General features: G+C 36.1%; 1 long non-coding RNA gene across 2 annotated transcripts; it reads left to right on the top strand.

Moving 5' to 3' along the window:
- Window positions 1–35,595: 35,595 nt before the first annotated feature.
- On the top strand, window positions 35,596–55,360 carry LOC103883180. 2 transcript variants are annotated; one of them, XR_002521154.2, is made up of 4 exons: window positions 35,596–36,305; window positions 36,427–36,545; window positions 50,125–52,285; window positions 53,931–55,360. It is a non-coding gene; the product is annotated as an uncharacterized LOC103883180 (long non-coding RNA). The 2 variants fall into 2 exon arrangements; XR_002521153.2 differs by having other exon boundaries at window positions 35,596–36,545.
- The last annotated feature ends 16,729 nt before the right edge of the window (window positions 55,361–72,089 follow it).

Here is a 72,089-nt window from a genome sequence, read left to right on the forward strand (position 1 = left end):
TTAAAGCCAGGTTACCAAGGGTTAGATAAATTATGATCTCTTTTGGGTTAAAAGATATATAAACATACTGATATATGTGTGTATGTGTATGTATAGAAAGACAACACCTGTCAAGATGTGTATAAAAATTGTTAGGGTCTCTACTAAGAAATACAAAAAACTAGCCGGGCGAGGTGGCGGGCGCCTGTAGTCCCAGCTACTCGGGAGGCTGAGGCCGAGAATGGCGTGAACCTGAGGCGGAGCTTGTGAAAAAGAGCTGGAGATCCGGCCACCGTGACCCAGCTCATTACAAAGCGATGATCTGTCTCAAAAAAAAATTGTTAGGGGTTCACTGTGTATCAGTATTATAAAAACATTTCTTCTTTATAAAAAATCTCTATCAGTCGATCTTCATGCCTTTAATAAATATATCTCCAGACCTTTTTTTTTTTGGTCTTGATCCTCTTAACAATTGTTAAAAGACAGCTGCAGCATGCTATCTCTCATTCTCCACTCTTAATTCTGTATAGACACACACCCACTCCACACCCATGTCCCTCCCAACCTGGAACTCAGAGGGATGAAATTATTTTGTGAGAGTGATTCTGAGGTTTATTGGGAATGGTGGAGGAAGAAGTAAACTCAAATCTTCTTACTCTTCTTCTACTCTTCTTCCCACCACATCCTTTTTTCTTTTTCTTTTTCTTTTTTTTTTAGTCTAAATGTCCCCATTCCCTCAGCTCTGTTGCTTTTGACATGACTCATTTGGGTCACTATTCCCTGAATGCATTCCTGCCTGTTAACTTTCTAATTAAAATGAGGTATCTAGACCTGTGCATAATAGTAAGGTGTAATCTGAAAAGCACATAATACAGTTTATTACCTTCTTTGATTAGGACATTACACATTTATTAAATCAAGACATAACACTTTTATTAAATATGCATGCATTTCAGCTAATTTAAAAACAGTATTTTATATTTTCATTATGAAAGTGACAAATGTTCACTGTGGGACATTTGAGAAGTACAGACAAGGAGGCGAAAAATCACTTATGTATCACCCATAGTTCCTTTACCCAAAGATAACTTCTCTAAATAGTGCATTTTGCGTCTTTCCCAACTAGAAAAGAAACTCTATGGGGACAGTAGTTTTATTTATTTTGTTCTATGTTCATTGCATGCCAAGATCATTACTTGGTCTATTAGTAGGCACTAATTAAAATTTGTTGAGTGATTGAATAAAATATTCATATATATATACTTACATGTTTAGTACACAAGGGGACCTGTAAAATTTTGTATTCTGGCGTTTTCCAGCTTATATTAAGTTATTGATAATATTTGAATTTTTATGTTATCAGAAATTCTATCATTATAATGATTGCATAATACTCTATTGAGTGAATATACTGCCCTTTTATTGGACACTAGATTTTTTGTTATATTTTGCTTCAATAACAGATAGTGCTATTGCAAATATCTCTGTGCATATTTTTTTTAATTTTTGAGAAAGATCTTTTTCAGATATTTCCAAAGTGAAATTATTGGTTCAAAGATGTGAGCAGTTCAAAAGAAACATTCCTATTACTTCTCACAGTTATATAGAGTTTGAGTATATATTGAATTTGTGGTCATCCATTGTCGTTAAATATCCAGCTATTTTTTACTTCAAAGTTTACATATATGTGCTTTTAGGTATTTTATGCAGGCAGTATGAATTCATGTTACTGTATCATCCTTGTTTATATTTTCTCTCACTTTGCAATAGCAACCACTTCTTTCTTTCTGGTCAGAATTAAGTAGGAGTTCCACTTTTTGCTTCTACTACCTTCTGAGAGATGAGATTGTCAGCAGGACAAGTTAAGAATTTGTCTGATGCTCAGCTTTTTGGTATAATGAGATTTCTAGCAGATGTCTTTATAGTGGAACTGCCCCATTAATGCTATATTTTTTTCTCTATGACAGATTTTTAATCTGTGTTAAGAAAGCAATGACCATATCTTTTGTCAGGCTGGACAGTCTCTTACAGGCTTTTACACTGTATTCCTATAGTTTCTGTCTTTTCAAATGACTTTCATCTTTACCCATCCATAGATTTCCAGATGGAAACTCTCCTGGTTAAAAACAAAGCATAAATATTTTTCATAAAAAGAAAAGCATAATGCATATTTAGGTCTATTTTTCGAGGTCATATACCTGAGTCGTAGAAATCCTAAGAATGCTAAAAAGTATAAAGAAGAAATCCTCAAGTAATCCCCAAATCCTACAGTTTTAGAGATTGTATCTGTTAACATTTTGCCCTATTTCATCTAGATTTCTCTCTCTCTCTCTCTGTGTGTGTGTGTGTGTATGCTGGGTATAGCTAACTATATGTGCAACTTTTACCTTGAGATTATGTTTAATATTTATTATAAGCATTTCCCTAAAGCTGTAACAACTTTTGAAAAAATACTAGTTTAATTAATGTATAAATTTCACCATAGAGGCAGGCTATAGCTAATTTAATCATATTCCTGCATTTTTATTTATTTTAATTTGTCCCTAATAAAGATAATTTTTCCTCAAACATCTTATTATGTAAATCCATATATACACCTGTAATTAGTTCCCCCAGATAGATTCCTAGATATTAAACTACCTGGAGAATATGCTGCACTGTTTTAAGCTGTGTCTATATATTCCTGTATTCCTGAACTCTGGCCAACACTGAGTTTTTGTAATCTTTGCTAATTTTATAGGTGAAATTGATGTTTTACAGTTTTAATGCTCATTTGATTACTAGTGAGGATAATTTTTAAAAATCTTTTAGGCAACTTTTATATTTTCTTAATTTGAGATCTTTTATCTTTACTTGCTCCTCCCATGTAGGAACCTGCTATATCTTTCTATTTATTTATATCTTTTTCTTTCAATGACATAGTTTTAAACTTAGTTTTTATTTTATAAAATTAATTCATATATATATTTTTGAAATCAAATATTACTATGAGGCTTATAACCAAGAATAGCAGCCCGAGGCTCACTCCTACCCTCTACCAATACCATTTTTTCAGAGGCATCCACTTTCAACCATCTTAACTGTTCATCGTCTTTTTTTTCCATATTTCTGAAGAACATGCTAAGACAGTTAACGAAAATATTTTACATTTAGATATTATTGACTTGTTGTTATGAAATTATCTATCTTATACATTCTCCACACCTACCAATACATATTTCCTCTCCACACTACCTCTCAAATATTGTTACGACACAATTTCTTGGTTAGAATCAGTAGTTGATGTTGCTCATAGTTGATGAAATTCGTGTGTAACTTATAGTTCTCCTATTTTATTGTTCATTTAGTTTTGCATGCATTTGTTACTAATATGTTTTCAAATCAGCTGGAGCTATAAAACTCTTGTTAACACTACTACACCTACCAGATAATTTTTTCTTTCACTTGGTGGCATCCCTTGTGGGACCCTCTGGGCTCCTGGTACCAGTACTACTCACTAGTCCTGCTGCACGTTTGCCCACCAGAGCCCCTTTTACCTCTCTCTTGCATTGAATTCCATGTCTCTTTCTTGAGTTTCTCCCTTTTGCAGTTTCCTATAAAAGAGTGTACAAGACATAAAATTTTTGAGACCTTGCATACTTTTAAGTTAGTTATTACTCTTGAGCAATAGTTTGGCTTTATATGTATTGCTATATTGAAACAATATCCCTTCAGGATTTAACAGAACAACAATGGCTTCTTTGGGTTCTTGTTTCCGGGATTATTATTGAGAAGACTGACATATTTCTTTCTTCCTTTCTTTCTTTTTTTTTCAGATGGAGTCTTGCTCTGTCGCCCAGGCTGGAGTGGCATGATCTCGGCTCATTGCAACTTCCACCTCTTGGGTTCAAGCAATTATCCTGTCTCAGCCTCCTAAGTAGCTGGGATTACAGGCACGCACCATCACAACTGGCTAATATTTGTATTTTTAGGAGAGACGGGGTTTCACCATGTTGGCCAGGTGGGTCTTGAACTCTTGACCTCAAGTGATCGCCCCACCTTGGCCTCCCAAAGTGCCAAGATTACAGACATGAGGCATCGTGCCCGACTGAGACGTATTTATGCTCCTATCCTTCATATTTGACTTCTTATTTTCTCTCTGCAAGTAAAGTCTAAAATTTTCATTTACTTCTAGTGTTCTGGCATTTCATCCCTTTTTTGGTATGGCTAATCAGCCCCACACTCAGCCTCACCCACAAAAGACCCAGTTTAGGGTCTTTAAGATCTCCAAAAAATAAACCTTTTGTATTCTGGATTGGGAAGTAGTCACCATGATAGAGAAACAAGTTGTGGGGATGATTCTTTTGAATTTTATTTATTTGCTTATCCAGGCATTCTTTTTTGCATTCAATGAACACTTACTAAATACTAGTAATGTGACAAGCATGGTCCCTGACAATTAAGATACAGGGAGTCGTATCTTCTCCTCTCAAGTATTTAACAGTCTTGTTTCTTTATATTTTATTAGCATTATGATTATATTTTTCTGTTCTTTAGTATTGTATCCTAATATTCACCTATATGTTTACGTAAGTTTAGACTTTTCTCCAATCACTTGGTTTACTTTGTTTCTTCATACTATAATTGGAGAAGCATTTGTTGGAAGTACACTCTATGCCACATTCAGTGCTTAAGATCAGGGAAACATAGATAAGTGAGCATGGAGTCTCTGCCTATACCTTACTCTTTAGATCTCTTTATTTACCTTCTCCTGGGCCCTGGAGACTAAGAGAACTAACAGAGATTTACTTTACTCCAGGACTTCTGAAAATGAGCGAGGAACAAGTCTTTTTCTCTTAAATACTTAATCTTAGATTTTTTTTTTCTTTTAAATTCATCTCATCTCAAGTCTAGTACTCTACTTGAGAGGGCAGAGGACAGGAATAAATGAACATTTTTTTCTTTCCTTCTCTGATTAGAAGTGTATGAGCATTGTGGTGGTAGTCAGAGGGTGGAGGGTACAATGGATGCTACTGAAAAAATTCTCTTTAGACAGTTTATTTAACTAAAAATGACAAAAATGTGATAACTTAGCTCTTTGTTCTCCCTTGAAGTAATGTAGGTCGAGTTCAACAGCGAGAATAAGCAATGTCCCAGGGCAAAAATGAAGTATGGGAAAGCACACCTTTTAATGACATTCCATTTCTTTCTCTCACAATCCACTCTCTCCATTTCTGTGGCAGTAGGATTGAAAAATGGCTTGTCAATTACTTTATTAGCTCTGACCTTTACAATTAAAACAACACTACAAGATTTCCCCTGACTCTGCCATTTTCATTCTCTGTTACATGCACATAAGTTTTTGGGATTCTTGAATTCTTCCATTTTCCATCTAAAATTTAGAAGCTTTTCTCAAAAATTTGTTTTGTATGCATGTTTAAAAGGGACATTTAAAATAGGAGGAGCTCATACTACAGTTTTTAATCATCTTCAAACCTAAATTCAGGAGAGAATATGTTTATTCTTATCACAATTCTTACAGTCCAAATTCTAAATAATTTATTTATATTTGTCAACCACCTTTATTTCTTGTAGCTTCTTTTTTACAACACTAACAGTCAGGAAATTTATAATTTCATCTTCCTATGTAAATGAACTATATGATTGATTATATCACATTCAACACCAACATATAATTTCAATACATTTACAACTTTATTCTTTTAAAATCTTTTTTCCATGATGGATCCATGATGGTTCATTAGAAAATCACTACAAAAATGCAAAAGAGAGTACAGGTAGATTTCAGTTAATAATTATTAACTTATATATACCTTACAGGTTAAGCAGTTGCCAACTTTTGTTGATAAAAGCTCTATAGATTTTATAGGTTTTTAAATTAAAAAATATTTTTTGAAAATTTAAACTTATTTTAAGACACATATTTTAATTTTATTTTTGAAAGATGAACTTTATATAACAGTTACATTATATAAGGTGAAATGAGATTAGACAGGAGGATTGAAACAATTTTAAAGATTATTTGCAAATGTAAATATGACTGCTGATTTTACTTAACATTTTTGAAGTGCTTAATTATGAAATACAATTGCAGTGAATCTATATGTCATAAAGCATTCAATATCTAAAATGTTAGCAGACATATCATAATAAACACACTTTCAATAGTGCAAATATAAAGACATAAATTCTATTTTGTTTTTGCATTACAATAAACTTCAGCCACTTAGTCTATCAGCTGCATCAGGCAGTCCTGTTTCCCAGAGATTTTCAAGCATCAATGCTGCTCCTATAACTTGACATGGTCATGTGACTAAGGTTAGAATCTATTTTTAAATAGTAACTTCTGCTGTAGTTCTTTATAACTCAATACATTGTCGCTACATTTTTACTTTGTTTAAAAATTCCTGGGTATTTAATCATTTCTTCTTTGTTGCATTTGATATTTACTCATTTCCTCTGCTCATTTCAAAGTGGTCCAATGAATGAGACATAAAGGTATACTGATGCACTCTTTTGTTTCACCAGTGCAATTATTATTTCACATTTTATTATTTCTGTGATTAATTAAAAACCATTTTAGTAGTGGAAAACACTGATGCATATGATCTGAAACATGGCAAATAGTCTTTTGTGTCTATAATATTTTTTTCATATTTTTGTATTTGTTGATGCTAATTATTATAATCTATTACAAAAATCAAGTTCATGGATATCTACTCTGCCATATTTCCAAGCCCCTACTTTCAATATTTTATGAGTTTCCATATGCCTTTCCAATACTCAAAACCTTCCATAGTTTGGTGATAATAAGAAATAATCATATTCTACTGGTCATCCTCTGCCTTCGTCAACTTTTCTCAAACTGTTTCCTCAGAATGGCGATGACTTTTAAAATTCTGTTTAGGCCAGGTGTGGTGGCTCATGCCTGTAATACCAACACTTTGGGTGGCTGAGGCGAGCAGATTGCTTGAGCCCAGATGTTTGAGACCAGACTGGGCAACATAGCAATACCCTGTCTCTACAAAAAATACAGAAAATTAGCCAGGTGTGGTGGTGCACACCTGAGTCCCAGATACTTGGGAGGTTAAGGTGGGAGGATCACCTGAGCCTGGGAGGTCAAGGCTGCAGTGAGCCGAGATCACACGACTGCACTCCAGCCTGGGTGACAGAGAGAGAACCTGTCTCAAAAAAAAAAAAAAGAGAGAGAGAGAGAAAAAGAGAAAGAGAGAAAGAGAGAAAAAAAGAAAGAAAGAAAGAAAGAAGAAAATTATATTTGGTACGTGTATGTGCTCCAACTGATGTTTAATCAACACATTATAATTTTGAGAATGTTCTCTGGTTGAATATATTTGGAAAAAGCTACTCTCCCTTCCCCTTCTTCCTTTTCCTTTTCCCTCCACCTCTTTCTCTTTCTCTTTCTCTGTTGGCTTTCTCCACTTTTTTCTATTAACAGGGCAGATTATTACTAACCCACAGCCTCCTGAATTTGTATGTTTCAGTTCCAGTTATACACAGGACTGCTCCCTGGTTTTCAATTCTAGCCCAAAATTATCTAACTTGTCCAACATGCATTTAGTGACATCTCTGATCCAATCACCTGTAGCTAGAAGATTGGGGTCACTGTACAAGTATGAATCACTCTTGTGAAATGGCAGCCAATTCCAAGAAAAAGAACACAACATTGGGGGTCAGGTAGACCCCTGAGAAGATTATAGCAATATATAGAAATACAGCAATTTATAAGCCCTCAATTTTAATTTTTTTCAGGATATTACAAATGTTGCCATTATTTCTTTGAGTCTCCAGAAAATATCTAGGCTATGGTGAAAGGCCAAAATAAAATTAACCCCTAATTTTCATTATTAATTTGTAGAAAAGTTACTTTTTAATTTTAAGGTAATTAATTAACATGAGTTAATTTATGTTACATACTTAGAAGAACACCTGTCACACAGTAACCACCATGTGAATATTTGTTGCTCTTATTCTTAAATTTGTTTTTTCATTCCGTGTCTCTTATATCCCAGAATTATACTGAATGTTGGGGAAACATAGTTGTTGGAGACTTTACCTCTTCTTCTTTTTACCTTCAAGGAGCTCAGTTTAAAATATATCTAGAAATATGGAAACTAAGATTGTGCAAGGAGATATTTAAGTCAAATGCATTATGCTTTTTTATTTATATTCTTTTAAAATTTATTTTTATTTATTTATTTGAGACAGGGTCTTGCTCTGTTACCTAGGCTGGTGTCATCTGGGCTCACTGAAGTCTTGATCTCCCGGGCTCAAGCAGTCCTTCCAAGTCAGCCTTCCAAGTAGCTGGGACCACAGACATGTGCCAATGCCTGGCTAATTAATTTTATTTTATTTTTTATTCTTATTTTTATTTTTTTTTTTGAGACGGAGTCTCGCTCTGTCGCCCAGGCTGGAGTGCAGTGGCCGCATCTCAGCTCACTGCAAGCTCCGCCTCCCGGGTCTACGCCATTCTCCTGCCTCAGCCTCCCCAGTAACTGGGACTACAGGCGCTCACCACCTCACCCGGCTAGTTTTTTGTATTTTTTAGTAGAGACGGGGTTTCACCGTATTAGCCAGGCTGGTCTCGATCTCCTGACCTTGTGATCCGCCCGTCTCGGCCTCCCAAAGTGCTGGGATTACAGGCTTGAGCCACCGCACCCGGCCCTTAATTAATTTTATTTTTGTGTTATTTTGCAGAGACAAGGTCTTTCTATGTTGCCCAGGGTAATCTCAAACTCCTTGGCTCAAGTTATCTTGCCTCGGCTTCCCAAAGTGCTGGAATTACAGACAGGAGTGAGCCACTACACTTTGCTTTATAACTGATGATAGATGCGTTATTTACAATATAAATGTGACCAAGCATGGTAAATTAAGCAAAATTTATCTTTGATGCTTCTCTCATCATCTTTTTGCATGCAGCTTTCTTTTCATATCCTTCTTCCCTATCCTTAGTGTTGTTTGTGAACCCAAATTTGCCTGGGACCTGTCTTCTTTCTAGCACTTAAAGATTTGAATATTTTCAGATCTGGTTTTCATGTGGATCTTGTGTCTCATTGTGACTTCTAAAATATCAAGGCACTTTCCTATTTCTCATACTGGATCTGATGGGATATGGGGAGGGGAGAGAAGCTGGAAGAGTGACCATGTTAGAATAGACAATCTCATGGAGTTGAAACCAGAAACCTAAGTGGTAACCTTGAGAGGAGAAAAACACATGTATTACATTCATGTGCTGGAACAATGCAACAAAGAGAAAATCGGCTAACATCATTGATCAGATCACTGTTAGAGGGCTCACCAGCAGGAGTTAGATATCCTAAACAATTCAAGCTAAGGTGAATACAGGATGGAGTAGGAGAGATGAAAAGCAGAACAAAGACTGAATCTATATATCTGCACAGCCTGAATTAAAATCCTCTTAATGATCTTCTTGTTTCCTTTTAGAATCTGGAAAGTATTATTAGTTGGTGCAGAAGTCTTTTTTTTTTTTTTTTTTTTTTTTTTTTTTCTGCTTTCAATGGCAAAAACCACAATTGATTTTGCACCAACCTAATACTTTGCTGATAAAGCGGCTTACTTGAGTATGAATACTTTCAAAATGGCAAAAAGGCTATTTTCAATCCTTTGGTTAAGAGCGGGTATAATAGTTTACAAGTAAACTTCTGTTCTGGGACTTGCTTCCTAATGCATTTGGGGTTATCCACTTGAACTTTCCATTCTATGATTATTCCTCTGTGATCTCGCCTCATGATCTGACCAATTCTTCTCAGTACTTGCCCATGTGTTTTCTGTAAATTATCATGATTTAAATACCTCCATATACAGATGGTGCTTGTATACATATGCTTCTCACTGGACCATTGGGTGAGTTTCAGGGTCCTGTTTCAGCTTGACTGCCAGGCATATCTACCTAAATATTCCACAGGCACCTCAAATGTAATAGGTATAAAAGGAAATACGTATATTCCCTTCTAACACCTCTCACCTTCAGCCAAATCGTGGTCAGTTAACCAACCTAATATCAAAAATTCTTCGTGTTCTATCTTAATTAATAGTAACACTAGCTATCCAGACCCAACATTCATAATACCATATTTAACCTTCTCCTTCACTAATCATAGATGATAAATAGCTAAGTCTAAAAATTTCACCCTTAGATATTTTCTTAAGTCTTTATTTTACTTCCATCCCTGACTCCCTGCTTTAATTTCCTTAGAAAAGACTCTAATAATTTATCTTAAAACTATGTAATATTTAATATATAACAATATGTAGCACATACGCCAGTTATGAAGCATAATAATCAACACATACAATCGTATGCCCAACAAAAATTAGACCACTGTCAAAACCTTTGATCTCGTCTGTGCTTTATTCCCTGATCTCATCTACATGCCTTTCTATCTCTATGGAGAGTAACAACTTCTCTGAGTTGTGTGTTCTTAATTTCCAGTTTTTAAGTTTAAAATCACATCTATCTATCCATAAACAATATGTTGTTTAGTTTTGCTTATTTTGACCTTAATCACACACGCGCACACCCACACACACACACATATATATATGTTCTTCTAATACTTGGTTTTTCATTCAAAATTATCATTTATGATTCATTCATGTTGTATGTAGAAGCAATTCCTCCTGTTTCACTGCTATATAACATTTTATTGCGGAATATATGACAATGCATGCATCACACTCTTGTCTAAGAACATTGCAATTGTTTCCAGGATTCTGCTATTATAAACAATGTTGCTATGAACATTTTTATAAATTTCACCAGGGGTTCATAAGCAAAAGATTCTCCAGATCATATAGCTCCGAGCCAAGTGCCTTGGGCATAAGGTATGTGAATGTTCAAATGATGAGGTCCATCAATTTACAAAATGTTCGTACCAGTTTATCACCATATCCTTGACAAACCTAATATAATTCAACACTAACTTTTGTCAATCTAGTAATCTAAATATTACATCATTGAGGTTAACTTGTGCCCTATAATTTTTAATTATGTTGAGTACCTTTTCAAATGGTGGATATCCACTTCTCTTTATGGTGAAATATTTTTCTCTGCCAGTTTTTTCCCATTGGATTATTTGTCTTTTTCTTATTGATTGTGAGTTATTTTCCTATTTTGTTGTTTAATTATTAAGACTTTTTAAGTACCATATTCTATTTAACACACCTCTTTTCTTCATTTAAAAATATAAAATAGTTTAGGTATACAGAAAAGTAAAAAATATAACATAAAAATTCATGTGTACCCCTAATTAAGCTAAGAAAGAAGAGATTGCAAATATAGTTTTAGGTTCCTTTTACAGCCTTCTCTGACCATATCCCCTCCTTCCCTGTGCTCTCCAATTCCCTGTCTCTCCTGTCACCAAGGTACTGAATATGATGTTTATTTCTATGCCTTCTTTTATATCATAATTAGATTAATATATGATTCCCTGAAACAGAATATATTCTTTTGCTTGTTGGTAACTCGTATGATATGATGTATATTTTTCTGAAATGTAACCTTTTCTCCCCCTGCATTTTATTTGTTAGATGCATTCTTGCTGATAGTTACAACTTTAGCTTATTTCATCTTTGTATAATATTTAAATACACTATAATTTATTAATCTGTTGTCTTCTTTATAGACTTTGAAGGTGCCTCTAATTTTTAACTTTTACAAATGACGCTATTAAAGACATTTTTGTACATTTTTTTTTTGTGTGTGTTCATCTGTAAGAATTTCTCTAGGGTACATGACTAGGAATGAGATTTCTGGATTGTGGAGTATGTGTGTCTTCAATTCCACCAGCTACCACCATATTTCTTTCCAAAGTTTTTGTACTTGTTCACGTTCTCACTGCCAACATAGAAGAATTCTTACTGATTCACACGGTTTCTAGTTTTTGTTATTGTCAGATTGCCAATCTTCTGGGTATGAAATTATGTCTCGTTTGGATCCAACTTTAAGAACAGTAATAAACATGAAATATCCTAATCTCCAATATCTAGGTCATGCTGTAATTTCCTCATTGATGTCATCTGCCCCCTAACCTAACACGTGGAGTAAAAAAGGTATGTTAGATGATGAGTAAAGTGACAGTTACATTATTTTCTGGTTATATATTGCTGTTCAATAAATCACTTCAAAATTGAATGACTTAAAACAGCAGTTATGAAGTCAGAAGCAGTAACTCTGAGTTTCAGAGTTATATCTTGGGATTTGTTTTTACCTGCAGACTCTAAACAGATGTTTTACTTATTGATTGATTGCAATGATTAGCTCTCACAATTCTCTGGGTGAGTGAGCTTAGCTGGATGGTTTTCATTTACTATCTCCTGGGTTTCAGTTAGCTGAAACTGGAGCTGAAGTCTCTGAAGGCTTGACTGGGCTGGGTGTTCAGGTGGCTCACTCTCATTCCGGCATATGCTGACACCTGTCAGCTAGAGCTCAACTGGTGATTTTGAGACATGCCAACACCTGCCCTCTTCACATGACTTGGTCATCTCATAGCACGGTGGCTGAATCCCGAGACAGAGTGTCCTAGGACTAGTCTTGCAAGCGACAGGAAATGGAAACTGGCAGGTATGTTTTAGACCTGGGCTTGGAGTTCCCAGAATGTCACTTTTGCCTCGTTTCATTGGTCAAAGAAGATACAGTGCTCATCCACTTTCAAAGGTAGAGAAAATAGTTTTTCTTTGTTAATGGAGGAGGATGGCAAGATCATACTGCAAGCGAGCAGGACAGGAGGTATTGTGATCATTTTGGGAAATATTACCACATGACAGCTCTGTTTTTATATTTTTATTTCAGTCCATAATTTAACCAGAAAAATGTCACACAGTTACTGAAGAAGTCAATATAAAGGGTGAAATTCAATAAGATATTAAAACAGCATGTAAACTGTGACACTGTGAGTTGCCTTCATTTTTAAATTTTTTTTGGGGACAGAGTCTCACTCTGTCATCCAGGCTGGTGTGCAGTGGCATGATCTTGGCTTACTGCAACCTCCACCTCCTGAGTTCCAGCGATTTGCCTGCCTCTGCCTCCTGTTTAGCTGATATTACAGGCATGTGCCACCACCCCTGGCTAATTTTTGTATTTTTAGTAGAGACAACATTTCGCCATGTTGGCCAGGCTGGTCTTGAACCCTTGACCTCAGGTGATACACCCACCCCGGCCTCCCAACGTACTGGGATTGCAGGTATGAGTCACCTTGCCCAGCTGAGTTGCCTTTATTTTGTTATGAAATCAGAAACAGTAACTCTGAATTTCAGGGCTGTATCCTGGGATTAGTTTTTTACCTGCGGACTCAAACAGATGTTTTATTTATTGATTTATATGAATGACTTAGAAATTAATTTACCTTTTTAATAACATAATTAGAAATCTTTATTATTAACCTTTAAATATTCAGTGTAATATTTAGTACATTATGATGACATTTATACCGGAAGTGGGACATTTGAAATGTTTAGTTGAAAATTCAATTTACTATATTTTATTTTTAAAGAAGAACTGTTAAGTGTAAATTTATTCTCATATCCTTAGAATCTTACAAAGTGAGGCAGTGAAATGGCCTCAGATATCTCTGTTTGGGTGAGATATATATACTCACCTATATTGTTGGAGATATGTCTTCTTGGTATGTAAGAGCAAATTTTGTTGGATTTATTAGGCCAATAATTGCTCCATGTAGTCAACTGACTAGTACTCTGGTATTTTATAATTGATGGGAAGCCAGGAAGTTCCCACATAACTTTATGTTGTGATAAGGCTGTAGAATAAATTATATCCTTGTTCAATGGGCATTCATACTTGCCACATTTTTCTGCCAAGAGAAAAACAACAGCATAACTAAAGTCTATGCTCTCTTTTTCCCACAAAAATTCACAAAATACTATCTCCATTTTGTTAATTTCTCTGACCAGCAGAAGTCATTTTTTAAATCATTTGATGGCATAGTGATACAATGTTGGCTATGATTGTGTCAAAATGATTGCCATTTTAAAATGGCAATTTATGGGACAAAGGGTTATTATTGGAAGTAGTATTTGGAATAATTTGGGATTTGGGAGTATATGGGTCAAGAAGACTTTGATGTATGGCAAAGAGAGTCATTCTGGAAAATAAATTGATTTGTAAGTTGAGATGGGCACTGAAAAAAGCTGAGAAGCCCAATCATTGTTTTGAAACATTGAGATGAGAAATACCTTGGCTTTTACGCTGTCTTTTACTCAGCAGATTCATTGTCTCTTCTGTCTCTAGCTTAAGCAGCCTTCAAATTTTAGTAAAGCACGCTAGTTGCCATACCATGCATTAGATTTCTTGACATGAGGCCCTCTTGGAGACACTTAAAAGCAGTATCTCATATAGAGGCACAAATTCTAAGGTATCATTACTGCATCCTGTTTTCAGAGAGACAAGAGAGAAAAAACAAATTAGCAAAATGCAACATTCAACTGGCTAATAAAAACAACCAAATGAAAATGTTTGAAAATAACCATTCTGAATTGAGATGATTTGGTTAAAAAGTATTTATTTTTATTTCTAGCCTTTTAAGGAGAATTTTGTACCTTGGTATATTCAAGAGTATGTGAATTCTTTACAATTTTTAGATTATTAAAAGTTATTAAAACTTTTACTTATAAAAAACTAAAAATAGAGCTATCATATGATGCAGCAATCCTACTACTGGGTATATACCCAGAAGAAAGGAAACCAGTATATCAAAGAGATAGCTGCATTCCCATGTTTGTTGTAGCACTGCTTACAACAGCTAAGATTTGGAAGTAACTGGTGGCCATCAACAGATGAACACAGGTTGGTTGGTATATTCACAAAGTCATGCAACCATTACTACCATCAATGTTGGAACAAGTTTGTCAGCTTCTCCCAACCCCCATAAAGCTCATGCCAATTAGTCACTTCTCTTACCTCAATTCTTACTGCCTGCCAGAGGCAACTACTGATCTAATTTATGTCTTTATAGATTTACTTACGGAAATTCCATATAAATGGAATCATACAATATGGTCTTTTGTGACTGGCACCTTTCATGTAGAATAAATGTTATCAAGGTTCGTCCACATTGAAGGATGTTTCAGAACTTCATTCTTCCTATTGCCAAATATCCCATTGTTTATAACACATTTTATTCATCTATTCATGCTTGAGGGATGTTTTGGTCCTTTCCATTTGTCAGCTATTATGAATAATGTAACTACAAACATTCATGTACAAACTTTTGTGTGGACGTATATTTTATTTTTTTCCTAAACTTTTATTTTAGGTTCAGGAGTACATGTGGAGGTTTATTACATAGGTTAACTTGTATCACTGGGGTTTGTTGTACAGATTATTTCATAACCCAGGTATTAAACCCAGTACTCAATAGTTATCTTTTCTGCTCCCCTACCTCCTCCTACCCTCAATCCTCAAATAGACCCCAGTGCCCGTTGTTCCCTTCTTTGTGTTCATGATTTCTCATCATTTAGCTCCCACTGGTAGGTAAGAACATGTGGCCTTTGGTTTTCTATTCCTGTGTTAGTTTGCTAAGGATAATAGCCTCCAGCTCCATCCATGCTCCCACAAGAGACATGATCTCACTCTTTTTTATGGCTTCATAGTATTCCATGGTGTTTTTTTTTTTTTTAAATCACATTTTCTTTATCCAATCTGTCATTGATGGGCATTTAGGTTGATTCCATGTATTTGCTATTATAAATAGTGCTGCAATGAGCATATGCATACATATGTCTTTATAATAGAATGATTTGTATTCCCCTGGGTATATACCCTGTAAGGGGATTGCTGGGTCGTATGGTAGTTCTGCTTATAGCTTTTTGAGGGATCACCATACCACTTTCCACAATGGAAGAACAATTTATACTGTGTAAACATATTCTCTGCCACTTTGCCACCATCTATTATGTTTTGACTTTTTAATGATAGCAACTCTGACTGGTGTGAGATGTTTTCTCATTGTGGATTTGATTTGCATTTCTCTAATGATCAGTGATATTTAGTTTTTTTTTCATACACTTGTTCCCTGCATGTATGTCTTCTTTTGAAAATTGTTTGTTCATGTCCTTTGCCCACTTTTTTTATGGGTTGTTTTTTTTCTCTTGTAAATTTCTTTAAGTTCTTCATAGATGCTTGATATAAGACCTTTGTCAGATGCATATTTGCAAAAATTTTCTCCCATTTTGTAGATTGTCTGTTTACTCTGTTGATAGTTTATTTTGTTGTACAGAAGCTCTTAAGTTTAATTAGGTCCCATTTGCCAATTTTTGCTTTTGCTACAATTGTTTTGGTGTCTTTGTGATAAAATATTTGCCTGTTCCTATGATGAGGTTGGTATTCCCTAGGTTGTCTTCCAGGATTTTTAGTTTTGTGTTTTTTGTTTTTTGTTTTTGAGATGGAGTCTCACTCTGTCGCCCAGGACAGAGTGCAGTGGCATGATCTCGGCTCACTGCAACCTCCGCTTCCCGGGTTCAAGCAATTCTCCTGCCTCACCCTTCTGAGTAGCTGGGACTACAGGCACATGCCACTATGCCCAGCTAATTTTTGAGTTTTTTAGTGGAGATGGGTCGCACCATGTTGGCCAGTATGGTCTCAAACGCCTGACCTCAAGTGATCTGCCCACCTTGACCTCTCAAAGTGTTGGGATGACAGGCATGAACCACCATGCCTGGCAGTTTTGGGTTTTATATTTAAGTCTATAATTCAACTTGGGTTGATTTTTATATATCAACCCAAGGGATCCAGTTTCAATCTTCTGCATAAGGCTAGCTAGTTATCCCAGCACCGTTTATTGAATGGTGTTTTTTTTCCCCTGTTGTTTGTTTTTTGTCAGCGTTGTCAAAGATCAGATGGTTGTAGGTGTGTGGCCTTATTTCTGGGCTGTCTATTCTGTTCCATTGGTCTGTGTGCCTTTTTTGGTACCAATATTATGTTTTTTTAGGTTACTATACCCCTTTAGCAAAGTTTGAAGTCAGGAAATGTTCTTTTTCCTTAGGATTGCCCTGTTCATTTGGGCTCTGTTTTTGTTCCATATGAATTTAAAAATAGTTTTTCCTAATTCTGTGAAGAATGTCATTGGTAGTTTGATGAGAATAGCATTGACTCTGTAAATTGCTTTGGGGAGTATGGTTATTTTAGTGATATTGTTTCTTCCTATACATGAGCAGGGATGTTTTTACATTTTTTGTGTGTGTGTCTTCTCTGATTTCTTTGAGTACTTTTTTGTAATCTTCATTGTATAGATCGTTCACCTTCCTGGTTAGTTGTATTCCTAGGTATTTGATTCGTTTTGCAGCAACTGTGAACGGGCTTGCCTTCCTGATATGGGTCTCAGCTTGACTGTTGTTGATGTATAGGAATGCTAGTGATTTTGGCACATTAATTTTGTTTCCTGAAACTTTGCTGAAGTTGTTTATCAGCTGAATGAGCTTTCAAGACTATGGGGATTCTAGATATGGAATCACGTTGTCTGCAAACAGGGATAGTTTCACTTCCTATTTTCCTAATTTGATGCCCATCATTTCTTTCTCTTTCCTGACTGCTCTGGCTAGGACTTCCAATACTATGTTGAATACAGGTGGTGAGAGAGGTCATCCTTTCGTTGTGTCTGTTTTCAAGCGTAATGCTTCCAGCTTTTGCCTGTTCAGTGTGATGTTGGCTATCAGTTTGTCATAGATGGTTCTCACTATTTGGAGACATGTTCTTTCAATACCTAGTTTATTGGCAGTTTTTAACCTGAAGGGGTGTTGAATTTTATCAACAGTATTTTCTGCACCTATCGAGATAACCATGTGACTTTTGTCTTTAGTTCTATTTATGTGATAAATCACATTTATTAATTTGCATATATTCAACCAAGCTTGCATCCTGAGGATGACATCAACTTAACTGTGGTGGATTAACGTTTTGATGTGCTGCTGGATTTGGTTTGCAAGTATTTTGTTGATGATTTTTGCATCAAAGTTAATCAAGTATATTGGTCTGAAGTTTTCTTTTTTTGTTATTGAACTGCCAGGTTTGGTATCAAGAATATTCTGGCCTCATGGAATGAGTTGGGGAGGAGTCCCTCCTCCTCAATTTTTTGGCATAATTTCAGTAGGAATGGTACCAACTCTGTACATCTGGTAGAATTCAGCTGTGAATCCATCTGATCCTGAGATTTTTTTTTTTTTTTAATTAGTAGGCTACTTATTACTGATTCAGTTTTGGAGCTCGTTATTGGTCTTTTTGGGGAATCAATTTCTTCCTGGCTCAGTCTTGGGAGAGTATATGTGTCCAGGAATGTTTCCATCTCTTCTAGGCTTTCTAGTTTGTGTGCCTAGAGATGCTTATAGCAGTTTCTGATAGTTATTTTTATTTCTATGGGGTCACTGGTAACATTCCCTTTGTCATTTCTAATTGTGTTTATTTGAATCTTCTCTCTTTTGTTCTTTATTAGCCTAGCTAGTGGCCTATCTTATTAATGTTTTCAAAAAACCAATTCCTGGATTCATTATCTTTTGAATGTTTTTTTTTTGTGTTTCAGTTTCCTTCATCTCTGATTTTGTTTATTTCTTGTCTTATATTAGCTATTAGATTTTTGTGCCTTTGGTTCTCTAGTTCTTTCAGTTGCAATGTTAAGTTCTTAATTTGAGTTATTTCTACTCTTTTAATGAGGGCATATAATGCTATGAATTTCCCTCTTAACACTTGGCTGTATCCAGAGATTCTGGCATGTTGTCTGTTTGCTTTCATTAGCTTCAAATAACTCCTTGATTCCTGCCTTAATTTCACTATTTATCCAAAAGGCATGTGGGAGCATGTTGTTTTATTTTCAGTAATTGCCTGGTTTTGAGTGATTTTCTTAGTCTTGGCCTCTATTTTTATTGTGTTGTGGTCCAGGAGTGTCTAGTATGATTTCAATTATTTTGTATTTGCTGAGGACTGTTTTATGTTAATTATGTGGTCAATTTTTGAGTATGTGTCATTTGGTGATGAGAATGTATATTCTGTCATTGTTGAATGGAGAGTTCTGTAGAGATCTATCAGGTCCATTTGATCCAATGTTGAATTCAGGTCCTGAAGATCTTTGTTAATTTTCTGCCTTGATAATCTGTCTAATACTGTCAATGGAAGGTCAAATTCTCCCATTATTATTATTTGGGAGTCTATGACTCTTTGTAGGTATCTACAAACCTGCTTTATGAATCTGGGTGTTCCTGTGTTGGGTGCATTTATATTTAGGATAGTTAGGTGTTCTTACCGAATTGAACCTTTTACCATTATGTAATCCCCTTGTCTTTTTTGAACTTTGTTCGTTTAAAGTCTGTTTTATTTGAATTTATGATTGTAACTCCTGTTTTTTCCTTTTTTTCTGTTTTCCGTTTGTTTGGTAGATTTTCCTCTATCCCTTTATTTTGAGCCTATGTGTGTCATTACATGTGAGATGGGTCCCTTGAAGACAGCATACCATTGGATCTTGCTTTTTCACCCAGCTTACCACTCTGTGCCTTTTAAGTAGAGTCATTTAGTACATTTACATTCAAGGTTAGTTTTGATACGTGTGGATTTGATTCTGTCATTGTGTTGTTAGCTGGTTATTATGGTGGCTTGTTTGTGTGGTTACTTTACAGTGTCACTGGTCTGTGTATTTCAGTGTGTTTTTGTATTAGCTGGTAGTAGTATTTCCTTTCTATACTTAGCACTCCTTTCAAGATCTCTTTTAAGGCAAATCTTGTGGTAACAAACTTCCTCAACATTTGCTTATCTGAAAAGGATGTTATTTCTCCTTCACTTAAGAAGCTTAGTTTGGCTGGTTATGAAATTATTGGTTAAAGATTCTTTTTCTTTACAAAATGTTAAATATAGGCCCACAATCTCTTCTGGCTCATAGGATTTCAGCTGAGAGGTCCACTGTTAACCTCATGAGGTTCCTTTTGTAGGTGACCTGACCTTTCTCTCTAGCTGCCTTTAACATTCTTTCTTTCATTTCAACTTTGGAAAATTTGATGATTATGTTTGACATATATTTTCATTACTCTTCAGTATATACCTGGGAGTGGAATTGCTGGTTCATATGTGAATTACATTAAACATTTTGTAATTTCTATGTTTCTGTTGTAATTGAATGTAGAGGAGGATAGAGAGAGAGAGAAACAGAGTTAGTTCAGGGTTGAGAACGTGAGTCAGGCACATGTAAAGTAGTTTCTAGGTTTCTGTGATACCTAGAGAAGCACCAATAGTTACACACACACTGACAAAATAAGAGAAATAGCTCGTGATGTGTGAATGGAAATTCTGGAACAGAGATTATTTCTGCTGGTTAAATCTTAACCTCATATATCAAATAGAATTTTTTTTCCTTTGGAAGCAAGAGAAAAGTATGAGGCCCATATGGCTATATGTCTATACAAGTACAGGGCAAATGTCAAGGCTCATTTTAAAAAAACCATAAATTCATTCATTCATTCACTCATCTATATATTTTTTATTTATAATACATGTGGCAAGTTATTTTCTAGGTGATTGAGGTACATCATTGAACAAAACAGACAAGCATTCCTGTCCTCCTGAAACTTACATCTTAGCAGACACCGGAGATATGTGCTATAAATAAATTCCTCAGAAATGGTGGTTGGACAAAACAGCATGGTTTGTGCACATTGAGGTATAGTTTTCTGTAGTAAAAACAAAACAGAACAACAACAAAAACAGACCCCAAAGTCTCTAATCAAGTAAAAATGAATCTAATCCTTATCTATCAATCTAATTAATCATTACCTATTTAGTCCAATTATTAAATCAATCATTATCTAATCATTACAAAATTGATCACTGATTGTCATCTATTCTAATGTAATTTGCTTTTAAAATATGAATTTTCCTAATTTTCATATATGAAGGTTTATATTTATACAAAATGCAGCTAGAATCATGTCACACATTCTGCATATTTATGCATTTTGTGTAACTGAATATTATGGACTATTACCCAATTCATTTTACTTGGTTACATGGTATTCCATTGTATTAATATAGAAGCATTAGTCTGTAAACATTTTGGTTGTTTCCATTTTGTTATTATTATAATATTGCTATAATTAACATCTTCTACATACATATATTAAAGATGTTGTGTGTATATATGTATATATGTTTATGTGTGTGTGTATGTGTGTGTATGTGGGTGTATTTAAACACTAATGTAAGTACATCTATTTGTTAAATAAATAACTAGAAGTAGACCTGTTGGATCAATGGGTATAAATATTTGAAATTTCAGTATTTTTGGCTAAACTGTCTCTCATTCAACCCTGATAGCAGTTCCAGAGTTCTAGAATAAAAGCCATGGATGATGCTGCCTTTTGTTTTGCAATAGCCATCATGGACACTGCATGAGATGAAGAACACGTTTAAATCTATTTTTGGAATAATAACATATTGATTAAAATTCATGGTAAATCGAATAATTTTGGTTTAGTGATTTGGGATGTCCAAAAAATGCACCCTTTTGGGATGGTATCCTATGTGTCTGTCTTCTAAGAATAAGAGATGTAACTGTCATTGGAAAGTATTTGATAGATAATGATACAACCTAAATGGTTATTTGGGGCATGCAAATAACAATTGTGACTCAAGATTTAGAGGCCATATTTTAGTCCCATTCCCACTTATTAAACAATTTTTATTGTATTTGCTGTGATTGTATATACTTATACAAAAGTTATTATTAATTCATACTTTTTCTATTTTCAAGTAACCCTCTAAACATGCAAATAATGGCAGAAAATCAGCTTGACACAGATATCTGTGGCTTTTGCTCTGAAGCATACTCATCAAGCTGACTGCTGAATTATTTCATGATAAGATAATTTTCCTTCAAGTCTTAATACCATAGAGGTCACGTGGTTTAGTTATATTCATGAGGGAGCTGTCACTTTCAGACTCCTAATATCAGTCACTCTTCTATCTATATTTGGTTTATGGATTCAGGAAAGTGTGATAGCAGTTATTAGCTGCTCTCAGAAAATCCTCTTGCAAGATAGATTTATTTCCTGATTAATGATGGAAATGATCCAGTATTAATTTCAGTTTTTGATATCAACAATTTTATGTTAACATCATTCTTGCTATGTTCACCTTTCAAATTACTATGATCATTATAATGATTAAAAAACTATTATTTGATTTAGATTCACTCTGTAATTACCAGCCATAGCATTTCTGACATTTCTAACTAAATTTGGGTATATGAGGCTGCACCGTGACTAACACAAGATTTTCTATAGAAGATTTTTCCTGTGAATTTGGGTAAATTTAAGGTATTGCAAACCAGGCAGGTAGTATTTGTCATAAATCCTGTCCTATCTGAACATGATTCTTGACAGGCATTGTGCTTTGTTTTATTGCTTTTTAACCTAAACCAGGATAACTTATGCAACATTTTTACTATATATTTCTCAACATTTCTTTTATAAAAACACCAAATTGTTTTGTCTATTACTTTACTTTTTAACTTGTATTCTTAGAATACTTAACCTTACGATTCCATGTTTTTCACTATGATTAATGGGAATAAGGGATTTAATTGCAGCATAAGAAAAGTGCTCTCAGTTACTGACCACAGGATTAATAATTACCTTAATAATTTTCACCTTTTGTGGTGTTTCCATAAAATAAATCAATGAAGGCAGCAAACAATTTGTCATTAGGTGCCGAAAAAATTGCTGAATTTATTTATTTAGTTTTTGTCTGTCTTTCTTTTTCAGGTTTATTGAGTTTTAATTGACAAAATTATATACATTTAAGGGGTACAATGTGACAATTTGATATATGCATACCTACACTGCCCACATATTATAAAATGATTACCACAATAGTCATCACTTCACATAGTTACCTTTTTTGTGATGAAAACACTTTTGATCTACTCTCTTAGCAAATTTTAAGTATACAATACAGTGCTATTAACTATAGTCACCACAGTACATTAGATCCCTAGAACTTATTCATCTTATAACAGAAAGTTTGTACTCCTTAACCAACATACCACTCCATCTCTCTAGCTGCTGGCAGCCTCTATTCTACTCTTTATGATTTCAGCTTTTTAAAACTTCACATATAAGTGAGATCATACAGTATTTGTCTGTCTGTGTTTGTCTTATTTTGTTTAGCATAATGTCCTTCAGCTTCATCCATGTCACAAATAGCAGGGTTCCTTTTTGTCATGGCCAGATAATATTCTATTTCTCTCTCTTTCTCTCCTCTCCTCCTTCTCTCTCTCTCTCTCTCTCTCTCTCTCCACACACACACACACACACACACACACACACACACCCCACATTTTCTTTATTCATTTATCTGTTGATGGACACTAAGTGTTTTCACATCTTGGGTATTGTAGATAATGCTACAATGAACATGGGGGTGCAGATATCACTTTGATTTACTGGCTTTGCTTCCTTTTGATATCCAGAAGTGTACAGTGGAATCCTATTTTAATTTTTTGAGGAAACTCCATACTGGTTTCCATAATGGCTGTTCCAATTTACCTTCCTACAGGCAAGGTACAAGGGTTCCCTTTTCTCCATATCCTTGTAAACATTAATTACCTCTTTTTTTTTTTTTTTTTTTGATAGCCATCCTAATAGGTGTGAGGTGACATTCCATTGTGATTTTGATTTGCATTCCTTGATGATTAATGATAGTTGCACCTTTTCATATACCCATTAGCCATTTGTATGTCTTCTTTGGGAAAAATGTTTATTTAAGTCTTCTGTTCATTTTTAAATTGAATCATTTATGGTGTGTGTGTGTGTGTGTGTGTGTGTGTGTGTTACTGAGTTGTAAGAGTCCTTTGTATAATTTGGATATTAACCCCTAATCAGTTATATAGTTTGAAAATATTTTCATCTATTCTATAGGTTGCCTTTTCATTTCATCCACTGTGTCCTTTGTTATGCAGAAGCTTTTTAGTTTGATGTAGCACTACTTGTTTATTTTGGCTTTTTTGCCATGCTTTTGGGTTCATATCCAAAAGATCATTGCCAAGATCAATGTCAAATAGCATTTTCCCTATTGTTTCTTCTAGGAGTTTTCTGATTTCAGGACTTACATGAAGTTATTTTTAATCCACTTAAAATTAATCTTTGCATATGATATAAGAAAAGGGTCCAATTTTGTTCTTTTGCATTTGAATATCCAGTTTTCCCAAACCATTGATTGAAGAGACTATTCTTTTCCCATATGTATTCTTGGCACTCTTGTTGGAACTTATTTGACCATATATGCTTGCGTTTATTTCTGGACCCTCTATTCTATTCCATTGGTTTATATGTCTGTTTTTTTTTGTTGTTCTTGTTGTTTAATTTCCCATGCTGTACCAACGTATATGTGTCTGTTTTTATGCCAATACCATTCTCTGTTTATTACTATGGCTTTACAATGTAGTTGAAATCAAGAAGGGTGAGGTCAGACGTGGTGACTCATGCCTATAATCTCAGCACTTTGGGGGACTGAGGTGGAAGGATTGCTTGAGGCCAGGAATTTGAGACCAGCCTAGGCAGCATAGCGAGACCCTGTCTCTACAAAATATATATTTTAAAAATTAGTTTGGTGTGGTGGCACATGCCTGTAGTCCCAGCTAGCCAGGAGGCTGAGGCAAGAGAATTGCTTGAGCCCACAAGGTTGAGGCTGAAGTGAGCTGTGATCATGCCACTGCATTCCAGCCTGGGCAGCAGGGCAATACACCATCTCAAAAAGGAAGGGTAATGCCTCCAACTTCATTCTTTCTCAAGGTTGCTTTGTCTATTCAGAGTCTATTGTGGCTTCATACAAATTTTAGGAGATTTTTTCTATTTTTGTGAAAAATGTCATTGGAATTTTGATAGAATTACATTAAATCTGTAGATTACTTTGAGTAATGTGAATATTTTAATAATATTAATTTTTCCAACCCATGAACATGAGATATCTTTCCACTTATTTGTGTCTTCTTCAATTTCCTTCATCAATGTTCTATAATTTTCAGTGTACATCTCTTTCAGCTTCTTGGTTAAATTTATTCATAAGTATTTTTTCTTTTTGATACTATTGTAAATTATACTGTTTTCTTAATTCCTTTGGATACTTCACTGTTATTGTATACAAATGAAACTGATTTGTGTATGATGATTTTGTATCCTGAAACTTTACTAAATTTGTTCATTATTTCTAACAGTTTATTTCAGTGTAATTTTTAGAGTTTTCTGTATATAAGATGATGTCATCTGCAGAGACAATTAAACTTATTTCTTTCCAATTTGAATGTCCTTTGTTTATTTCACTTGCCTAATTGCTCTGGCTGGAACTTCCAGTACTATGTTAATAGAAATAGTAAGAGTGAGCAGTCTTGTTTTGTTCCTGGTCTTTAGAAAACACTTTTATTTTTTACTACTGTGAATGTTTTAGCTGTGAGTCATTATGTTGATGTACATTTCTTTCATACTTAATTTGCTGAATTTTTATTATTAAAGTATGTTGAGTTTTGTCAGATGATTTTTTAATCCATTGAGATGATCATATGATTTTTGTCCTTAATTCTGTTAATGTGATGCATCATGTTTATGTGCATATATTCAATCATCCTTGAATCCGTGAATAAATCCCACATGAGCATAGTGTATCATCCTTTTAATGTACTGCTAAATTTGGCTTGCTAATATTTTGTTTATGACTTTTACATCAATATTTTTCAAGGATATTGGCCTGTAATTCTCTTTTCTTGTGGTGTTTTTATTTGGCTTTGGTATTAGGGTAGCGCTGGCCTTGTGAAATGAGTTTGGAAGTCTTTCCTCCTCTTTAATTTTTTGGAAAAGTTTGAGCAGGTTTGGCTTGAATTATTTAAATATTTGGCATAATTAACCACTGAAGCCATCTGGTCCTGAACTTTTCTTTGTTGAAAGGGTTTTGATTAGATTCAATCTTTTTACCCATTATTGGTCTGTCCAGGTTTTCTATTTCTTCACGATTCAGTCTTGGTAAGTTGTATATTTCTAGGAATTTATCCATTTCTTCCAGGCCAACCAATTTGTTGGGATATAATTGTGTATAGTAGTCTATCATAATTTCTTCATATTTTGTGGTATCATTGGTAATGTTTCCTCCATATATAATTTTATTTTCTGATCTCCTTTTTTTAGTCCATCTAGCTAAATCATTTGTCTTTCTTATCAATCATCTACTCTCTATTTCACTTATTTCTTCTCTGTTTTTTATTATTTCCTTCTTTCTGCTAACATTGACTTAGTTTGTTCTTCTTTTTCTACTTCTTTAAAGCATAAGGAAGTTATTTGAAATTTATCTTTTTTCTTAATGTAGGTCTTCATTGCTACAAGTTTTCTTAGAACTGATTTAAATTTCTTTTTAAAATACTATTATTTATGACTTATTATTTTTAACTTTTGTGGGTACATATTAGGTGTACATATTTATGGGATACCTGAGATATTTTGATGTAGGCATACAATGCACAGTAATGACAACATGATAACACGGGGTATCAATCATCTTAAGGATTTATTCTTCCTTTGTGGTAAAAATAATCCAGTTATAATTTTTAAGTTATTTAAAAATGTACAATAAATTGTTCTTGACTGTAGTCACCCTGTTGGGCTATCAAATACTAGATCTTATTCATATTACATAGCTGTATTTTTGTATTCACTAACCATCCCACTCTTTTTATCCCCACCCTTCCTAGCCTCTAGTAACCATCATTCTACTCCCCATCTTCTTGTGTTTAATTGTTCTAGTTTTTAGATCCCACAAATAAGTGAAAATATGTGAAGCTTGTCCTTTGGTACATAGGTTATTTCACTTAACATACTGATCTTGAGTTCCATCCACGTTGTTGCAAATGACAAGATCTCATTTATTCTTATTGCTGAATAGTACTTCATTGTGAATATATACCACATTTTCTTTATCCATTCATCTGTTAATGGACAGATGGTTGCTCCCAGATGTTGGTTGTTGTGAACAGTGCTGCAACAAACATGGAAGTGCAAGTATCTCTTCAATTTATTGATTTCCTTTCTTTTGGGTGTACACTTAGCAGTAGGGTTGCTGGATCATATGGTAGTTCTATTTTCAGTTTTTTGAGAAACCTTCAAACTGTTTTCTATAGTGGTTGTGCTGATCTACATTCCCACCAACAGTGTACTAGGGTTCCCTTTTCTGCACATCCTCACCAGCATTTGTTATTGCCTGTCTTTTGTATAAAAGCCACTTTGCTGTTTTTCAAAATGGCTTTTACCCCAAAGGAGTGAGATGATGCCTCATTGTAGTTTTGTTTTGCATTTCCCTGATAATCAAATGATGTTAAGTAGCTTGGCAGTTGTATATCTTCTTTTGAGAAATGATATTTCTCATTTGTATCTATCCGTTTGCCATTTATATATTTTCTTTTGATGCATGTCTATGCAGACTTTTTGCCCATTTTAAAAATAAGATTACTAGGCTTTTTCCTGTGGAGCTGTTTGAGCTCTTATAAATTCTGGTTATTAATCCTTTGTCAGACAGGTAGTTTGCAAATATTTTCTTCCATTCTGTGGGTTGTCTGTTCACTTTGTTGATTGTTTCCTTTGTTGTGCATAAGCTTTTTAACTTGACATGATCCAATTTGTCCATTTTGCCTTGGTTCTCTGTGCTTGTGGGGATATTAATCAAGAAATATTTGCCCAGTCCAATGTCCTGGAGAGTTTCCCCAGTGTTTTCTTGTAGTAGTTTCAAGAAATTATAATTTGCGGTCTTACATTTAAATCTTCAATCCATTTTGATTTTGTATTTGTATATGGCGAGAGATAGGGTTCCAGTTTCATTCTTCTGCATATGGATGTCCAATTTTCTCAGCATCATGTATTGAAGACACTGTTCTTTCCCCATGTATGATTTTGGCACTTTTGTCAAAAATAAGTTTACTGTAGATGTATTATTTTATTTATTGGTTCTCTATTATGTTCAATTGGTCTATGTGTCTGTTTTAATGCTAGTATAATGCTGTTTCGGTTACTGTAGCTGTGTAGTATAATTTGAAGTCAGGTGATACAGTTTCTCCAGTTTTGTGATTTTTGCTTAGAATAGCTTTGGCTATTCTGGGTCTTTTATGGTTCCATATAAATTTTAGGATTGTTTTTTCTTATTTCTGTGAAGAATGTCATTGGTATTTTGGGAGGCATTGCACTGAATCTGTAGGTTGCTTTGGGTAGTATGGACATTTTGACAATATTTATTCTTCCAATCCATGAACATGGAATATATTTCCATTTTTTCATCCTCTTTAACTTCTTGCATCAGTATTTTATTGATAAATACAGTTTTCATTGTAGACTATTTAACTTCTTTGGTTAAGTTTATTTCTGTGTATTTAATTTTATTTATAGTTATTGTAAATGGGATAACTTTCTTGATTTCTCTTTCAGATTGCTCACTGTTGGCATATAAAATGCTACTCATTTTTGCATGTTAATTTTTGTATCCTGCAACTTTACTGAATTTGTCAGTTTTAATAGTTTTCTGGTGGTGTCTTTAGGTTTTTCCAAATATAAGATCACACCATCTGCAAACAAGGATAATTTGTCTTCTCCTTTCCAATTTGGATGTCCTTTATTTCTTTATCTTGTATGTTTGCTCTTGCTAGGACTCTCAGTACTATGTTGAATAATAGCGGTGAAAGTTGGCACCCATGTCTTGTTCCAGATTTAGATAAAAGGCTTTTAATTTTTCCCCATTCAATATGATACTAGCCATGGGTCTGCTGTACATGGTTTTCATTGTGTTGAAGTATGTGCCTTTTATACCCAGTTTTTTGAGGGTTGGTATCATGAAGGGATGTTATACTTTTATCAAATTCTTTTTCAGTATCAGTTGAAATGAGCATATGGTTTTGTCCTTTATTCTGTTGATATGATGTATTTCATTGATTGATTTGCATATATTGAACCATCTTTGCATCCCCGGGACAAATCCCACTTGGTCATGATGAATGATCCTTTTAATGTGCTATTGAATTCAGTTTGCTAGCATTTTCTTGAGGATTTTTTCATTCATATTCATTAGGGATATTGGCCTGTAGTTCTGTTTTCTGAGGCATCTTTGTCTTAGAGTCAATTTTAGGCTGATAATAACTTTAATTGCATACTGAAACCCTACACTTCTACTTCCTCTCCTCCTTATTTTGTGCTATTGATGTCACAGTTGTCATCTGTTTATCTTATGTATCTATTAAAACTTATTTTATACATAATTATTTTAATACTTTTGTTTTTAACTTCAAATCTATAGTTAAAACTGTTTTTATGTACCATAATTACAGTATTAATATAGTCTGAATTTGACTATATATTTTTCTTTTTCAGTGAGTTTTTAATTTTCATATGTTTTCATGCTGTTTCCTAGCACTTTTTGTTTCAACTGAAAGAACTCTTTTTAAATTTTCTTGTAAGGTAGGTCAAGTGATGGTGAACTCCCTCAACATTTTTTGGGGACTGTCTATCTAACTGTGCTTCATTGCTGAAGGACAGTTTTACTGGCTATATTATCTTGCCTCGCAATTTTTTTCTTTCAGTATTTTGAATATGCCATTTCATTCTGCTCTTGTCTGCAAGGTTTCTGCTGAGAAATCTACTTTCAGTCATATGAGAGTTCCTTTGTATATGAGAATTCTCCTTTTTACATGCTGCTTTCAAGATTTTATCTTTGTCTTTGACTTTTAGCAACTTGATTAAAATGTGTTTTGAATTAATGTTTCTGTGGATTGATCTTTCTTGGGGATGTATGAACTTTATAAATCTGAATATCCACATTTCTCCTTAGATTAGGAAGTTTGCAGCCATTGTATATTTAAATAAGCTTTCTTCTTCTGAGACTCTCATAATTTTTACATTTATTTGCTTGATGGTGTCCCATAGGTCCTATATACTTTTCTTACTCTTTTTAATTTTTTTTCTTTTGGTTCCTCTAAATGGCTAATTTGAAATTGACTTGTCTTCGAGCTCACTGATTCTTTCTTCCACATGATTGAGTTTGCTGTTGAAGATCTATTGAATTTTTTCAGTTCTCTCACTGTTTTCTTTGGCTTCAGGATTTCTGTTTTGTGTGTGCATGTGTGTGTGTGTGTGTGTGTGTGGTTTCTATTGCTTTATTAAACTTCTAATTTTGTTTATGCATTTTTTATTGAGTTTGTTTAGTTGGCTATCTGTGTTCTCTTGCATCTCATGGAGCTTTAAGATAATTAGTTACTAATTCCATTCATGAGGGCTCTGTACTCATAATCTAATCACTTCTCAAAGATACAACATCTTAATACCAACACCTTGGGAGCTGGGTTTCAACATATGAATTTTAGTGGAATAAAAACAATCAGACTATAGCAGTTTCTGTGTATTTGAAGGAACAAACACCTCTCGCAGTCTTTACAGACTGCTTTTTACAGGTAAAGGCCTTCTCCTCTTGCGTACCCAAGCTGATGTGGTTTATCTTGGATCTGAGTCATGTGGGGTTAGAGCCTGGTCATGCGGGTCCACAGTGGAGTCTGTAGTTGGTGGGACTGTTACCAGGGGCTCCAATGGGTATTGATCCTATCTGGTACCTGGGTGGTCTAGACTGGTTCCAGGACATTGATTATAGGGATGGCTCTGAGACACAAGGGTCTGCTTTAGGGCCCACAGCTGGGTCTGCAGGTTATAGGCCTATTACCATTTGCCTGAACAGGTGTGGCTTCTACAGTTCATTTAGAGGGCTTCTCCTAGGTCACTGGGTCGTTCCCTGGGCAGGCAGGACTGACTCCAAACCACCACTATGAAGGGCTGGAACCAAGTCACAGGGCTGCTTCAGGGACCACAGATGACACAGGTCTTCAAGTCTGCCTCTGATGCCTCTGGGATCATGTAAGGCAGTTGCCCCAACCTTTTTGGCACTAGGGACAAGTTTTGTGGAAGACAATTTTTCCACAAACCTGGGCTGGGAGGGATGGTTTCAGGATGAAACTGTTCTACCTCAGATTATCTGGCATTAGATTTTCATAAGGAGCCTGCAACCTAGATCCCTCACATGTGCAGTTCACAATAGGGTTCACACTTCTATGAGAATCTAATGCTGCCACTTATCTGACAGAAGGCAGAACTCACGTGGTAATGATCTCTCGTCTGCCACTCACTTCCTGCTGAGTGACCTGGTTTCTAAAAGGCCATGGATCAGTATGCGTCCATGACCTGGGAGTTGGGAACCCCTGACGTAGGGCATGACTCTGTTTGGTTCCTGGGTTGGCAGGACGACTCCTGGACTGCTACTGAAGGTGGGGGTGGGGGCTGGAGCTGGGTAACAGGGCCACTTCAAGCTCCTCAGTAGAACTGAGGTTGGCATGGATGGGCATGTCTCCTGGCAAGTTTCTGAGTAGGCAGGACTGCTCCAAGGCCACAGCTTAGAGGGGTTGGAGACAAGTCACAGGGCCATTTCAGGATATGCTGTGGGATGGAGATTGGCACTGGCAGGTCTGGCTCTAGAGGCATGAACACATGTCTCTTGGTGGTTCACTGGGCAGGCAGGACTGCTCCCAGACCATGGTTGAGGACTGGAGCCAGATGATGAACTGCTTTAGAGTCTACAAACAGGGTTGAGGTCAATGGGCATCCGAACCACTGTAGCCAACTACAGGCACATGTGGCACAGGTGGATGTTACTCATCCCAGATCCCTTGGCAGGTGGTGCTGGTGGTGCAGGATTAAAGCCAACCAGGTCTGTATGTGAGTCTAAAGGAATGGGGCTGTTTTCAGGACGAGAGTTGGTGAGCCTGACACACTGGGCATGAGCCTGTAGTTTCAAGATGGCTCTTGTTGCTTTTAGACTCCATCAGGGTTTTGCAACCTCCTACCTGGATCCCAAAGCTCCCACAAGGCACTTTTGTTTGTGGATGAAATCCAAATTATTGTTGATATGGGGAATACAAGCAGGAGACCGCCTATTCTGCCATCTTGCTGATTCACGCTGAATATTTCATAAATTTTTTGTATTATTTAGTATCATACAGGATTAAACCTGAAAGAACCATACAAGATTTTACATTCTCCTTTACTTAGTGAAATTCTGTAACCATGAATGGCTAATGTTTATGAAAAATCTTCAAGCACATCTGTAATTAACGGATAATTATGTGGTTTATATTATACTGCCAGTTTTTTTTGGTAATATCATGAAATCTATAATAGAGTATCTTTTCTTTATTGATCATTTTACTAGGACTAAATCAAATTAAAAACACATATTTTCTTGTTTCAAATGTCTGAAGACTGCAAATAATAAGACTTATTATTACTACCCTTGTGTCATTTGTACCTTACCAATGTTTTAATTTTGGGTTATTTCTTTAGAATTTTTAGATTCTGCATTTAATTCTTCAAACATATGACCCACAGTGAATCTTTATTATGGAAACATCAAGGATAACTTTGATAGTTACTTTACATATTGGATAATCATTGAATTGAGACTTGAAGGTTGATTAATCAAGTTCCTCTGAGGTCAGTCTGAGTCTCATGAGTAGATGTACTTAAAGAAGCAAAGAACTAGATAAGGAATTGCAACAACATTGAAGTTTAGGAGTGGAATTTATTTGGGGAAGTTTGTTCTTTAGTGGTATTTCTGCATAGCAGCAAATGAGTGTGATATTAATATTTATCACTGGTTTTACTCAATGGGATTAGTGCCACTGGTTGATAATCCCAAAGTTTTATCTGAATATTATGAAGAAAAATAATTTCTTATGATGGAAAGTAGCTCCTATTCTAGTCAAAAATCCTTTATTTACTTATTTTAAAAACCTGTTTTATTAAAGAGAATTTTCCATTCAAGAGCAGCAAAGAAAAGGTCAAATTTATTCTCTGGCTTATTTGAATATACTTTTAATCCCCACGTAGTTTTTTTTTTAAAGTAAAAACAGCAATTTAGATAACGTCAGAGAGGATATTTCAGAAAAAAATGCTTATTTCGTGAGACATCACTTAATATTCAGAAGTGTCATTATAGTTGATTGATTAATAAAGTTCAAATCCAGAAGACGATATCCATCCTCTTACATTATTCTCAGTTTATTGACTCAAAAGAATGGAACTGAAACTGGTTGAAAAAAGGTTAATACACTTTAATAGATGACGATCTGGGTTAGCTACTTAGTGTTAGAGGCAAGTCTGAGAATCAGTTTCTATGTTTTTATAAAACTGTTGCTTTGACTCCAAAACTATCCTTCACATAAACCCTTTCTAACTTGTTTAAAACAGTTTCCTGAATCTTGCTTTGATTTATTTTAGCCATTATCATTTATTATCAGAAAATACGCTTAACTTTAAATTCCTCATGATGCAAAGTAAACTCATTTTTTTCTTATTCAAAAACTTTCTAAATATTGACAACTGATATAAACTCAAATACCATTTTTCTTACTTTAATCTAAGTGATACCTGACTATTTTATGATACTAATCTTGCTTCACGTTACTTTCGCATTGTAGGATCTTGAAATCTATACAGGAAAATTAATAAATAATTTTAAGTGTAAGATATTTCACTCTTCCCTTTTTTTGTCTTTGTAAAATATGTATAAAATGGGTAGTAAATAGCCCTGTAATTTTTATGATAAAATAATGTTACATATAATGCATTTTTGTATAATATCCAGAATATATCCTGATTTACCAGTTTTCTTTTTCAGTTTTCCTATTTTCAGTTGACAACAGTAAGTCACAGATTTTTATTCATTTCAAAAATATTTCTTTCCTTCCACCAAAATTTTCACTTGGTCCATACTTACTGTTTTTTCACTTTAGCATACACTCTACCTAGAAAGCATTCCTTTTACTTCATAGAAATTCAGTTTTCTTGTTAATTGCCACAGTAGCCTTTACAGAAAACATACCACGACTGGCTCCTCTGATGATTCTTTCATCTGTTCGGCCTCCTCTCACAATCCATGTGTTCAATTTATACTGTGTTAATTTGTACAGTGAATAATGTTGCTTTGTACATGTTTTTTCCTTTAGGTCTTTAAAAGTATATGTATTCCATCTCCCTGACTACATTGCAAACTTTAAATGGGGAAATCACATATGTATATTAGCTTTCCTATTTCCTTTCTCCCTCCTACTACTTGTTTTGGTACTCTAAGATAGTGTACTCTTTGATGTACTGAAATGTAACTAGGAATTTCTCATTGTAGATCACTGTAGTTCATTATTTTAACAGATTATGAATGCCATTTCCATATTTGGGATGCTAAATGTGTTAGATTAAAAACTAAACATAAAAATGAACTAAAATGACTTGCAACAAATATCAATAAATAAAGAAATGCTGTAATTCTATTTTCTCGATATTCAGTTCTACAAAATACTGCCAACGATGATGATGATGATGATCATGATGCTGTTGCCACTACTGCTGATTTTTAGATATGAGGTCTCACTCTGACACCCCTCTATTATTTTTTAAAGGCATATATGTTGCAAATACTGTATAGTTTTTCTTGAATTTAAGTATATTGTGTGATTTTCATTATGTATGTTTAGCATCGTTAGTTCTATGATTGAAGAAATAGAAAATGCAGTTTACAGTGTTGGTTCATTAGAACACACAAGACCCCAACCGTAGCTCTTTGCCTCAGTCACAGGCATTTCATCTGGGCAAGGTTGTGAGATGTCTGGCCCAATCTGCAGGTTTGGCAAAACCAAGTGTCCCTTTCCTTGAATCTGCTCAGTTTCATCAGCCTCTTACCAGCCTCAGAAAAGTTGCCCACTCATTTAAAAAAAGAAGTTATGATTGCCACCAGGCAATTTTAAATATTTATTTTATTAGCTTTTATAACACTGATTTCCTGTTAAAGGCATTAGTGAATATCCTTACAAACTTTTAAGTCGATTGTAGTCTATCAATCAGTTTGTGGGTACCGTTGGCTCAGGTTTGAGATAAATATTTACTGACATCATCAACTTAATATAAGAAAATAATGAATAGTGGTTTTATAATTTGACCTAACTAACCTAATAGCAGAGCTACATTGTTTACTACATATTTTATTAAATGATTTTCAATTCATTTAAATAATTAACAGCACATATTCCACATAGAAGGATCTATTTGCTTGAAAATATTAATATTTATGATTTAGTATTGATATTCCTAACACCTACATTAAATTGAAACTTGTCAATTCTCTTAATAATAGTATAGAAAATATTGAAAATAATTAAAAACTAAATTTGGAATCAATAAAATTACTTTAAGTATTCTTTTTGTTTTATCTGAAATATTAAACATACTTAAAAGAAATATTATTTATTTTCATATAGTTAAAAGAAAATCATTTTTATTATGATTATTTAAACATATTATACTCTACAGTAAAATTTTTATTTACTTAGTTCATTTGTAGCAAATAATCAAAAGAGATGTATACTATACGTATCTTCACATATCTATTTTCCTAGAAGAAGTATAAGAAAAAACAGAAACAGGATAATATATATAAAAATTATATTTGTCTTAATTTTAAAATATGTTGAATATAGTTCATAGAGTACATTAAATAATTTTAAATTGTTAATATGTTTTCAAAAGTGAGCACAGGAATGATTTATGTCTCCTATCAATATATAAAATGTATTTTCTTTAAAAGACAATTTATTAAAAATTAAACATAATATACTACATTTCAGATTTACCTTGTAAAAATGAGTTTACTTTGCATCATGAGGAATTTAAAGTTAAGCGTATTTTCTGATAATAAATGATAATGGCTAAAATAAATCAAAGCAAGATTCAGGAAACTGTTTTAAACTTGTACCTTGTATCACAGGATATTAAAAGAAGATAATTTTCAAATAGTTATTTGTATTGAAGAATTTTAACAACGTTAAAATTACAAATGGCATTTTTGTTGACATATATCTAAATGGGTTCAGAAATTATTAGATTTTCTACTAATTATGAAAAGAAGAGGCAGGTATTAGGTTGTATAGGTAGACTAACTTTCACAGCAATCACTTAAATGGTTTTTCTTAGACTTCAGTGCCCAGTGTTAATGATGGTAAGTTTGTCGTAGATAAAAGGTATTTGTTATTACATTTGAAATAAAGTATTTAAAAATATTATATTCCATGCTCTATTAAAATAAAATATTTTCCATGCAGGGTTCAGGAAATAGAAGTACATTTGGTCAAATAAATCTTAGAATACAAACAGAGTAAAATTTCCCCATGTAACCAAATACATTTTTTGAAGAGGTAAGTCAAAAGCTTTTCTCTGTTGTCTATAATCGCTTGAAAGAAAAATTCATTAATGTTGACTGGGTGCATATTCCATTAATTTCCCTTTCTATCTTCACCTCTTTCTTTGTTGATGAAGCATTCATTTAGGGAGATGTTGTGTCTTGCACTGTTTGTTCATCCTTGATTCTGGATCTAGTAGAGATGAAAGTTGTCCTTAATGTATTCAAATGGAAGCTAAATTCATCTTATTTGAAGGTGAGATGAGAATGGTCTTTGAAATTAAAGCCAATATAAGATAAAGATGGCTTTCCTGAAGTGACTTCATTTGTACTGTTCAAAATATATTGCTTTACAAAAAATTCAGAAGTGACACAAATGATGAGACTCCAGGAACCGTTTGAAACTCTTCTTTCTGACGAATGCTGACCGCCTTTTAATTAGTTAGAAGTGTATCTTCAGTCATTATAATAGACATCAATTATTGGTTCATACTGGGTTTTCAGACAGTATAAAACAGGTGTCTCAGTAAGCTGACCAATTGAATCAGAAATATTGTGGAACTCAACTTAGTATATCATTCTCTTTTTATACCATATTAAGTCAATGCAGTAAACAATTAAAGTAGAACTGCTGATATTAAAAAAAATAAATTGGAACTAAAAAATTACAATGCAGTAAATATGAAGATAAACAGTTCATGACGTTAGTCCTCCATGTTTTTATAATCTTGGAAAAAACACTTCAGCACACTCCATTAAAATCTTATGATTAATGAAAAAAGGATTACAGCTAGATAACATTGCGAAAGGATTAACTTCTTCACTGATATGCAGAACAAATGAAAATCATTGTTTCTGGTTATGTATTCTACACCAAGACAAACAATAAATGTTTGTTTTATGTATTTACGAAAAGTCTCAGAAATGAAATAGTCTATTAAATCGAGTAATAACTGCTGGTTAAATATAAAGGAGTCATTAGTCAGTTATTCCCATTGCTTGCTGGTAGTACTATTTTAGTTCTTAAAGCATGAATACAAATTTACTTGCAGCATTGCACTACATATTAAGAGTTTCTTGGATAAATCAAGAACCAACTAATATAAACATTTAGCTCTAATTGGTTTTGCAGTTTGTAACACTTCGGGACAAGGAATGTGAGGGCCAGAAGAGAAAATACAATAACAAATACTATGAATAGAAAGGGAATATTATCCACTCTGTGTGTGTGTGTGTTTATGTGTGTGTGTGTGTGTGTGTGAGAGAGAGAGAGAGAGAGAGGGAGAGAGAGAGAGCATGGGAAGGAGAGAGAGAGAGGGAGGGAGGAAGGGAAAAGGAAGGGAGCGGGAGATATAAAAAGAGGGACTGAGACAGAGAGAGAGAGGTGCTAGTTTCATTTTATAACCTTGAGGAAATAATTTCATCATTTCACTTAACCTCGTCTATTTTGAACACTGCCCAACATGTCTCAGATACTCCCATCCCCACACTACTTTATGTTTCTTTATTTCATATTCTTACATTTTCCTGGCTTTCTCATACTATTCTTCTGCCCTAAAACTGCTTAATTGTTTATAAGTCTTACAGTCTACCTTCTTAGCCCTTACATTTAGGAAAATGATTTTCTGCTAAGAAAGATTACAGGACTCTTCTAGATTAATGAGTCCACAAATTTATCATCTCCAACCTATACTGGAACCTCAATACTGTGAAAATACTTCTGGCTCAACTTCTACTCCTGCTCCTCCCAGAGTATTTGGAAACTTTCAATAAGCTCTTAAAGACTCTTTTATTCAATATTGTACAAAATGGAGATCACAAATTTTACATAAAAGTCAGTAGGAGAGTTGCCACCTTCCTCCACCTTTCTCTCCTTCTGATTCGTGGTTTATATTACTTTCATAACGATATTTCTGAGATGCAAGTCACTTTATTCATTTTGCTTAAAATTTTCATTGTCTCCTTGTGTTCATTATGATAAAACCTACTCCTAAGCATGATCTTTGAAACCTTTGAAGGACTTTGGAATCTTTCAGCAAATACTATTGATCACCTCCTCTAATGTCTCGCACACTTCTCTGTGCTTGGAACATATCAGTGAACAGTATAGGCAAAGATCCCTGCCTTCATGGAGATTATATTCCAGTGGTGGAAGAGATAATAAGTGATAAATGTAGTATGTAAGTAAATTATCCAGTATGTTACAAGATGACAGATGCTATAGAATTAAAAAGTTGGTCAGGAGTTCAGGGATTGAAGAGGCAGGTTTGATCTAATAGACTGGTCAAGGTCAGTCTTATTCAGATTTGAGTGCATATTTACCTCCACATGCACCCCAATTTCCCATCACAGCGTACTATTTTCCTTTTCCCAAACATATTTTCTTCTGTCGCTGGTTAGCACTGTGGTTTTACGTAGAATGTACAGTTTCCATGAAAGCCTTCTCTTTGCCCAGCCCATTTCTACCTTTTAGTCCACCCTTTGCTGTGACATAATTCCCCCCAAAAAGCTTTCCCTGACTACCCATTTACTCCCAGACAGGTTGGTTGTTCCTCTTCTGTATTACCACAAACTCCTGATGTTTTTTGTAATGATTTATGTATTTTATATTAGGTTTTGCTAGGTTATGCTACAGCAACAAAATAACTCTAAATCTCAGTGGTTTATTTCTCATTCATTATATCTGGGCTATAGCAACTGCAGGATGATTGTGGCTCTGCTCCGTGTTTGTGGTTTTTCTCATTCCAGGAATAACCCATATTTGAAACATATCTTTTTCCTGGTAGAGGGAAAAAAGAAATAGCAAAACATGTAACAGCTCTTAAAATTTCTGCCCAGGTGTAGCATACATCACTTATGCTCATATTCTGTTGGACAAAACAAGTGACATGGTGAAGCCCAAAGTCAATGGAGTGGAAAAGATTCCCACAGGGAATCCTTTCAAGTTGTATGGCATGGGATGGGATGGGAGATAGAATGCTCTTATAGAGTAATTAGGATCAATCTACTCTACCATACTTGCATATCTTTCACAGTAGACTCTGGGCAACTTGACTTAAAAGTTTTGGGGATTTCATCATCAAGTATATTTCCTGGTACCTAACAGCAGCTGAATAAAAAGCTTTAAAAGTGAAATGAGAAAAAGAAGAAGGGAACTAAGATTTATTTATTTATTTATTTATTTAGAGATGGAGTCTCACTCTGTTGCCCAGATTGGAGTGCAGTGACAAGGTCTCAGCTTGCTGCGACCTCCGCCTCCTGGGTTCAAGTGATTCTCCTGCCTCAGCCTCCCAAATAGCTGGGATTACAGGCACCTGCTACCACTCCCGGCTATTTTTTTGTATGTTTAGTACAGATGGGGTTTTACCATGTTGGCCAGGCTGGTCTCAATCTCCTGACCTCGTGTTCCGCCCACCTCAGCCTCCCAAAGCACTGGGATTACAGGCGTGAGCCACCACATCCTGCCGGGAACTAAGATTTATTTCATATCTTGTACCAGACACAGCTATGTTTTTTAATCTCATATTACAAATGAGGCAAATGAGATTCCTAGGTAAAATAATGTGAATGACACACAGTTAAGAAGCAGTATGTACAAAATTGTAACTACCGTCTGTCTGACTTTGAAGCCGCTTTGTACTTCACCATCCTGTCTTTGTAGAAGTATACTATCTGCAAATCTTATGTAGTGATTGCTTAATATTAAGGAAAAGAAATAGATATCATAGTACTAGAGAATGGTGATTATATTTCTGCAACAACTCTTGCGTTTGACCTATTCTGATCATACCTCCTACCATTTTTCTATTTCAGACATTTGTGACATCCATTTAGATTTCCATAATAACCCCTTAATTATTCTCCTTTCTCTCTAGGTTCCATTCTATAAGTAATGTTTCTAAAGTTATGTTCCTAAAGCATATCTTTTATCAAGCCATTTTTCTGTTCAAACGTGTTTTAAGGTTTCTAATTATCTACACTCCAAACTTTAGTTTATGTTTTTAACCTACACAGTCTCACCGTTCTTTCTCAGCTACCTATGCTGAACTATTTAAATCTTTATAATCAGAAAACTAGATTAATGTTGCCAAATACACTTTGCTTTCTCTGCTTGCTCCATCTGGAATAACCCTTCTTTTGCCTTCAATTAAAGAAATGCACTTCAACTTGTAGACAAACGCTGCTTATTCCATAAACATAGTTCAATCCCCAAGTGATCTCTTCCTCCTCTTTCCATGTACATTGTAACTATAAAGTGACTAAAGTTATTGAGGATTATTTGGAGTGATTGTCAATAGGATAATCATCTTCAGATATTTGAAAGGCTGTTAGCTGGAAGAACAATGGATTTTTTGTAGTTCCAAAGGGAAGAAAAAGAACAAGGATGGATATGTTATGGAAGAATGGATTTCAGCAACTTTAGTATCTGCTTCAAGAAAGTAAATTCTTTCTTCAAAGGAAGTGTTTAAGCAATATCTAGATGCTTCCTGATTGCAGATATTATGGTTTGAACCTCATTATTCATCTCATAGTAGTTTGTATCTGTGGTATGTTCCCTACTAGACTTGAGCTCTTTATAAATAAGGACTTCTGTCTTGATTATATTTGTGTCTCATAGACTTCATTAGATTGGCTTTGTTATGCAAAAAGTATATGGACACACATGACACAAATCCCACGCGGTATAAATATAAAAGAGGTTTTATTGAGAGAAAAACTTGCAGGCAAACAAATACCAGAGCATGCATCATTCACCAACCTCTTACAATCCTAATAGAAGTGGGTGTATACTGTTCAAAGTTTGGCTACATGCACTATAGAAAGTGACCCAGCTGAAGGGGCGCCAGTGGCAGGATACATCTAGTGAAGCATAAATTCTCTGCTAGAGAAACGGACATTCCGAAAAAGGAGGAGCCTCTGAATCTCAGCCTCTGATATCAATTTATTCTTCCTTCGAGCTAAGATCTGCTGAAGCGACTTTTTGCTAAGTTATCAAAAGTGTTGAAAAAAATAGGTCACCATGATATTAAAATCTATTTCTCTTTATACATGAAATTCCTTTGAACAAAACAAATATAACCTAGCAGTGGTACTGAAAGAAAAAGACAGTAAATAGATGCTTACCATTCTTATATTTTTATTTGACAGCAGAAAAGAGGGTAGAAAATGGAGAAAAAAAAAGGACTTTTGTGTCCAGTTAGAAATTAATAGTTAATGTGATCAGTAGGAAGTGTTTCAAATCTTTATCAGTTGTAAGAAATAGAAAACAGTGACTCTGGCTAACTACAAGAAAGGGGAAGTATTTCAAGGACCATAACAGAATGGGTGAGATGACTTCAGATGGGCTTGTGAGGTGCACAAACTGAGGTACTGGCAGAGGAATTAAAGGAAGGAAGCTAAGAAAAAACTCTAGGGAGAAGAGCAGACTGGTCAGCACAAGCACATGCTACAACAGAAATGAACCTTGAAAACATTATGCTAAGTGAAAGAAGCCAAACACAAAACCCTACATATTGCATGATTCCATTTATGTGAAATATTCATTGTATGTAAATACATAGTAATAGAAAGTAGACTCGTGGTACCAGAGGCTGGAGAGAGGGGAAAACGGAGAGTAACTGTTTAATGGGTATCGAGTTTCCTTTTTTATTATTTTTATGTGTGTGTGTGTGTGAGACAAATCTCACTCTGTTGCCCAGGCTGGTTTGTAATGACACAATTTCAGCTCACTGCAACCTCTGCCTCCCGGGTTCAAGCAATTCTCTTGCCTCAGCCTCCTGAATAGCTGGGATTACATGTATGTACCACCACGCCTGGCTAACTTTTGTACTTTCAGTAGAAATGGGGTTTCACCATGTTGACCAGGCTGGTCTTGAACTCCTGACCTCAAGTGATCCACCTTCCTCTCCCAGAGTGCTGGGATTACAGGCGTGAGCCACAAGTCCCAGCCCAAGTTTCCTTTTGACATAATTAAATGTCTTAGAGCTAGACAGAGGTGATAGTGGCACAACACTGTGAGTGCACTAAATGTCAATGAGTTGTTCACTTTGAAATGGTTAACGGTTAGTTTTATGTTGACATTAAAACATTTTACTTCAATTAAAAAAAAAAGACAGATTGACTCTGGGAGAAATGAAATTCTAACAATTTATTTGTTTTTCTCTGTACTTGCCCAAGATTAAAACTTCTCAGTTTTCAGGCCAAATTTAGGTCATGTGTCCTCCTTTTTGTTATATGGGGACATTGAAAGGAAGTATCCACCCCCTTAGGCTTCTTAGTGAGAGGTAGGCTTCAGGATTTCATGGGCCCCCAAGATTAGAGAGACAAGGGGAAAGATGTAATTTTCCCAAATAATAGCAATTCTATTAGTAATGCATAGTGAACACTAGGCATACAGAAACTCCCCTAAAATACCCCTATATGAGGAAAAAAAAAAAAAAAAAAAAAAATCTGGCGTCTGTGAACAAAATTGATAAGATGTCTTAAGAAGAAGAATCTTCAAACATATTTACTACAATTTTTAGAGTCTAGCTTTTTCTTAAAAATATATGTGGGCCAGGCACGGTGACTCCCGCCTGTAATCCTAGCACTTTGGGAGGCCGAGATAGGTGGATCACTTGAGGTCAGGAGTTCAAGACCAGCCTGGCCAATATGGTGAAACCCCGTCTCCACTAAAAATACAAAAATTAGACAGACACGGTTGTGTGTGCCTGTAGTCCCAGCTACTTGGGAGGTTGAGGCTGGAGAATCGCTTAAACCTGGGAGGTGGAGGTTGCAGTGAGCCAAGATCTGAGATCACACACACACACACACACACACACACACACACACACACACACATATATATATGGTTGTTCTGTATGTAAAGCAAGTGCTTTGGAATACTCAAATAGTGAAAATTAAATTCGATTCCCTTTGAATAGCTACTAGAACATATATTGTGCAGAATTCAGAGAATAAACGGAGATGGCATACAGCCTCTTGTGAAAACAGTATAGGAAGAGGGGCATAGCAATTAGTTCATTTTTCACAAATCACATTTCTTAAAATTCTTTGAGGAATTGTTTTAATTAAAACTTGGGGATTTAGATTGGTTTTCTTGAGGTGTTTGAGAAGTCTTAAGGGGGATTATTGAGAAAAACTAAAGATAAATTGACACTTGATTTTTAGGACACAGAGAGTATAAAGAATTCAGCTTCAGGTTATGTCTGCTTCTATTTCTGTGTCTAATATGAACAGCATGCAATGATGCTTATTCTCTGTGGCAACTATGAAAGTTGCACCAGAAAAAGTTTTTAAATTTTGTACAAAAATTGAATATAATCCCATCAATGTGGCTGTTTTATGTGTAAAGGAAATAGCTTGGTTAGTCTGTATTTATTGCAAGGAATTTACCTGAAATGCAGGTGACCTGCACTGTACTCTATACTATAGTAATGCATCAGGCAAGTGTTCATCCAAAAGGAAGGAAATTAATATGAACTTTCTAATACACAATACGATTTTTTTTTTCTTGGAACACAAGTCAGAAAATGTACAGATTTAGACATCCATATAACAGAGTAAAAGAATCATTGGGTATGAATTCCAAATACTGCAATTTGAGTACTGAAGGCTATTGACTTACCTTTGCAAACTGAAGCAGGGCATCTGACTTCTCTGTAACTTAGTTATCTGCCTTAAAGTAATGTTGTGGAAAGTAACAGATAAGTGTTATTTGTTTATAATAAATTTTTATTTTTGGAATCTTTCTCAGAAAACATGGATCATGTTTTTAATGTTGTTTGAGATAAAAGGAGGGGATAATCAGAGTAGGTTAATGTCATGAATTACCCATTCTACTAAAAAGCTTATTCCACAAATTAATGTCTTTCCATTGGCAAAATCACACATTAGCTACTAGTGTGGGAGAATGTAATCTACCGCTAGTAAATTTTGACCGTGAGTTACCCTTGTTATCATCTCTTACTATCTTTTCACCATACACTTTATACACAGTGAGTTCATTTAACACTGGTTCCTGGTTCTAGTCTACTTATCTTCCATAATGAAATTCACAGTGTTAAAATAAAATGAAAGCCAAAAAAAAAACAACCCAGTGTGAAATCTGTAGGTGACAAGGTACAACAGTAGGACAATGGGAATGAAACCAGTAATGTTAAATAAGTACAGATGGAGAGTGGTGAGCAGTCACTTATTCTTTGGGATGGTGAGGAATGAGATGAGAATTGACAGATGTGTGATAGAGGGGAGGGGAAGATGAAAGGAAGACTAGAGAGACTGTGCTGAAGGTGAGGAATGGGAGGACAATCAGGATCAGTATCCAAGCACAATTGGTTGTACTTAGATTCTATTTTAGATTATGTCAAATAACACTTTTAGCCATGTAGCTATTTGAAACTGGCATTTAATTAGTGAATTACAAGCAAGAAATAACAAAGTGACATGGAAGCACTTAAGAATAAAGCCATCATTAGTTCTTTAGCAGTTTATACTTGTAAAAGTTTTGTATTGTCCTTTATTAAACCTTCACAATATTACTGTGAGAAAGATGGATAACAAGAACTAGCTACTCTCTCTTCCATGTGGACTAAACAAAAGGAAATTGGTTTGTAGTTGAGTAAAAATGTCTTGGCTAAAAAGCCCATAGCTGTGCTGTAAAGTATTTCCTAAATGAATTGCCCATTTTAGTAAATGGCTATTGAACGTACTGATCTTCGTTTTTACAACACATCAGCTTTATGCCAAGGTGATTACATTCTAAGACCTAGGGTTTAACCTAGACATAGAAGGCAAAGTCAGCTTTCTACAGTGTATGTTTGGCACTCTCTCGCCCTAAAATTTTCCTTCTCATGACTGTCATATTTCTTGAAATTGTCACATCTTTTATTCTTTCGGATTAGTCACTGAGGGCCCCCACAATGGAAAATAATGTCTGCTTTATGCTATACATTAAATTTAGACATCTATATTTACACAGATAATTTTTCAGAATAATTCCCAATCATCTAGAAAAATTTCAAGAGAAAGGAATATAGGACAGGTGGTTTTCAGCGTAGCAGGGAAGTGAATCAGGAATCATTTAAGACAAGAGCCACTTGGATGGAATTCCCCAGTGGTGACTTGGGAGCATGAATATCTCTGGTGAAGGAGTCCAGCCATTTGAAATTATAAATGGCACATCTAGTAATTGAATTAGCCATTCAACAAATATTTATAGAACCCATATAATGCATTAGGCACTGATCCTTGGTGCTGAGGATAGAGTAGTTAATAAGACAGACAAAAATCCCGGTCCTCATAGAGCTTAAATTCTAATGGGAGAGCTAGACAATATACAAAGATAAATGAGCAAAATATATATAGTATATTAAATATTGGCATGTGTTAAGGAGAAAAATAATGCAAAGTAGGGGATAAAAAGTGTGTGTGTGTGTGTGTTTCCCAGAAAGGAGAGTTATCTCATGGGAAAGGCTAAAGAAAACCAGGAAATGAACCATCTGAGGGAAGATCTTTCAAGCAGAGGAAACAGTCAAAGGCATTTGATAATATCATGATGGTGTAAGGAAATAGAAGTTTCAAAATGAGTGATGAAACACTGAAATAACTTCTTTAATAATTTTGCTAATGCCAGTCTTTTCTTGAATCACGTCTTCGAATAAGCATACAGACAGCAGTGCTTGCATTATTTCACCACTTACTTTGCTACCCAGCTCTCTGGTGCTTTACTAAAAGTATTATTATCTATAGGCACTCTCCTAAAAATCTCATCTCTCTCTTCGGCCCATACCTCTATATCCATCTATTTATCATTTGACTCTTGGTTTCTCCATGTCTGGAAATGGATTTCCTTGTCAACTTTTGTGACCCTTCCACTGTTTCACCACCAATATCTTTGATTTTCAGGTCCTTTACTTTTTGAGAAAAAGCAGTCTATAACTGCCAATCTGTAATAATTCCTGTCACCCTTGCCTTGAATTAGGTCTTCTTCTATCATCTGGATTCAGGAACTACCTTTTTCTTCTCTCACAGCCCATCACTCCTCCCTATTGACTACCATTGTGCTCCATATACACAGCAGCTGGGGATGTGTGTGGGGTGGAGGCACCTGATGAGGACATGGCCATTGCCTCTTACTGTATCTTGGTACTGTTCTGATGCGTGGGCATCTTCAAACTGTGCAATGGACAGCTCTACTGCAGCACCACTACCAGCTGCTCCAGATGTCTGCTGAGCTTCTTAAAGTCAAGACAATACCATTTCTTTCCAGGAGATCTGGAGCCCTTTATCTCAGCTTTGTTAGTATTTCCAAAATTCTACTTGATCCGAGGAATGTTAAGGATGGTTCTAGACTGATACCTATCTGGGTACAAACTTCTTAGAGGAAGGTAACTTTTCCTTTTAAAATTCTCGAATAAATCCAAGCACTTTGGGAGGCCAAGCCAGGCAGATCACAAGGTCAGGAGACTGAGACTATCCTGGCTAACACGGTGAAACCCTGCCTCTACTAAAAATACAAAAAATTAGCCGGGCCTGGTGGCAGGCGCCTGTAGTCCTAGCTTCTAGGGAGGCTGAGGCAGGATAATCACTTGAATCCAGGAGGCAGAGGTTGCAGTGAGCCGAGATCGTGTCACTGCACTCCAGCCTGGGGGACAGAGCCTGACTCCGTCTCAAACAAAAACAAAAACAAAAACAAAAACAAAAAAAAAAAGAAAGAAAGAAAGGAAGAAAGTCTCAAATGATTTTTCTCTAGATAATGGGCTTCTTGCCTGCTTTTCTGAGGGAGGCTACCCTTAAGGACTCCATGATAATTTATCTCTTAAGGGAGGTTCTCGGTAGGAAGACTTGGTCATGAATACAAAAGTACTTTTCTGGCAACACTCTTGTTGAGAAAATGAGAGAACCATCTTTCCTTCCCCAATTTCAACATATAAATTTCATATCTGATGAGACATCCAGCCTTACAATAGTAAAAAAAAAAGTGTTCTAAATTCTTAAGGAGTTTATAACCTAGTTGAGAAGAATAGAGTTATACTTACCTTAAAGGGAGGAACACTGTCTTACATCCCTTTGGAGTCTCTTCATTCAAGGCTCACCACTATTTGTTGAGGATATTGCTGAATAAAGTAACTAAGAGAAGATGATGTATTAAGTCATAGATTTGTAAAATGTAAAAAAGGTCATGTAAGTGGAGATATCCAAATAGGAAACAAAGGTAAGTAAGGCATAGTTGAGCTCTTTTGACCTAAAGTGCAGATTACATTGTCATCTATATAGTGATGAGAGCAAAAAAATACAGATTGGTATTTTAAAAGAAATTAGTTCTAGTTAAATGTTATACTACATTGTGTTTCAACAAGTAATAATGGTAATAATAAAATATTTTCTTTATTGAGTGATAATTACGTGCTCAAATTTTGTTCCAAAAGCTCCTGGAGTTATCTCACTTAAGCCTTTCAACAATCTTATGGTATAGATGGTGTTGTTATTTTTGTTTTACAGATGAGACTCAGAGTAGCTTACTTGTCCAAGATTATACATTATATGGTGGAGCTTAAATTAGAACTTAAGAAGTTGAATTTCAGAGATTGTGCACTAAAGAAGACAAAAAACTGATGGCTATTGCTATTTTTATATTGCTATATATGGCTGATTTGTTTGCTTATTTTTGAATGTATGTATGCATATGTATAGATGTTTGTTTAGTACTGCCTCTGATCCATTAACTAATCTTGTCTTTAGTGAGAGGACAGTTATAAGATCCTAGGTTTATAGCACGGAGTCTTAACATTGTTGTGTTCTATTCTTGACTCATTCGGGTCTTATACCTAATCTGAGGGACTGAGCATTTGCTTGGTGAACCACTTCCAGGATCTTGTTCCTCAATATTTCCATTTTGGTTATCTGGGCAGCATCCCCATTCTGCCTTTGCATGCTGCAAACTATCCCTATTACCAACACTCTATTTTCCTATTTCATGAGTTTTCCAACTATTCCAACTATATAAGTTTTCACAAAGCCCAGTTTGAAATTATTCCTTCACCACCTGAGAGAATACAACCAAGACACTTTTCAGGTAGTAACATCTACAGGTCTCGGTGATTGACTGGGTCAGGCATGAGGAACAACTTGGCTCAGGGGTGAGGAAGAACTGTCTCCAGTGCTACTAACACTTCCTTACTAGCTAAATAGATAGGATATTGGACATTAGACCTGCCCTTGGACATCAGACTCCAAGTTCTTCAGTTTTTGGACTCTTGGACTTATACCAGTTGTTTGCCAGGGGCTCCCAGACCTTCAGCCACCGACTGAAGGCTGCACTGTTGGCTTACCTGTTTTTGAGATTTTGAGACTCGGATTGGCTTCCTTGCTCCTGAGTTTGCAGAAGGCCGATTGTGGGACTTCACCTTGTGATCATGTGAGTCAACACTCCTTAATAAACTTCCCTGCATACATACATCTATCCTACTAGTCCTGTCCCTCTAGAGAACCCTGAATGATACAGTTGTGGTTCTTCTGTGATATGGTTTGGCTCTTGTCCCCACCCAAATCTCATCTCAAATTGTAATTTCCACATATTGAATATTGAGGGAGGACCCTGGTGGGAGGTGATTGGATATAAGGGTAGTTTCCCCCATGCTGTTCTCATGATAGTGAGGAAGTTCTCATGAGACCTGATGGTTTCAAAAGTGGCAGTTTCCCCTGTGCTCTCTCTTTCTTGCCACATGTAAGACATGCCTTGCTTCCCCTTCACCTGATGATCTGAGGTGGAACAGTTTCATCCCGAAACTATTACCACCCTGTCCTGCGTCCATCTATGGAAAAATTGTCTTCCACGGAACTGGTCTCTGGTGCCAAAAAAGTTGGGGACCTCTGGGTTAAAGAAATAAAAAAGATTCCTTACTCTATAGATAATCATTCTATGCTTATATATTTTCAGAATTATATTTTGTGAACTTTTCCTAAAGTGCTATATAATTTAAGAATAACGAAGAGGTAAATTCTTTCTTATAAACTTAAACATACCTATTGGACAGGCAGTTAAGTCTCATTGATCTTTCTAAATATATTTACAATAATCAAGTTTGTACCAACATATATCCTATTCTATGTATAATATTTCAATTAACTTTCCTATAGATATATTTGGTCACCCCTTTTGGCATCTTTCTTCTCATGGAATGCAAGCAAGTTGCTATCTGTGCTGCCTTTGTGACTGTACAGCTGGATAGATGGGACACTAATACAAGGATTAGTCCTGATTTTGCTAAGAAATGTTTGACTTTCATCATTTGGAAAATTATTTTTAACACTACTTGGTGATGACAACTCCACCTTTCTTCTGAAATATGTCTGCCCCACTGAAAGCTAAACATCTTCAATAATAGGCTTGTGTATTGCTTGATAGCAGGGAGTGTACCTTTTTCTTTTTGATAACACTTGGCATAATTCCTAGGATGCAATAGGTTCTTTATGGTATTTGTGAACTAATGGAACAGTTTTAACTATTTTGTATTTATTGGGTGTGATCCATAAGTCTCAAGACACAACAGGTGTGTCTCAACACACCTGTTGATGTGGCTGTTTATTATCCGATGATATAAAACATATCCAGTTCAGAAAGGAACCACTGGTGGTGCATTTTGCAAATGAGCCACTCCTAAAATATTTTAACAAATATTTATTTCTTCTTTCTAGGTTAACCTCAAATGCTTCCAGAAAGCATTTTTAAAGACAGAATTAATCATTTACGTCTATCTTTCTAGCAAACTGAAAGTGCAATAGAATCTGTATGTTGAACATAATTTATGTGACTTTTTCTTTTGCCTTTCTAGACTACATTCCGTTGAAGAGATCTTTCTACTTTGATGTAAATTAAGACTTCTTCCTGAAGAAGACTGAAATAATATTAAGTATTCAAGAACAGAATTTTCAATAAGTTAATTGTTTGGTTTTTTCAGTGATTGGGAATTCAATGTTCAAATTCCATTATATCTATTGTTAGCATAGACTTGGGAGTCTCATCCATTGACTTTTCCATAAGGGTTCTAGATAGAAAGAGGATAGAGAAAAAGCCTGTCCCTTTCTGGTCCTGTAGAAATGTTGCAGGAAAAACAGAGATGGGAGAACGTGATGAAAAGATTCATTCTTTCTGTTAGTAAAGGTATCAGTGGGAGCAGAATGAGATTTTGCCCCTGTCCCCCAACCTCATCCCCGTTTGGGACCCTGGGTTTGCGGGCCCTCTCATATCTTTTCCTTGTACCATCCTGGCTTGGACTCAGCCATAACAGCTGACTGTTAAAGTTTTAAAAGCACAGCCTGAAATTTTATATTTCCAACTCACTCTTACCCTTTCCTGTGTATTATAGGCCCCAGGGTAGCTAAGAGTCTGACTGGCGGCTTGCCAAAACTTGGCAGTGTAGTAGAGTTTCTGTGCTGGACCACCTAGGCTGGTACTCAGCTTAGCATTTATAGCAATGATATGAGTGAATGTGAAGCTGAACCTGCTAGGGCAATAATACTGGCACATTGTAGAGGCTGAAAGAATGGTTCACAATTTCCTTGCTCAGATTCTGGTGTTGAAGGACCACAGAGCACCCAGAAAGCAGGCAATTGGAAACATTAACGGGAGACGGGAGGATCCAGACTTCTTCACTAAAGGAGCCTCCCCTATCCCTGTCACCGTTATCCCACACCCACTTGCTGTATTGGAGAGGAACCTGGGAGGTGGTACAAAAGGGTGAGAAATCTGAGAGATTGAAAACAGCTTCCTGGACTTACTGAATATTACCAAAATATATTTTTTCACTTGTTATTTTGGACTAAGTTTTAAATTGGATTGGACCATCAGTTAATGCTTCTCCCAAGAAACCACAGATGGGGCCTGTTGAAGGAGAGCAGATCAGCTATAGACAAAAATAAAGAAACTGTATATTCTCTAAGAATTACATTTTATAACTCGGTTTTACACTTTAATTGAAGTAAGTTGAAATTTATTCTCCTCAAATGTTTAATTTATGTATCTATTCGTTCTTTTCATATTCTTACGCACTTATCTCTGTATTAGTCTGCTAGGGCTGCCATAACAAAATTCCACAGTCTGAGTGGGTTAAACTACCGAAATTTATTATTGTACAGTTATGGAGGCTGAAAGTCCAAGGTCAGGGTTCCAGCAGGGTTGGTGTTTGGTGAGGCCTCTCTCCTTGGCTTGTACATGACTGTTTCTCATTGTGTCCTCACATGGGCTTTTCTCTGTGTGCATGCACTTCTGGTATCCTTTCTGCTTTTTATAAGGGCACCAGCCCTATTGGATTAGGGTCCTACTCTTATGAACTCATTTAATCTTAATTATCTCCTTGAAGACCCTATCTCCAAATACACAGTTCATTAAGGGATGGGGCTTCAACATACAAATTTGGGTGGGGTGTAGGGGACAATTCAGTCAATAACACTGTTCATTCCTCTACTAATTATCTGAAAACAGAGACCTCATCATTATATTCATACTCTCTAGTCTGGTGACTGACACGTGGTAGGTGCTTAATCAATGAGGAATATACACAGAGGAAAGTAACATACGTAGAAAAGTAGTATGATGTGGCAATTCAAAGCACAGAATTTTGAAAGTATGGTTCAAGTTCCAGCTCTACCTGTGATCCAGGCCCAGTTTCTATATCTGTAAAGCAGCATAATAATTTCTCTCCTGTAGAATTGTAAATAGATTAAATGAGCATCTGGTAAATTATGGGTGCTCAATAAATGTTACTTCTGATTATTATTTAGCTGTGCTTCATTTTATCAGCCTACTCTCACTTGCACATCAGTTAAAGCTAACACCGTTCTTTTCTGGTAAGCAGGATCCAAGCATCCTAGATTGTAATCAAGAGCTGCAGACATGGGAATAGAGTGAACATGCCATGGAGCTGTCGTCCTGGGCAATTGTTCTCCAGGGATTGTTTCAGTCCACTTGGAGGCGATATTTTGGCCCTCATAATGGTAATATTCTTAGTGTTTTCAGGCAAAGTTAGGCTGAATTAATTTTAGAGCTGACCCACTTACATATTTTTTACTTCAGACTACAGCAGCTGAACAGCTAAATTGGACAATTTACAAACTATATTATGGCTTATGTGGGCCAGGACACTCTTGAAATAGGACCAAGAGGCCCGAGAGTCCAAGTGAGCGGTTGCATGACAGATTCAAAATATCAATTAAATCCTTAACTCTTGGTCTTCTGCAGCAAATTTAGCAATTTGTAGGGGGAAGGAAAGAGAACATTTCATATTCTTATTGGGGAATCACAAACAGAAACCGAAAAATCAAATCTAGAATGTCAGAGAATAGTTATTAAATAAAAAGAAATTAGGTCATATTTCAATTACACTGAACTATATGTACTTGCTAAGCTTAGATTTAAGAAACATTTGAACTTATTGGGTAAACTTACAGGCTCTTCAGTTCAGAGTTCAGGCAGGTACAGGACTCATTCTTTTTTCTTTCTTTCTTTTTTTTTTTTTGGTGTGCTGTGGGGTGGTGGAGTCCTGCTCTGTCGCCCAAGCTATAGTGTGGAGTGCAGGGGCACAATCTCAGCTCACTGTAACTTCTGCCTCCCAGGTTCAAGTGATTCTCCTGCCTCAGCCTCCCCAGTACCTGAGATTACATGCATGTGCCACCATGCCCAGTTAATTTCTTGTATTTTGAGTAGAGATGGGTTTTCACCATGTTGGCCCGGCTGGGCTTGAACTTGTGACCTCAAATGATCCACCCACCTCAGCTTCCCACAGTGCTGGGATTACAGGTGTGAGTCACAATATCCAGCCGATATAGGACTCATTCTTAACCTCCAAACAGTATTTGTAAAATTTTTTACCGTCTCCACCATGAATCTTTAAGAAAAACTTCTTTGAACTAAAATAATCTCTTTTCTCCAAACTCCCAATTAACACTTTATCTGTACCCTTCATATGTCACTTTCATCATTCAGTGCAATATGGTTTCTTTTGCCTCTTTCATCCTCCTCACTCTGCTGCCTTCCTTGAAGTCAAGAGTTGCAACCAACTTATCTTTGTATCTCTTGTAGTCGTGTACATGGAGTCTTCCACATACTAGGTGCTGAATAAAAATAAATTAAATCCAATGTCATCAGCATCTGTGTAGACTGCATTCATTCCCTGCTTCCTACTGTTAGGTAAGACTCCATTAAAATATTTTTCCTACTGAGTTGGACTGGTGCTTACATTTTTTCCCAACAGCACTCAAAGTAGCAACTATCTGTGGCTTGTACTTTGTATGAAATAAAACCTCTTTGCCATTCCGGCTCTTATGTTTCTCTCCAGAGACTTAATATTACATTTTAATTATTCACTTAAACTCTTGTTTTGAAGGATAAATGAAATTAGGTGTTTTCAAATCGGACCAAAGCTATCATTGGTACCTATGAAACAACACATATAATCTATTATATTGATACCAAGTCAGGGCACTATTTTAATATAGGAAAGGTAGCCAGCACCTATCAATTATTGTGACTAAGTATAACTGTAAGTGTGAAATGAATACTGCTTATGAGTTAAATTATGTTAATTGTTTTGATAATTAGACATAGACGTAACCTTGTTTTTGATGATTTTTTTTCATTTAGGGTGAAATAATTCCAAGATGTAGGCCCACCTTTCTCACTGGAGAAGTTAGTTTATTGACTGCTGTATTAAAGATTATGGATTTCTCCTTCACTCTTCCTTTAGTTTAAACATTTATAAAAGTATTTAATACTATAATAATGTTTCTAAGAGAAGTTACAGACCTTTGCTTCAAAGTAAGTAATTTTACTCTTTCTAAAGTTGGATAATACTAATCATGTGATTTACTTTTATGTGTACAATATCTAATATCTTTACATTTCCTTCTAACTATAGTAGTTCTTGGGATATTGGACATTTAGAATTTATGTGGTTCTATAATGTAAAGATATTAGAATTTTGTCTTATCAACCAAACTAAAGAATAATATTACTTCATAGTCTAGGGTTTATTTATTGGCAAACACTTTCTCCCTGTCAAAATTCTATAAGAATCTGATTTGATTTTCTAAGCCTATTAAAAATAATAGGCAAGTCAATAATAATTTAGTGAACAGCTTCTTTTCACTACAACCTTTTTCACATAAAATGAATGAGAACTTTCATTTGGCCACTTATTGGAAGATTAATAAAGTCCTAATCTATTGACATAGAATCAACGTCTACTGCTTTACCTTGGCCTTCTTATTTTATCTAGAGCAAGAACACATTATCATGTGAAAATATTTTTAAATATACATATTTTTAAATTAAATTTTAAATTAAACTCATTTGGCCACTTATTGGAAGATTAATAAAGTCCTAATCTATTGACATAGAATCAACATATACTGCTCTAATTTGGCCTTATTATTTTATCTAGAGGAAGGAGATATTATCATGTGCGAAATTTTTAAGTATATGTATTTTTAAATTAATGGATAAGCCTTTCTATTCAAACAATGGTTAGCTATAGATGTGACAATCTAAGGTTGCCAAGATGGGTAAGTAGTGAATACTGGTGTCAATAACCCTGAAGATATAAAAATGTTCCTTGGTGTTTATCAAAATATTGAACTAATATCTGAATATGGAACACATTTCAATAGCATGCTACTAGTAACAGTTCTGCATAGTTCTAATACAGGAAAAGAAAAATTTGCTTCAAGGACATGTTCATGATTATGGATGTATTGGCTATTTGTTGTCTATACTGTCTGAGAAACATTTTCAAAATACTTTTTACATAGACAAATCTTTAATCACTAATGATTTATAGAGCAAATTGGATAAAAGTACTTTTAATGACAAAACAAAAATTCTATAATTCAAAATGAAGCATAGACACCATTCAAAATTAAAATTACTGAAAAATTAATACAAAAGTTTTTGCAAGTACAGGCTGTTTTTTATCCTTAATGGAGAAATTAGATAATTCACATCTTTATTTTAATATCAGTATCTCACATCCTTTGTTTAACTTTGAAAAATACATTTGAAAACTAAAATAGTATCAGTTCTCAACTTTCTATTATATATTATAATATATAATTATATATTATATTTATAACTTATAAAGTTAATATAACTATTAAAAACTTGTAAGCTTGATGAAACATTTTGTGAGTTTTAATTTATACTAGTTGTAAAGTTCTATTTGCCTATCGTGCATGACTGCAGTTTTTTTTTTTTTTTAAGGTAGGTGAATTAAATGTGTAAAATGCAGAATTAATACCAAAGGACTCCAGAACATCAACATTCAACTTTGTACTTTCTTGAGTCCTACTTTGCTTTTAGTCCCTATTCTATTTTCAGTTCTGTCTTTGTTCTTATGACATATTTTGAACTCTATAAAGAACTTCTATGTAAAGACCTTATAGGGAGTCCATGCATGGAGCCTGCCTGTTACATCCTGGGCAAATAGAGCCCACTGTAATTACCTCTATTTTATAACAGATGAAACTGAGATGCAGAAAGGTTAAGCTGTTTGTGAGAAACCACATAGAAGTAAGCATTCTTGGAGATGGAGATAGAAACCTTTAATCAAGAGGAGGTTAAAATGTCGCAATTCCAAATCTGAAATAGATGGTCTGAAATGGCAGATTCTTAAGAGAGAATAATTAAAGGAGTTGATGCCTCATTGTCTTTAACGATATTCCTTGCTGTTCCATCAAACCATTGAATAGATAAGAGGTGAGCAATAAGTTTCAAGCTGATCTTTTGTATAGCCAGATAATTTAGACAAAAGCTCTTAGGGATGATGTGGAAAGTAAATTCGCCTACCGGGCTTCCAAATGCCTCAAGTTTCAAGAAAGGGTGAATAAGTAACATCTAGAAACATAGAGCAGAACAAAATGATTCTGTATATTCTGGTTTCATTTTGGAAACTTGCAGTGTCGAACCACAGACGAGGTATGCTATGATGATTGTAGTGGTTTGAACCTTGGAAGCAAAGATTGATATGCCACTTCTGAATCTTAGATTGGGCAAATGAACTTTATTCATATTTTATTTTTGTTTCACCTATGCTGAGAATACTTAACTTATAATTATATAATATGAGATGGTTAATCCTCATTCTTGACTGCAATGATTATCATTTCCACTGTTTAAAGAGTAGAAGAAAATTTCACTTTCCAAGTAGGCCTTTCAGACCCTTTACCCCATGTCTGGGGAAGTTCTGGATCAGAAAATTTGTGGCGAACCTTCTCTACCCCTGATTTAAATTCTGATTAGCCTCCTGGAGAAAGGAAATAGGCCATTCCTAAATTTAAAATCTTTACAACCAGGTGGAAGTAGTGACAGTGTGTATTTATGACATCTCCTCTAATGGTTCTAATTATCTGATATCAAGTTTTAACAGATCATTTCCCTCATATCTTCATATTTTATATAAAACCATACGTGAAAAAATGATCTAATGTTATTCTATTTGTTCATGGATTTTAACTGTTTTCCTTTGTACCTGTTTGTGCTTTAAGATTTATCTTTCTCTTTTTTACTTTTTGAGAAGTCTATATAAAACATGATGCAAAGTTATTCTTTAATGCTTCTCATATAATGAGTATATAAGCCTCATATATATGAGACCTTTTTATGGTGGCTATTTAGCTATTCTTTTAAAGGCATTCTTTGAAAAGATGTAAAGCACTCTCCTTTAGACTCTAGCATAGACGGTGGAAAAATCACTTCCAAGTGGGCATGAGCAGAGAAATGATGACAGAACTGTGTGGTAGGCATTCCTTACCAACTGAGGGATCATCTTTGGATGTTCTCACTACCTTGGAATGTGGTAATGATCCTTGTTTGCTTTGCTTGAATTAAGAATAGATTCCACTTCCCTTCAGGAGACTTGCCTGATTTTCAGAGTTGGATTTTGTGAGTCCATCCAATCTTAAGTGTGGGTACTATAAACATATCTGGACATGGCTGGGCATGATGGCTCACACCTCTAATCCCAGCATTTTGGGAGTCCGAGGCAGGAAGATTGATAGAAGCCAGAAGTTTAAGACCAGCCTGGTCAACATGGCAACACTCTAGCTCTATAAAAAATAAATAAATTAGTCGGGTAAGGTGGCTCATCCCTATGGGAATAGCTACTCATCAGGCTGAGGCAGGAGTATCACTTGAACCCAGGAATTTGAGGCTACAGTGAGCTATGACCACATCACTGCACTCCAGTGCAGCCTGGGTGACAGGGTGAGACTTGTTTCAAAAACACACACACAAAAAAAACTCTAGAATAGAAGGGTCTAGCTGCTAATGGTAAGAGGGCACCTTCAGGAGAGGCACAGGGACACATTTTAAGGAGTTTTCTTGATTATTTAATAAGTATCTACTTAACAAGCTCAAGGAAAAAGGCCATTGGATTATGAGCCAGCTGACCAAATTCTGGCTTTGCCTATGCTGCAAGTGCAGTAAAAGAAGGAGGGAAAAAAACTTCCTTCTTCTCTGTAGGCCTTCTTTTTACAATAAAATGACTCAGATAATCTAAATGCCCTCTAGAATCCCTTTCGGTTAAAATATGTTCTAGTGTACAAACATCTACAGGCAAGACTGTATTCTGGAGCTGTGAGAAACATGGTATCATAGAAACACTTTTGCAGATTTTTAATAAGCAGTTTTCACTTTAGCATATCTATAAATAATAGAGAAAATTAAGCTTAAACTTTGAGCCAACCCTACAGTATTATGCAAGCAATGGAAAGATTCCATAATGCTGTCTAATCTATTTAATCTGGACCTGGTGATACCTATGATTCTATCTTCATTGTCTGTTTGTTGGGCATGCAGACTGCAGGACAAGAGCGAAGTACCATTTGCCATGGCAATCCATGGTGTAAATGCCATTAATCAGCAAAGTTCAATGTGATGTATTTTTGATGTAGGCAGATGACCTAAATGGCATGTAGAAAGCTATCTATTAAAATTTTAAAAATTAGAATGTCACAGGTTGGTAAAGTTTAAAGGAAGTAAAAGGAAGAACTGTAATTATTGTATCTAAAAATATTTGTCTAATTCAGAATGGAGAAGTTATATAAGCTAAATTTTCTGTTATAAATTCTGGTTCCTTTGAGGGCACAGAAACTTCCTCAATCATTTTCTAGGTATAGGGCCTGTCATAACAGTATCAATAAGTATTTACTGAATGAAATTTCATAAAATGGAAGTTTTTAGAATTCATCAGTGGTGCCTGTCCCAACATACACATGTATACACACATTGAAAAAATAGGCACAATTCAATATACAGGTTCAATTACAGTATAATAAACTCTGTGGGCCATAAAGTTAGAATTACAAAATTAAAAAGGCCTTGGAGATATTCTAATTGTTTTATGATAACATTTTTTATAATGAAATAACATAACTGGAAATCATGTTTTCATTCTGTGAGAGCTAGAGATGAGAAAGAGTTTTATGTTTAACATTTCTGAGGGAATTATTAAGTTAAAATAAGTTTAAATTCCAGAATTATAGAAAGAATAGTATCAGTTTGTTTTTTTTCCCCCCCCTATTCCTACATCTTTACCCTTTCAACTTCTAGGTACTTATGTTTTATAGAGTTATTTTGGTTGTGGTTTGGGAGTACATGGGAGTTTGTTTTTCAGACAAGTTGATAGAATTTGGGGATGGAAGATGGAAAAATTAGGAGTTAATGGTCTTTACTGAAGTAAGATATATTAATTACAAAAATTAAAAACAAAACAAATCTTTTCCTTCTTTACTTGTTCAATACAAATTGATGGGGAGTGGCCAAGATGGCCGACTAGAAGGAGCTAGTGTGCATGGCTCTCACAAAGAGGAAAAGAAGAGGCAAATAAATACAGCAGCTTCAACTGAAACATCTAGGTCTCGCATTGGGACTAATCAAGGAAACAACTTGACCCAGGGATAATGGAAAAAAGCAAGGCAGGAAGATGGCCCATGATATGGTTTGGCTCCGTGAACCCACCCAAATATCATCTCAAATTGCAATCCACAATCCCCACATGTTGAGTGTGGGACCTGGTGGAAGGTGATTGGTGGATTCCCCTATGCTGTTCTCATGATAGTGAGTGAGTTCTCATGAGATCTGATGGTTTTATAAAGGGCTCCTCCCCCTTCACTCATTTCTCTGTCTCTCAACTGCCACCATGTAAGACATCCCTTTGCTACTCCTTTGCCTTCCACCATGATTGTAAGTTTCCTGAGGCTTCCACAGTCATGCTGAACTGTGAGTCAATTAAAACTCATTTTAAAATAAATTACCCAGACTCAGGCAGTTCTTTGGACTAATACAGTAAATTGGTATCAGTAGTGGGGTGCTGCTAAAAAGGTATTTGAAAATATGGAAGCAACTTTGGAACTGGATAACAGGAAGAAGTTGGAACAGCTTGGCAGGCTCAGAAGAAGACAGAAAGATGTGGAAAGGTTTGGAACTTCCTAGAGACTTGTTGAATAGTTTTGACCAAAATGCTGATAGTGACATGGAAGATGAAATCCAGGCTGAGGTAATATCAGATGGAGATGAACTTATTGGGAACTGGAGCAAAAGTCACTCTTGCTATGATTTAGCAGAGAGATTGGCAGCATTTTGCCCCAGCCCCAGAGGTCTGTGAAAGTTTGAACTCAAGAGACATGATTTAGAATACCTGGAGGAAGAAATTTCTAAGCAGCAAAGGATTCAAGAGGTGACAGAATATAAAAGTTTGGAAAATGTGCAGCCTGATGATACAATAGAAAAGAAAAACCCATTTTCTGGAAAGAAATTCAAGCCAGCTACAGAAATTTGCATAAGTAGCAAGGAGCTAAATGTTAAGAGCCAAGACAATGGGGTAAATGTCTCCAGGGTATATCAGAGACCTTCACAGGAGAGCTTCTCTCATCAAAGGCCCAGGGTTCTAGGAGGAAAAATAAATGGTTTTGTGGGTGAGACCCAGAGGCTTGTTGCTTTGTGCAGTCTCAGGACATAGTGACCTGTATCCCAGCCATGGCTAAAAGGGGCCAAGGTACAGATTAGGCCATTGCTTCAGAGGGTACAAGCCTCAAGCCTTTGCAGCTTCCACGTGGTGTTGGTCCTGCGAATGCACAGAAGTCAAAAACTGAGGTTTGGGAACCTCCACCTAGATTCTAGAGGGTGTATGGAAACGTCTGGATGTCTAGGCATAAGTGTGGTGCAGGGGTGGGGCCTTCATGTGGAACTGATAGGGTAGTGCAGAAGGGAAATGTGGGGTTGTAGGCCCCAGAGTCCCCACTGGGGCACTGTCTAGTGGAGCTGTGAGAAGAGGGCCACCATCCTCCAGACCCCTAAATGGTAGGTCTACCAACAGCTTGCACTGTGCCCATGGAAAATCTTCAGACACTCAGTGCCAGCTCATGAAGGCAGCCAGGAGCAGAAACGTACCCTGCAAAGCTACAGGGTTGGAGCTGGCTAAGATCAAGGAAGCCCATCTCTTATAGCAGCACGTACCACATGTGAGACATGGAGTTAATGTGGTCAGACTACTTTTTAAATTGGGTTCCTGATCCTGATATCATTTTGGAGCTTTAGGATTTAATAACTGCCCTGTTGGATTTCAGACTTGCATGGGGCCTGTAACCCATTTGTTTTGGCCAATTTATCTCATTTGGATTGGGAGCATTTATCCAATGCCTGTACCCCCATTGTATCTAGGAAGTAACTAACTTGCTTTTGATTTTACAGGCTCATAAGCAGAAGGGACTTGCTTTGTGTCAGATGAAACTTTGGAATGTAGACTTTTGAGTTAGTGCTGAAATGGGTTAAGACTTTGGGGGACTGTTGAGAAGGCATGATTGGTTTTAAAATGTGAAAAGACATGAGATTTGGGAGGGGCCAGAGGCAGAATGATATGGTTTGGCACTGGGTCCCTACCCAAAGCTCATCTTGAATTGAAATCCCTATAATCCCCACAGGTTGAGGGTGGGACCTGGTGGGAGGTAATTGAATCATGGGGGCAATTTTCCCCATGCTATTCTCATGATAGTGAATGAGTTCTCATGAGATCTGATGGTTTTATAAGGGGCTATTCCCCCTTCACTCATTTACTCTGACTCTCATTTGCTGCCATGTAAGATGTGCCTTTGCTACTCTTTTGCCTTCTGCCATGATTATAAGTTGCCTGAGGCCTCCACAGACATTTGGAATTGTTAGTCATTTAAAACTCTTTTTCTTATAAATTACCCAGTCTCAGGCAGTTCTTTGTAGCAGCATGGAAACTGAATAATACAGCCCACCTGGGAGCAACACAGAGCCAAGGGAACATCCTCTACACAGAGTAGTGAGTGGATGCACGACTCTGGGAACCCATGATTCTCCCATGGATCTTTGCAACTCTTGGGCCGGGAGATCCTCTCATGGACCTAATCCACCAGGGCTTTCCGTCTGACACAAAGAGCTATGTAGAGTCTCTGCAGAGCAGCCAGTCAGGCATGCATAGAGACCTGGGAACCTTAGATATTCTGGCTTTCTGGGATTTCCAGTGAAAGCAGCTGCAACTCAGCCAAAGTAGGAGGTTTAGACCCCCGTATATGCCCCTAGGAAAGAGGCTGAATCCAGAGTGCTGAGCAGTGACAGTCTGTGGGCCCCATTTACATGACAACTCACAGAATAAGACCCACTGTCTTGGAGTTCCAGCCAGCCACTTGTAGCAGTGTTACACCTCCCTAAGATAGAGCTTCTGGGGGAGGGGCAGGCCATCCCCTACAGTTTGGATGACTTATCTGTTCTGGCCTTCAGGCTTTAGAGAGTCCAAGCCAACCATGGGCAGTGGGGATTCTCCAGCACAGCACAGCTGCTCTACAATCTTTGTTAGCCAGAAAATATCAGCAGGGGTTGCCAGAGACCCCAGTTGGGAGGTCCTGCCCTGTGAGGAAGAGCAAGATTGGGGACCCGCTTAAAGAAGCATTTTGGCCATGTTTTTGTAGGCACAGCTGCCCTACATAAATGTTGCCAGCCTGATTTTTTAAGTGGGTTTCTGATCCCATTCCTCATCACTGGGTGGAGCCTCCCAACCAGAATCTCCAGTTACCCCTATTGGTATTCTCTGGCCGACAGAGGTTTCAGGCCTCCCTGAGATGGCACTCCCAGGGGCTGGCGTGGGATAACAACTTTGCAGTTTGGGCGACTTATCTGTTCTGCCTTTCAGGCTTTGGAGAGTCCAAATCGACCATGGGTAGAAGGGATGCCCCAGTACAGCATAGCTCCTCTATAAAAACATGGCCAGAATGCTTCTTTAAGTGAATCCCTGACCCTGTTCCTCCTTATTGGGCAGGACCTCCCATCTGGGGCCTCCAGCCATTCCTGCCAGTATTCTGCGGCCTACAAAGATCTGGAAAACTCCTTGCGATGGAGCTTCCTGAGGAAAGGGTGGGCCGCCATTTTTGATGTTTGGGCGACTTAGCTGTTCCAGGCTTTGGGCTTTAGAGAATCCAAGCTGACCAGCGGTGGGAGTGGTACCCCATCACAGCACAGCTGCCCTACATAAATGTGGCCAGAATGAGTTTTAAATGGGTCCCTGATCCCATTCCTCATCATTGGGTGGGGCCTCCCAACCAGGATCTCTGGCTGCACCTGCCGGTATTCTATGGCTGACAGAGGTTTCAGCTCTCTCTGAGATGGAGCTCTCAGGGGCTGGGGTGTGCCACCATCTGTGCTGTTTGGGTGACTTAACTGTTTCACCCTTCAGGCTTTGGAGAGTCCAAGGTTACTGCGGACTGAAGCAAACCCCCAGCACAGCAAAGCTTTTCCAAAAAATGTGGTCAGACTACTTTTTAAATTGGGTTCCTGATCTTGTTCCTCCTCACTGTGTGATACCTACCAGCTGGGGTCTCCAGCCACCTCCTACAGATCTGTTCAGGCTGGCAACGGGTTTGTACCTCCCTGGGACAGAGCTCCCAGAGGGAGGGGCAGGCTGCCATCTTTGATGCTTTTCAGCCTTCACTGGTGACACCTCCAGGTACTAGAAAATCTGAGGTGATGATGGACTGGAGTGGACCCCTAGCATACTGCAATAGCCCTATGACAAAATGGCCGGACTCTTACATGGGTGCTCATTCCCATATTTCCTCACTGGGCAGGTTCTCCAGGTCTGGGCCTCTAGCCACCCCCTGCCAGAGCCGTTGTGCCAGTAGCAATTAAGCAACTCCCTGGAAAGAACCTCCAGGGGCAACTGAAAGCCTCTCTGCCACTGTCTCTGCAGTGGAACTATCCTTGCTACACTCAGACTAACAAAGGAGCAAAGACCCTAAGCTTCTTATCCATACCTCCAACAGTCCCTGCAAGGAGAGGAGGCCAGCCTGTCTCCCATAGGTCCTAAACACCCCCACTACTTGTTACCAAACAGGGAACTCCTGTCTTTGACCCACAGCCAGGCCCTCCATCCTGGGTTGATTACACTGACCAATTGCTGACCCATATCTCTCTGGAATGGAGCCCCAGGAGTCAAGCAAAGTGGTGGAGGAGCAAGCCAGCTGATGTGGAGACCAGAGGCTTTGGTGCAGGAGAGTCTGTATTGGAGTGTGGCCAGGGTCAATTATCCTTCTAGGCTCAACTTACTCCTATAAGACTTTCATCCTAGGGGAACTGTCAGATCTGATCTCTGTGGGGTAGTCTTGAACATCAGATGGGGCTGGTCCAACCTGATGGTTGGTCTGCTTGCCTCTCTTGGGGCACCAACCTGGCCATGTCTGCTTACAGGGCAGTCTCAGGTGCGCTGGGGGCCCACACTATAGCTTCTGTGTCTGTGGACTGTTCCTGATCCAGGGAGAGCTAGTTAGCTTTCTTTGAGCCCATGGCAACTCCCCATATCATTTTGCTGGCATGTATCTGCATGGGTGGGTTTTGCATCTCTTGCCCCACCAGCATGCGTGAGTGCAGTGTGCACTTCCACCCCCACCAACCACCATTGCAGATGCAGCCTTGAGGCGCAGAGCCAGGAAGCCCTACCCCTGTCAGCACCTCACCCTTATTCTAACACTGTGCCGAGATCAGGGGATCTTCCCAAACCCTGAGTGATTTTCCCATACCCTGAGTGACACTTCTGCTTGCAGGGCACAGACAAGGCACCCAGACCTGCACTGGCCAGCACCCTGCCCCAAGCTAACACTGCCTCCAGTGCAACAGTGCACACAATCATCAGGTGGGGACCCTTGCTTCCCCCCCAGATGCCTTGCCTCCACTACTGTGATGAACACCTGCAGGGAGGCAGGCACCCCTGTATCTGCTAGCACTCTGCTGCAGCTGCCACACTTTGGTCCCCCTAGTGCAGTGGACTCCAAACCTCAAGAAGTCAGAAAAAATATTATGGGGCCCAATACAAGTTTCCCAGAGTAACAGCACATAGTCCAGGAACCTGGAGCTGATGACTGGCCCCCTAAAATCTCCCAGAAATAAAGCCAGGCAGCTGAATCTTCCTTATACCACAATAAAACCTTCAATGTCATCAAATGGGATAAAAGAAAATAAAAAGAAAAGAAACCCATCCAAAGGTCAGCAGCTTCAAAGATTGAAGGTAGATAAGCCCACAAAGATGAGAAAGAATCAGCACAAGATCACTGAAAACTCAGAAGGCCAGAGTGCCTTCTTTCTTATAAATGGCCACATAAAATCTGCAGCAAGGGTTTGGAACTACGCTGACACTGAGATGGCTGCAATAACAGAAGTATAATTCAGAAGAAGGATAGAAATGAAGTTCACTGAGCTACAGGAGTACATTGTAACCCAGTGCAAGGAAGCTAAAAATTATGATAAAATTGCCGAAGCTGGCAGACAAAATAGCCAGTATGGAGAGGAATGTAACCAATCTAATAGAGCTGATAAACACACTACGAGAATTTTATAATGCAATCATAAGTATGAACATCAGAACAGACAAAGTGGAGAAAGAATCTCAGAGCTTGAATACTGGCTTTCTGAAATGTCATAGACAGAAAGGAATAGAGAAAAAAGAATCAAAAGGAATGAACAAAACCTCTGAGAAATATGGGATTATGTAAAGAGACTTAATCTGCGACTGACTGGTGTGCCTGAAAGAGATAAGGATAATGGAACCAACTTGGAAAACGTATTGCAGAATATCATCCATGAGAACTTCTCTAACCTAGTTAGAAAAGCCAATATTAAAATTATGAAAATGCAGAGAACCCCAGTAAGACACTCCACAAAATCATCCCCAAGACATATAATTCTCAGATTATCCAAGGTCAAAGTGAAAGAAAAAATGTTAAAGGCAGACAGAGAGAAAGGCCAGATTACCTACAAACGGAAGCCCATCAGATTCACAATGAACCTCTTGGATAAAACCCTACAAGCTGGAAGAAATTAAGGACCAATATTCAGAAAGAAATTTTAACAAATAATTTCTTCTCCATTGAAACTAAACTTTGTAAGTGAAGGAGAAATAAGATCGTTTTCAGACAAGCAAATGCTGAAGAAATTTGTTACCATAAGACCTCCCTTAAAAGAGCTCCTGAGGGAAGCACTAAATATGGAAAGGAAAGGCCATTACCAGTCACTACAAAAGCACAATTAAGTACACAGACCATTGCGTACATAAACAATGTGGTTTATTATAGTGCTGCAAAATAACCAGCTAACATCATGATGACAGACTCAAATCCACACATATCAATAGTGACTTTAAATGTAAATTGGCTAAATGCTCCAATTAAAAGACACATAGTGGGAAGCTGTATAAATCACCAACACCCATTAGTATGATGTTTTCAAGAGACCCATCTCACATGCAGTGACAAACATAGACTCAGAATAAAGGGATGGTAAAAAAAAAATACCAAATAAATGAAAAACAAACGAACAAAAAAGCATCATTTGCAATCCTAATTTTGACAAAACAGACTTTAAACCAGCACAGATCAAAAAAGAAAAAGGGTTCAATTCAATAAGAAGGTCTAACTATTCTAAATAAATATGCACCCAACACAAGAGCACCCAGATTCATAAAGCAAGTTTATAGAGATCTTCAAAGAGACTTAGACTCCTCTCTCACACAGTAATAGTGGGAGACTTCAACACTACACTGATAGCACTGGACAGATCATCAAGGTAGAAAAATAACAAAGATATTCAGGAATTGAACTCAGCACTAGATCAAATAGACCTGATCAATAGCTACAGAAGTCACCACACAAAATCAACAGAATTTACATTCTTCTCAACAACACATAGCACATATTTAAAATCAATTACATAATCAGAAGCAAAACACTCCTTAGCAAATGCAAAAGACTTGAAATATCAACAAACAGTCTTTTGGACAACAATGCAATAAAATTAGAAATCAAGACTAAGAAATTCACTCAAAGTGATACAATTACATGGAAATTAAGTAACCTACTCCTGAGTAACTCTTGGCTAAATGATAAAAGTAAGGCCAAAATCAAAAAGTAAGGCCGAAATCAAAAAGTTCTTTGAAACTAATGAGAATGAAGATATAACATACCAGCATCTCTAGGACAAATCTAAGGCAGCATTAAGAGGGAAATTTACAGCACTAAACGCCCATATCAAAAAGTTAAAATGATTTCAATTTAACAAGCTAACATCACAACTAATAGAACAAGAGAACCAAGAGCAAACCAACCCCAAAGCTAGCAAAAGACAATAAATAACCATAATCAGAGCTGAACTGAAAGAGATTGAGACACAAAATCATTTAAAAGATCAGCAAATCCAAGAGCTGTTTTTTAAAAAATAAATAAATAAATAAAACAGACCACTAGCTAGACTAATAAAAAAGAAGAGGGAAGCTCTAAATAACAAAATCAGAAATTACAAGGGGGACATTACCACTGACACTACAGAAATACAAACAACCATTGAAGAATATTGTGAATACTTCTATGCATATAAACTAAAAAATCTAGAAGAAATGGATAAATTCCTGGACACATACACCCTTCCAAGACTGAACCAGGAAGAAATTGAGTACCAGAGCCAATAATGAGCTCTGAAATTAGGCAGTAATAAATAGCCAACCAACCAAAAAATGAAATAAAAAACCCAAGAGCAGACAGATTTACAGCTGAAATCTACCAGATGTACAAAGTAGAGTTGGTACCGTTTCTACTGAAACTATTCCAAAAATTGAGGAGAAGGGACTCCTCCTTAACTCATTCTATGAAGCCAGCATCATCCTGATACCAAAACCTGGCAGAGATACAACAAAAAAGAAGACTTCAGTCCAATATCCTTGATGAATATTGATGCAAAATGCTCAACAAAATCTGGGCAACACAAATTCAGTGGCATGTCAAAAAGCTTATCTACTATGATCAAGTAGGCTTTATCTCTGGGATGCAAGGTTGGTTCAACATCTGCAATTAATCGAAAAATGTGATTTATCACATACACAGAACCAAAGGCAAAAAAGGCATAATGATCTCAATAGATGCAGAAAAAGCTTTTGATAAAATTCAACATCCATTTCTGTTAAAAACTCTCAACAAACTAGGTATTAAAGGAACACACCTCAAAACAATAGGAGCCATATATGAAAATTTACAGCCGACATCATACTGAATGGGCAAAATTGGGAAGCATTCCCCTTGAATAACAGCACAAGTCAAGAATGCTCTCTCTCACCACCCATATTCAACTAGTATTGGAAGTCCTGGCCAGATAAATCAGGCAAGAGGGAGAAATAAAGAGCATCGAAATAGGAAAAGGGGAAGTCACACTATCCCTGTTTGCAGACAATATCATTTTATATCTGCAAAATCCCACAGTATCAGCACAAAAGCTTCTTAAGCTAATAAATAACTTCAGAAAAGTCTCAGGATACCAAATCAATGTGCAAAAATCACTAGCATTCCTATACATCGACAACTGTCAAATCAAGAGCCAGATCAGGAATGAACTCCCATTCACAATTGCACGAGAAGAATAAAATACCTAGGAAAACAGCTAACTAGGGAGGTAAAAGATCTCTATAAGGAGAACTACAAGCTACTGCTCAAATAAATCAGATATGACACAAACAAAAGGAAAAACATCACATGCTCATTGATAGAAGTATTACTATCATTAAAATGGCCATGGCCCCCAAAGCAATTTATAGATTTACTGCTATTCATATTAAACTTCCACTGAAATTCTTTACAGAACTAGAGAAAACAATTTTAAAATTCATATGGAACCAAAGAAGAGCCCAAATAGCCAAAGCAATCATAAGAAAACAAAACAAAGCAAAACAAAACAAACAAAAAACAAAGCTAGAGGCATCACACTACTCAACTTAAAACTATATTTCAGGGATACAGTAACCAAAACAGCATGATAGCAGTACAAAAACAGACACATAGACCAATGGAACAGAGTAGAGAATTCAGAAATAAGACTGTACACCTACAACTAATTTTCAAAAAACTTAACAAAAATAAATGGAAAAAGGATTCCCTATTAAATAAATGGTGCTGGGGTAACTGGCTAGCCATATGTAGAAGATTAAAACTGGGCCACTTCCTTGTACCATATTCAAGAATTAATTCAACGTGGATTAAAGACTTAAATGTAAACCCAAAATTATAAAAATCCTGGAAGACAACCTAGACAATACCATTCAGGACATAGGTATAAGCAAAGATTTCATGACAAAGTTGCCAAAAGCAATTGCAAAAAATGCAAAAATTGACAAGTGGGATCTAATTAAGCCAAAGAGTTTCTGCACAGCAAAAGAAACTCTCAACAGAGTAAATAGACAACCTACAGAATGAGGGAAAATTTTTGCAAAATATGCATTGGACAAAGGTCTAATATCTAGCATCTAAAAGGAACTTAAACTTACAAAATAAAAATGACCTCATCAAAAAGTGGGCAAAAGACATGAACAGACACTTTTCAAAAGAAGGCATACATACGGCCAGCAATTATATGAAAAAAACTCAGCATCACCTGTCATTCAAGAAATGCAAATCAAAACCACAATGAGATACAATTTCACACTAGTCAGAATGGTTATTATTAGAATGTCAAAAAATAGTGAATGCTGGCAAGGTTGTGGAGAAAAAATGAATGCTTATACACTGTTGGTAGCAATGTAAATTAGTTCAGTAATTGTGGAAAACATTGTGGGGTGATTCTTTGAAAACCTAAAGATGAAAATACCATTTAACCCAGCAATCCCATTACAGAGTATATACCCAAAAGAATATAAATCAGTCTGTTATAGAGACACAAGAATGTGTTTGTTCACTGAAGCACTATTCACAGTAGCAAAGACATGGAGTCAACCTAAATTCCCATGAATGTTAGACTGGATAAAGCAAATGTGATACTTATTCACCATGGAATATTATGCACCAATAAAAAAGAACAAGATTATGTTCTCTGCAGGAAGATGAATAGAGGTTGAGGCCATTATCCTTAGCAAATTAACACAGTAACAGAAAACCAAATACCGCATGTTCTCACTTACAAGTCAGAGCTAAATGGTAAGAACACATGGACACACATAACAGGGAACAACACACACTGGGACCTTTTAGATGGTGGAGTGTGGAAGAAGGCAGATGATCAGGAAAAATAACAAATGGGTAGTAGGCTTAATACCTAGGTGATGAAATAATCGGTACAACAAGCCCTCATGACACAAGTTTACTTATGTAACAAACTTGCACATGTGCCCCTGAAAAAATCTCTAAGTGATGTTAATTTTTTCTTTAAAATCTCTATGAGACTTGTTCTGTGGCTTATTATATGGTCTAGCTTGGAGAATGTTTCATTTGCTGATGAGATGAATGCATATAATGCAGTTTGTGGGTAAAATGTTCTGTAAATATCTGTTAGGTCCATTTTCTCTAGAGTGCAGTTTAGGTGCAGGTTCTCTCAGTTGACTTTCTCCCTTGAAGATCTGTCTGGCTGTCAATGGAGTGTTGAAGATCCCACTATTATTGTGTTGCTGTCTACCTCTTTTCTTAGGTCTAGTCATAATTGTTTTATGAATCTGAGAGCTCCAGATTTAGGTGCATATATATTTAGTGTTGTTGTATCTTCTTGTTGAATTGATTTTTTTTATCATTATATAATGGCCTTGTCTTTTTCTACTGTTGTTTCTTTAAGGTCTGTTTCATCTGACGTAAGATTAGCTATGCCTGCTTACTTTTGCTTTCTGTTTGCATGGAATGTATTTTCCACCCTTTTATATGGAGTCTATAACAATCCTTATGTGCCTCTTGAAGACAGCATATTTGGCTTGTAATTTTTTATCCATTCTGTCATTTAAGTGGAACATTTAGACTATTTACATGCAATGCTAATACTGAGATGTGGAAAGTTTTAATAGTAGACTAAACCGAGTAGAAGAGAGCATTTTAGAGCTCAAAGACAGAGGCTTCCAAATTAACCAAATCAGACAAAAATAAATTAAAAAAAATTAAAAGAAATTAACAACATCTCCAAGAAATATGGGATTATGTAAAATGGCCAAATCTAGGAGTCACCATCTATCCTTAAAGCAACAACATTAAAAAAGGACAAATAAGGTCATTAATAGTGAGATGTGAGATTCTATGTTCCTGTCATTTTGATGATTGTTACCTACTTTTTCTTTTCTTCATTGTGTTATGCTTTTATAGGCTCTGTGAATTTTATGCTCTTAAGAGTTTCTATTCTGGTTCATACCAATCTTTTGTTTCAAGGGATAAAACTCCTTTCGGCATATTTTCATGCGGTTGTTCTTGTAGTGACAAATTCCCCCAGCATATGCTTGTGTGAGAAAGACTTTATTTATCCTTCATTTAGAAAACTCAGTTTTGCTGGTTATAAAATTTTGGGCTGACAGTTATTCTGTTTAAGGAGACTAAATTTAGAATCGCAGTCCCTTCTGGCTTGTACGGTTTCTGCTGAGAAGTCTGCTGTTAGTCTGATAGGTTTTCTTTTATAGGTTACCTGATTCTTTTTTCTCACTACTCTTAGAATTCTTTCCTTCACATTAACTTTAGATAGCCTGATGACTGTATACCTTGGTGATATCCTTTTTGCAGTGAATTTCCCAAGAGTTCTTTGAGCTTTTCATATTTTGATGTTTAAATCACTAACAATACCAGGAATGTTTTCCAATTTTTTTTGTTTTCTTTTCCTTTCAGAACACCAATGATTCCTAGGTTTTGCCATTTTACATAATCTGATATTTCTTGGAGACAGTATTCATTTCTTTTAATTTTTTGTTCTTTATTTTTGTCTAATTGGGTTAATTTGAAAGCTTTTATATTCGAGCTCTGAAATTCTCTCTTCTACTTGGTCTAGTCTTTTATTAAAACTTTCCACCACATTTTCTAATTCCCTAAGTGTGTCTTTTGTTTCTAAAAGTTCTGACTGTTTTGTATTTAAAAATCTCTATCTACTTAAAATTTTTTCAATCACATACTGAATTATTTTTAAAATTTCTTTATGTTAGTTTTCACCTTTCTCTTGTATCTCTTTGAGTAACTTGTTGATCATCTTTTTGAATTCTTTATCTGGAATTTTGAAGATTTCATCTTGGTTTGAATTCATTGCTAGACAGCTAGTGTAATTTCGGGGTCTATTACAAAACCATGTTTTCTCATATTGCCAGAATCATTTTTTGGTTCCATCTTATTCAGGTAGACTATTTCTTCTAATTATTTTTGAATTTATTTATTTTTATATATTATTTATTTTTTATTTCTATAGGTTTTTAGGGAACAAGTTATGTTTGTTTACATGAGTAAGTTCTTTAATGGTGCCTTGTGAGATTTTGGTGTA

Source organism: Papio anubis, chromosome 4 (assembly GCF_008728515.1).
Source record: "Papio anubis isolate 15944 chromosome 4, Panubis1.0, whole genome shotgun sequence".
Lineage (NCBI taxonomy): Eukaryota > Metazoa > Chordata > Mammalia > Primates > Cercopithecidae > Papio > Papio anubis.